We start from the raw sequence: 72,089 nt of genomic DNA, 5'->3' as shown, positions 1-72,089 counted from the left end.
GATATTGCTTTGCATCGTAATTTACTCTCACATTGAGGAAGATAATTTTATAGATATTTGAATGAATGCTGAAAGAAGGCGAGACCAATGCTTCGATCTCTATGATCAAAATAAAGATTCTCGAATATAAAAGAATTTCGGGCATACACTCTATTAAGAGCCAAAATTCGGATCAATCTAGAAAATTCAGCATCTTATTTTGGAGACTATAAAAACTTGAGAAGGAACTCAAGGCAGTCAGTCATATAAATTATCTTTTTGAAATAAGATCGTGAAAATAGTCCTCTAATCGCGATGTGAAAAATATTGTGCCGTGCTGCTATTTAATTAAAGATATGTTCTTTTTTTGCCTAAGTGCTGTTGGAGATGTTTCGAATGTTTTTTTTTATTATCAGCGTTTTAAGCTTCCTTGTGGAGTAAAGCATCGCTATCCGCTATTGGACTAGTTGGATTTTTCTCCGTACAATTGGAAATTTTCATAACATACAGTCCCAACGTGGCTTCAAAACTGAGCCTTAAACCAATAAATTCATTACGCTTTCTGAAAATAGGTATGAAAAAGCTTGGCTTTCGCAAGGATAAAATATTACAATAAGAAATAGCAGGATGAAATAAATATTACTGAATTTAATCTCCCCAATTTGCAAACGGTATTAAGAAGAGAGACTCGCTATGCATTGAAATCTATAATAAAAATTTTAGTGATAAACAAAAAGTCCCATTTTATGACGGTGATTTCACTTGAAAGGATATATAGAATTTCAGCATGATAGACGACATCTGATAAAACACATAAATGTATATTTGTTGAAAAAAAATTTATATTCGAAAGTATCCATATAAAAACAGTCTGACTATTCTGTTTAACCGGCAGAATTAATCAAATATCCCATCGAGATTGTTGAGATAGGTAAGTATCCGTCGGTTATTTAGTATTGGAACATTTCTTGAGTATTGGAATAAATACTTCTGTCAATTTTATTCTTTGTCATAGCGGGAAAAAAAATCTTGGAAACTTATTTTTCAATGATGAAACGTTCAATTTACTATTCTTGTATTCATTTTTCTGGAAATCTAGGCAGTAAATGGATTCAAACTGCGTTGAAAAAATACTTCAATACAGGAAAAATGCGAGATTTTCTTTATAATTAGTCAATGATTAAAACTTCCAGCTGCTTCGCTTGCAATTTGGTTATCAGAAGTTAAAAGAAACTACTTTTCGGAAATAACACGCTTTGGATGTTATTATTTTTGTAGTTGCGTAGTCGATCGGTTCATTACACAACGCTAGTGTGGTATTCGCGATTTTATGATACATTGTAAATGTTTCGTTGCTTTTTTTAAAATATTTTCTCGCATACTCTCTAATAAAGGTGTTTTCCCTTTTCCGTCAGCATGAAGATCTTGGAAAAGGTCATGATCATCGCGATTGCTGGTATTTTTATTTTCAGAGTCTCTCATTGCATTCGCTTCGTGCTTCGCAAAATAGTAAAATAAATAAATAAAAAAATATAAAAATAAAATAAAATGGATCCATATTGTGGAATGCTTCCTTTTCGACTGATTGAAATCGAAATTTGATATTTCAAACAATCATTTTAGTAACAAGTTCATAAACCAAGTTTTCTTTAGTTCAATAGTCACGTTTTTAAGTTTAAATGGAAGTGAATGTACAGACCGACAGATGGACAACCCTTTCACGGAATTTGTTAAAAAGATAAATATTAACATTTAAGATGATAAAACTGTGTTCTGAATTTTATTTATTTGCAAAGGTGAATTTTTAAGGTAACGTGTTTGCATGGATTTAAAAGAGCAGGTGGATTAGGCAACTCTTCCTTTAAAGGACAGGGCTCAAAATCTGATGCAGATCTATACTTCCGATGCTAAAACAGCAAATGAATTTTATTCATTCTTGCGGAGGTTATGTTTAACTTAATTAGATATACAGACATCCTTTGAATGGATTTTGTTCAAAATTTGATGCATATTTGCATTTTAGACGCTAAAACCAAAATCAAATTTTATTCATTCAGCTCTTAAAGTTTTATAGATATCGTATTTACTTTTAATTAGACAGCCAGACTTCTGTTGAACAGATTTTGTTCAAAAGTTGAGAAGATTCTAAAAATGTAAAAGACCCCCCCCCCAAAAAAAAACAATTTTATCCCTTTTTCTATAAGTTTTTCGTTTATTGTTTCAGAGACTTAATTCCAAACTTTTTTTTCGGTCTTAAGTAGGTCTAATACGTGGTGATACATCAAAACACTGGATTCGATTTTTTCGACAATTAAATACTTTTTCTTGGTTTACTTTGTGTAAGAGAAAGCAAGAAACGATTTAATTAAGTAAGCCTAATCTATTCTAAAAAGGCCGTAAATTGCTTTTTGGTACACCTGTTATATTTACCTTCAAATTAAAGCAAGGATTGATTTCAGTTAATACAGCATTTTTGGAGAAACAATAAGCCTAGCAATTCATGGGCTTTAATATACTATAATGTTACTTGAGTGGGAACTTAATATCGCGAAATATTTTAAGAAAAGAGAAAAAGTAAAAATTTATGATAAAAGGCAAATTAAAAATGGTTTTTGTGCATAAGATTCACATTTCCATAATCTTGTTTCAATTTCTGTGCATGATTGGATTCCTTTTGCCCAAAAAATATATATCGTTTGAAGTGATGTTTCCTTTAATATTGATTTTTGCTTTAACATATATCTTAATATATATAAATTACGTGTCACGTTGTTTGTCCGCGATGGACTCCTAAACTACTTAACCGATTTTAATCAAATTTGCACACCGTGTGCAGTTTGATCTAACTTAAAAGACAGGATAGCCCTTTTTTTGAATTTTAAATTAGAATTTTAATTATTAATTAAAAACTAACTTTCCCGCCAAAAAAATATTTTCATTTTTCCCACCGCCAAATGAGTACGGCTTTAGTTTTTTTCCCCCAACAGTCATGAGGCTAGGCTTAAGATTTTTCGGCTGATTATTTGAAACGATTCCATTTATTTTCTTAATAATTGATGCATTTAAAATTAAACGTCGTTAATTAATCGATCCTTCAGATTCATTCTGAAGTACTTTTGAATCAAAATAAAACAGAATAAAGGAAATTAAAAATTTCTAATCTGCATAGCGTTACCCCAACTGGCGTAGAAAAACTCATGCATTTGCGTTACCGTAACTGGCGTTGAAAATTCACGCATGCGCATTGCGTTCTGATTGTTGACATGACAACCGTTATCAACGGATGATTTAAATTATTTTTAGATTAGTTGCATGCTTTTGTAATTAAAGTGTATTTATGTTAGTTATATATTTTTTGTATATGCTTATAGTTTTAAGTCCATCGTTTTTTTAAGTAGTTTTTTTTAACCTGTTTTCAACCGATTATTTTAAACGATTCGTTTTATTTTCTTAGTATTTGGTGCATTTAAAATGAAACATTGTTAATGAATCGATCTCGTCATAATGAATCTGAGAATATTTTGTTGACAAATTCTTGAAATATTACATAAATTAGGAAAGATATTCTTTAGTGCCCATAAAGTTTAAACGCTAAGTGACTCTATTTTCAGTAATCATATTACAAAAAAATACTTTGTTTCAGTAAAAAATATATTAATTGCAGATTAATCCTTTCCACTTTAATTTATAGTATAAATTCTACGGGAACTACCAGAAAATGAGAGAGATACATATTACGTTATGACTGAAGGGGTTTATAATATTATGAGAGAATTATATGACTATCAAAATTTGAAGCTTTAAAATATTTTGATGAAGAAGCTATTAAAATAGGAATTGCATAAAATATTTAATTATTAAAATTTAAACGAACATTAAGATTGGCGAACCGGCTGGTCGCCAAAGGCGGCTAGTATATATATATATATATATATATATATACATGTTAAAGCAATACACACACACACACACACACACACACACACACACACACACATATATATAATTTGAGCTTCATTAAGCATAAATGAACAAACTATGCAATTTTGTACTTCAGTTTTATTGTTAATCATACATTAAGTCAATGCTCAGTATTGTACAAATATACTACAAAAAATATTTCCACAATTGATACTTTATTCCGATAGAAGAATTTAAAAAAAATGAAGCTATTTAGGACTTTATAAATTAAACTAATTTATTATTAATCTCTAAGCTTTTACGTGGAGGAAAGTTTGCAAATTTCACAGATATTATATTTTAGGGACGCACGAACTTAATGTTTTCAGAAGTAAAGATAAGTTTTGTTTGTAGTAGAATTTCCCCATTACAAGCATAGTAAGGGACAAAAATATTTATTACTTTTTAGGTTTCATATCTTTCAAATATATAATGCTTTGTACATGTTTTGTACATAGTTTTGACATTGTATTGTTAATTTTTTGCATGAATGCACCATAAATTAAAAAAAAAATATTACGAATTTTAAAATTTAATTTTTTGCATACCGGTTTATTTTGTTTCTTAAATTAATTCGGGTAAAACTTTATGGACCATAAATGAAATTAAAAATTTAACTATGTAGGAGTAATTCGTATGCAATTATTTTGTATTGAAAATCTCAATAATAATTTTTTCTCCTCTAGGACAGAAACAGATATTCAACATGATACGTCAGTTGTTCTTGGTAGTGTTGGTAAGTGCTGAAAGTTCTTTTTAAAATTAAAAATAAATAGTTAATTTATCTACTTAGAGTTCGAAAAATGCAAGTTAAGCATTCTTTGAATAAAGTATGTTGTTAATTGTTGTTATATTGCTGTTATTAAGAAATATTTTATTATATAGTTTAAGTCAAAATTCTCTTACGTTATTTTCTTCAATTTCTAATTATTGTAAAAGTTCCAAACTTCGGTGAATAATAAAATGCAATCAGAAAAATGAACCTTTGGTAATGTTTGTTAAACTCTAATATAAACATTCCCAATTCTGCTTTATTTCAAATTCAGGCAATTAGTTAATGCCTCATTTTGAAAAAAATGTTTATACAAATTGCATAGTCATTTTTCTTCTGTCTTCGGGCTTGCCCATGGCAAGTGCCATAAGAAACAACAGTATTCTAACGGATTAATAATAAACTTAGCAATCAAATGTTTGGTATTCTGTTCTGACCAGGGCACTTTACAAGTCCACTGACAGTTATCTGTCTGCTATTTAAGCCGAATCAACGTCTCTTGCTTTTTCAGCAACGCCAACTAGAGCCAAGAGTAAGACACAGCTACTCACACGTCACAACCCTTTTTCATGAGGCGGACTTCATTCATGCATTTCATTCACTCATCCACAGATCGTAATTTAGACCTGAATCAGAGAACAATCACCTCTGAACCAAAATCCCCAGTGGTATTACTCTCGACATGGAGGACTTTCTGACCACGACAAATTTATACGTGCGCCGGCCACCACACACACGGAGAGTCTTCGGCCGGTGGGATTAGAATTCATAACCAAAGGGATACGAGGCCAACACCCTACCAACCAGGCTATCCCGGCCTGCATTTAGTGTTCTAGTACATCAGAAGGATAAATTTAGTGCTTGTAGAAAAATGGAATGAATTAAAACATTCATGTTCAGAATTTCTTAATTTATTTTTCATATGCATACCCTTCGTCTTTTCACCATATGTCACGTATTTCAACCCTATATTACGTATCAACCTTATATCAACCCTATATATGGTATTGCAGTACAAATGTTATAATTTCAAATGTAATGAAAATATTAAGTCCTTCTCCTGTAATGATTAAAAACATATATGTATTATTAGTAAGTATCAGGCAGGTGTCTTATTTCTCAGGATATACCAGTTACAGGTATCAGGATAGACCGATGGTCTAATCTCTCTTGTGAAGTACTAATCTTGCGGATAAATTATATATTAGATAGAATTTAAAACAATAAAATCTTTTAAAATTAAAATTATTTCGGATTCAATTTAAATATTTGGATATTTCATAGTGAAATGTAATTTGAATGAAAATAAAAACTGTTTTACAATAAAATTTTATCTTTTTTTAATTTTTTTTTATCTTTGCTCTATTTATTTTCCGAGCATTTTATCTTTTTCTATGCATATTCCTAAAGATCCTATATCCTAGGAGGTTTGGATACCACATGTTGAGCAACTCTGAAAAATGTCTTATCTGTCTGGTATCTGTCTACGTGCGAAGACAAATTTTTGAAAAAACTGTTTAATTTTCATTTTTAGTTTATTTTTTAGGTTATTGCAATTCAAAACAATGAATAATACCATTTAAAAAGTTTTATGTAATTTGCAACTCAGTCAAATGGGGAAATTTGGGTAAAAAACTGTGAAAATTGGTGTAAAACGCAAAACATCCTAACAAGAATTCTAATCAAAATTTTCAAATTCTTTTTCTACAAAATATAGTTAGAGCTTTAGTAAAGGCAATGAACTAGGATCTAAGAAATATTTGCATTTATAAGAAAGTTATAGCAGTTCGAGTATTTCCTAACTGAAAATTTATCAAAATTCTTATGCATAAACAACATTAATGAGCTCTAAATAAAAAACTATTCATCTCAAAACTATAATCCTAGTTCATTGCCTTTAGGATAGTATAAATAACATACATACAAAATTTCATTAAAAAATATTCATAATATTTTGAGATATCATGTTTTGCGTATCAAAATTTTTACAAAATTAAAGTTCCTCAAAAAATGCATTTAAAGTTTTTAATTGTGTTTTATGAAAAATATCTCTCTTTATTTTTATTAATATTCACCACATTTATATGATACACCTTCTTTGTTAACAATTTTATCTGTTTTCTTCTTTCTAACAGCTCTTAATTTTTTCCTGGCAACTTTTGTTGTACCCAATGACTGCCTTTTTGACGTGATGATTCTTTCTTTATCGAGAGAAAGGAAGTGTCTCAGGGTATAATCCCCAGGAGTTATTCCCAGTTCAAAAAAAATTGCCAAGAGACCATAAAATCCATCATTGAAAATTATTGCAGTTATTGATGCTCCCAAACGTAAAGTCTGTAGCTCCACAAATGTGTTTTTGGGAATTATTGTCCACAAAAGATTATTGAAGCTTTCATTGGCATTTTGGGTCTTACCGTGTAAGCATTTTTTCAATAAGTTTTGATCGCATAGCTGCATATATGTTGGCTTAATGATTTTAATAATGTTCTTTGGAAGACCTGCATTTGTTTCTTTGAATTTTTTTCCACAGGAAATTGCACGTTGATATTTACACCAACTGTCCTTTCCTGTTGGGCACTGTCCATACATGGGATGTTTATTATTAGAACATGTATGAGCAAATGCAGCAATGGTTGCACTCTGCATTTGCAATAAATTCCCTGCCTTAGCTCTAATTGCTATCCCATAGTAATTTTGCAACTTATTTATGAAGGAGTCTGTTAATTTCCCTTTGCCACCAAGAGATTTATTCGATGACTTTAATTTTCTCAAACGATGAACCCTTATGATTTGCACACTAATGTTTTGATGCACATGATAAATTCAGCTTTTTCGTGTGACACCATTGGCAAAACTGAGACATCACTTCAATATCCAGCACCTTACCACATGTCACAGAGATTGCACTCACTACTCCATTCAGTGATGAAAACCCTCTCCGTTGCCATGTTCCATCAACAGATACACCACATTCAGTAATAGCAGCAGGGTTTTTATTGTCTTTTAACTCAGTAGCAGCAATATTCATTGAATTTTCTGCAACAGAACGAGCAGCACGAAGAAGCTTCAGTTCCTGCATTCTGAATGCTTGTTTGGAAAGAAAAGATGGAAAATTGAGGGTAGCAAAAAATTTCTTTCCAGCTGTATAACCCTTTCCAATGATTCTAAGTGCACACACAAGTCGAGTGTTTATTTCATTGGATGTGTTTTTCTTTTTAGATGAAGAAAAACCTTTGTAAAAGGAGCAATTCGTGCATTTGAGGCAGAAATTCGAACACAATCCAAAGGTAGAATCCTCTATCAAATACAAGTTGCTTTTGAAACATAAAGGACAACATAAAAGAGTAAAAACACTTATTAATATCTCGATATCCATAATTCGAAATCCAGAAAGGTTATTTGTTTTCAAATCAGGAACATTATCTTCACATAACTGCGAATTCAGCAGTTTCTTTTCGCTGCAAGTCTTTTGTTTTGAATCTGATACACCAACAGAGTCTGCAGCTTGCATGGAAGAAGAATGCCTATTTCCATGAAACTTTCGTTTCTTACTTCTGTTAATGCTTTTTCCACCCATTTAAAACACTTTTTAAACAAAAAGCAATAAATATTCAAATCAAACTAAGCTGTATTCACTCGAAAAAGCAAAGTAAATAAACATATAACACGAGACGAGCAGATGTTTTCAAACGTAAACAATGTTCGAGAAGCAGCTGTTGCCAATCTTTTCTGTATATAAAGAGCTGAAAATTAATTCAAATTTAGGTGGCTTGCACATAGTTTTGTATAAATTTAAAAAAATAATTAATTTATGATTTTAGGAGCGTATGTTTGATGAAACGACGAAAAACATTCAACTTCCGGTAAGCACTTCCGGTTTCGTTTTCGACTCTTTTGAATTACATAAATCTTCATATCTCCATTTCTATCAATCGTAGGAGAAAAATAAATACAGATTTAGAAAGCTAAATAAATGCACTTTAAAATAAAAAAATAAAAAAAAAAATGTGAATTTTGACCAAAAGTGGCCTTTTAGACGTAGACAGATACCTTAAATGATTATCAAGTAAACATCAAACTTGATAATCATTTAAGAGAAATATACATTCGCTTTTTTGTGTTTTTATGTCTGTTAACTCAATTTCAAACTTTTCATTTATTTGAATTTTCTTTTATTTGTCTCAACGTTTTTTGATATTATGTCGTCGTTGTCATTGTATATTTTAAATATAAAGACTGTAAAATGAATGTTTACAAATTGTTTTTGTTTCTAGGTTTTAACTGCTCTTGCTCAAACTGCCCACAGTAAGTGGATTTGAAATTACTAATTCATTTTAGTTTTTTTTTTTTTTTTTTCTTTTCAAAATAATGATTAGACATCCTGAATTGTCAACTGAAGTAATTTTAGTCTCTTTAGACAACATTGGCTTAACATACGAAAAAAAAAAGAATAATAAATTATCGGAGGAATCACGTCCCGTCATCGATAGGAGAGAGGGGTAGTCGACTCCAAATAATTTCTAACCCACCCCGGTGGCGAGAGAATCAACCACCATGTCGGAGGATTCTCATTCTCATATCAGAGTTGTCCCCCAGTAGAACACATTTTTTTAATTATTGCATTCCTCAAATTTATTAATTTTTTTCAAAGTAAACCTGAGAATAACTCCGAGGAGATTAAATATTATCGATAGGTAAGGCGACGATACTTGTACTGGTTACCTTGGCCTGCGCTGTTCCATCATAAGAAAAATTATTTTAGATGCTTTTATCCTTAGTATTATCCAATGAACTGTGATCATCACATAGTTATTGTATTATCTGAATTTACTGATTTTTTTCCCCCTAAAGAAACCTTCGGAATAATTCCGCTGAAGTAAAATATTATAGATAAGTGAGTGGCAACGGGTGTCAAGAAAAGAGGCTGGTTTCTCTTTAGATGACTGGCTGGTTAGAGGCTGGCTACTCTTTCAATGTTGAAAAACATCTCAACCTGTTGGGTGTCAAACACTGGAAATCTGTGGCGCTGGATGGGCAACGATGGGGTATGCTGACTGGGACAGTCATGACCTATTCTACTCATATTCTGAAGAAGAAAAAAAGGTTGACAATATTTATACGTAGTCAAATATTGGCCCACGCTATTCCAAACATGTGAAGAAAGATTTTAAGTGCAGTTATCTTAAGTGTTAGACAACGAACATTAAACTTAAGCCTAAACGGCATAGTCACGAGAAATATGGTATGGGATCATTATATAAAACATATAAACAAATAAACGTTGGATGAAAAAAATTTTTTAGATATGTATACTCTTTTTTTTTCTTGTAAATAAAACTCAACACAGAAACTTGACTTCTCAGTTGTGTGATTGCCATACGGGACATGCTTGCAGGTTTGAAAAATCTAATAGGTTCAATAACAGCCGACTGGCTCAATGCTTCAAGAAAACTTGAAACACTAGTGACGGTAAACAACACACGATCAGCAAATCCTTTTTAAATAACTGCAATAACATAAAGCTAACAGAGAAAACTCACTGGGGAAGTTTTGCTCAACTACTCGTTTCTCTCGATTCGATAGACTCTCGCATCTTTGCGCTTCCGCTGTTAACAGCTCTCATTACAGGATATCGAATTTTCCAGCATAGACGATGGAAATCGATACCTTATGTAGATATCATCAGAATTTGAAATGGTTCCGGAAATCTTCGCTTTTGTCGCCAAAGTCATCAAATACAGAGGCAGATTTGTTGCCAAGCCCGGGTGTCAGAGACCTGACATCCATTTAGCATCTGTTAGAGTTATCTGTAAAACTCTCTTCTTTGCCATGAAATTAATTGCACAAGGAAGCAATATTATAGGTTCGAAATAATGTATATTCGAATAATAAATTGCTTGAAAATGAATCTAATTTACTTAAGTTGTTTGATAGTAGTTAAAATGCTATGATAGTTAAAAAATTAATTTTACTTGATTTATGATAATAAAATTCAATAATGCTGCATCTCTAATATAAACCATCATTTTTATAATTCTAATAATTCATTCATAAAAAATAATTTCCATAATTCCTTTTATCCTTTCTTAATTCTTTTTATAGGCGAAACCGAATGCCAAGAGTTGAGTAAAGCTGCAATGAAAGCCTCTAAGAAAGGTAAGGATATGCACATTTTTGTTTTATCATTTACTTTTTATACAAAGAGCAAATGTTGTAGTTAACAAAAAGTTTGAACTCCAGATTTTTAATGAATTTCCATGTTTCAAATCTCTGAGCTCAAAAACGCATTTTTGGGGTTATATTTGTTTGCTTGTGAACACACACACACACGCACACACACACACGCACACACGCACACACACACGCACACACACACACACATACACGCACACACACAGAGAGACACAGACACAGACACACACACGCACACACAGACACACACACACACAGACACAGACACACAGACACACACACAGAGAGAGACAGACACGCACACACACAGAGAGACACAGACAAAGACGCACACACATGCACACACACAGACACACACACATGCACACACACAGACACACACACGCGCATACACACAGACACACACATGCACACACAGAGACACATACACAGACACACACACGCACACACAGACACACACACGCGCACACACACAGACACACACACGCACACAGACACACACACGCACACACACACATACACGCATACACACAGACACACACACACACAGACACAGATACACACACACACACAAACTACTTGGATAAAATTAGTATTCGCCTAAATTGGCAACTTCTGTCAAATTTTGAAAGAATCAATTCAAGGAAAATCTATCCAAGAAGAAGTGAACACAATAACGATGAAACGCATAGAACTGGATAAATAAATGTTAGCGCATTTCAACAACAGTTTGTTTGTCTATCGATCCGTGAGTCCACATGCATGGAAACGCAATAACTCAAAAGCATAGCAATTTAGATAAATGAAAGATTCAACAAAATTTAGAGTTTATAGCATTGATTCGTATACAATTTTAAAGTGACTTTGTCAGAGGTTTGATTCTCTGTTAGTCTGTCCATTTTCATAGACGTTAACGGTATTTCTCAAAAACTCAACGATATAAATAAATGATGTTATAATATTGATCCTGTTACTGAAAGTGTGGTTTTGATCAAAAGTTTAATTTCAATCAATTGACAAGAAAGGTGTCTGAAATGCATTTTGGTAATTCTTTTCTACGGAATAAAACATAAAGCTCATATGCGGGATTTTGAAAATAAAAACCTGAACTCTCCCAGCATTCACGATCTTGCAAAAGCTAATTAATGTTTAATGGTCTGGGAACGGAGATAACACATTCATCAGGGAGTATGTTAGAAATTTTCGGTGAGACCAATTCCACTGGTTATTTTTCCTCATTTTTCCTAATCGATGATACATATTAATTTTCCCCTCTCTAAAGTGATGAATGCTGACAGTTAGTAACAACAGTAAGTTTTTGATATTATTCGGTTTAAAAAATATTACCACAATTTGCTTTAATGCAGAATGAAATATCTCTTTTATTTCATAGCAAATAATCATATAAGAGCCAATTAATTTAATAGTTTACGATGAATTTCCCTGTAAAATTATTTTATTTAAAGAAATAGCTTATGAAACTTTTTTGTGCTTCAATTCATTTAGGATGTTAAAAAAAAGAGAGCTTTTTTTAAAAATAAAAACTTACAATTATGAATTGAAATTCGTTGAAATTCGTTAAAATTTTAGTCTCACCAGATGACATTGAGTCTTCATGCATATATATTATAAAATTTACTGTCTATACGAATCATCCTTGTTCCCCCTGAGTTCGAAAGTCACATTTTTGGTGTTATGGCTGTCTGTCTCTGAACACACGATAACTAGAGTACTTTTTAAACTTTAGACTACACTTATAGATTTCTATCAAGTATTAAAGGCAATTCATTCTGTGGAAATCTCTCTGTCTGACTGTTCGAGTACAAGCGAATTCGATACCTAAAAAATATTCACAATTATTTACATAAAATTAAGCACACAGAATTAGCATTTAAAATGCAGATTCTTAATAAAGTTGGTACCATATCTGTCCAATAGTTGAGCCTTTGTCGGTTTGTGCTTACACATTCATGTAAAATGAATAATCCACAAATGTAATGACTTAAAGATATTTGGTTCGTCTTCTTGTGATAAAAATTCTTGTACAACACAGAATTTTGTTTCCAATCGGATCAGAAAAAAAAACCCGTTCAAATTCACATATCCTTACATTAGATTTAGTAAGAATACTGGATTTACGTCAAAGATATATATTTCATTATTATTGTTTGACAATGCTATGCAAAACACCCGCAGCTTTACCCAAGGTCTATAATTTTATGCGGAGGAAGGTGATAAAATCATTATTGTAGAGTATGCTAGAAAGTTTATGGAAGACCATTACTCTTGATTAATTTTAGTTGCACGAATTCCTATGAACATTGGCAGAAAATTCAGCTGTATGAGAAGTAATTGAACACTATTCACAGCCAATAATCAAAAGTTATTGACAGCGGCATATTGAATATATCTCCTTCAGTTCTTGGAAAGATTGGCGCTCACTGTTTCTAACATTTGTAACAGCATTTATCTCTGTTTGTGTGACATTTCTTATTGACTAACTAAATTCACTTCTCTCTTTTAGCCACCAATCAAATGTGGAAAGCTTTCCAATCAGCTTTGTTCTTCAATCAGTAGTAGTGAATTGAACACTTTAATATTGTTGATGTACTACAATTAAAATTGTCTCTTTTCACTTTCTCGTGGTGGTAATATAGAGAAAGTATAGTAATCTTCAAAAAAATCGTACTCGAGATTTCGAAAAAATCTCCACGTTTTAGACCACCTGAGTACGAGAAACACATTTTTTGAAAATGTCTGTTTGTCTGTCTGTCTCGAGTTAGACAGCTAAAATTTGATATACGGTCTTTATACCAAATTTACAGATTTCTATAAAATTCTGAATAAAATCTGTGCAAAGGAAGCCTGTCCGGTTGTTCAAATATAAGTTAACACGATAATAACAAATTGAAGAGGATTAGATCGGTAATATTCAGTACACAGATTTAACATCTATAGTGCAGGCGACTGTCAAATTTTGAGCCCAATCCAAAAACGAGTTTACTGTCTGTCTGTCTGTACTTTCAGAAATAAGTAAATGCGATAGTTCGAAAACGCAATGACAGATATATAAATCTAGTGACTACAAGAGCAGTTTTGTGTCAAATTTTCACTTCAATCCGTAAAGAAAAACGTATCTAAAACACAAAGTCGATTTTTGCATACTACTAACACATGTCAGGGATTAAAAGCCAAACAACTCTCCAAGGAAGCTAAATAACTCTCCGATAGATTTAGTCAGAATGCTAAATTCTCGCCAAAAGTTAATATTTTATAACTATTGTACGCCAACGCCATGTTATACGTTCTGTAACAAGTTTATAGTATTTATTATTTTCTAAGCATAACGGTTAATTTTTTATTTTTTTTATTTTTATCATTTAATGCCCCGATGTGTGTTCAATAAATTAAATACTGTAATATTGCTGACATATTATAGTTAATTTTTTAATATTTTTTTTACTTGAAAGGTATAATGGCTAATTTGTTTCTTATTTCCATCCAGGATATGATTATTTCAATCCACGATGTGATTCGAATGGTGACTATGAGAAGGCGCAGTGCATTGGTAGTTACTGTTTCTGTGTCGATCCCAAGACTGGCATGCAAACAGGAGAGGCGAAGAAGGGAGGAAAGTGCGATTGAATCTGACCAGAAAGATAATACTCGAACTGGAAAAGGCAAAGAGTTTTAAAATCAATAAACATAATAGAAATAAATTTATTATTTTCCAAGATCCTTTAGTTTAATAACAAAATTCAAAGTTTAAACTCTTAAATAAATAAAAAAAGAAAAAAAATCTATAGTACACAGCAAGACAAACAAAATTTTTCTACTGGAAAAATCATAAAAATAACCACATCATATACTATACTTGATAAGTCATAAGTTCCTACCATAAAGCAAAGTCTCTATAATCTTATACCATAGAACACAAATTAGGCTCAAAATTTCTTTCATATAAAGAGATTTCTTATAAAATTAGATTTTATAGTTTGGAAACCAGGAATTATTAATACAGATCCAAAATTATCATGAAATACAAACATAGGAGCTACATCTACTCACTTATTTATATTTCTACAAAAAGTACCCTTCCCCAAGAGCGTAACAACCGTTTATTTTTTAAACTATTTGCAATTTGGCAGATAGTCCTAATTACAAAGTTTCATCAAATAAGGTATCCTAAGATGTGAAAAATAATTTCGCTTCTATAGACATTCAAAATAAAAAAAATATATAGAAATTAAGTTTTTATATAGAATCTATGCAAAAAAAAAAAAAAAAAAAACTCATCAAGTAAATTGTTTCTCTAATAACAAAAAATTCATTTTCCTCTCAGTAAAATTTACTGAGAGTCAAAAGGCAGATTTATTGTTTAAGACCATTTTCCTAACCTCAGATTGTGTTTGAGCGCTTCTTTCATACTTTTCCCTCAGAGAAAATATGCATGTCACAAGCGGTTAGTAAAAGAGTGAAATCATAATACATTTGAATAATAATTCATTTATAAAAGTTCATTAAATATTGAAAATGATTAAATAAAACATTAATTGAAGTACTTAAGAATTTGTTTAAAACGAACACCTTCGAAACTCCTGTTTAAAGTTATATTCTTCTAATAATAATTGGATACACGAGGTACAATTTTTGACTTGCGACATTAAGACATGCTTCTTGAATTTGAGACAAAGGTATCCTGTGCTTACAGGAAATGTGTAAACACAGAAGAACGTAAGCAACATCATAAATAAAGATCATCATGTGTCGTCAGGTGATATAGGAGAAAATTCCACAGATTCTTGTAAGATAATCCACCTTTAAAGGAATTCAGTCTACAATCATCTTATAGCTGAAATATGGTGAGAAGGAGCGCCATCTATTAGCGATTTGTAGAATTATTTTCTAAGGCCAAAGAGCTCAGACATAATGACAAGCAAAACTTATTGAATACATTGGTGACTAGTCAAGATATTATTGTACAAAATAAGATCAGTCAAAGTATAATAACTCACCATACATTCGTAGAGAATTGTTACTAATGGTAAGCCTCTAGTGCGAAAAATTATTACTATTATATTTTTGTTTGAAAAGGGGATCATTTTGACGAATGGTGATTCCATATTCATTAAAGCGATGTTCATTTATCCAAATGACATTTCTGAAAAAAGAAAGATTTGAATTCATCTGAAGTGGGGTGAATCTGAATGTAATCATGAGTTGATTATAACTGTCCGTGCAGTCTACGAATACTATATAAATGTCAGTAATTACGTTGAAATATTCTTTGATATATCGTTTTGTGGAATGATGAATTCTTAACTTTCATTTGATTGAGATTCTAACCTCAAACTACAGTACTCAATATCCTCATACTCATTATTACCCTCATATTAATGAGTTCCCACATTAGTATGAGGGTAACTTGAAAAATAAACTGTCCAAAATGCCGATTCTTGTATCATTGATTCTTGACTAGCACTCTTAGTGGAAATAAAAATCTTGTAATTTGTAATCCCTAAATCTTTCTGTTTCTCGTTATTGGAATATATCATTCAATTCGAAAGCGTTTTCTTGCATACAATTGCAAGAAAAATCTTCTTCTCTTGTTATTTGATATTCAATTACTTCTCTGAAATATCTTAAATTTTCATTTACTAAATTTCGATATTGTATATGTTTATATCGAAATTGGACTAAGGATTAATAAGAATTATTAGTAATGTTTATATCGAAATTGAACTAAGGATTAGTAAGAATTATTAGTAATGTTTATATCGAAATTGTTCTAAGGATTAGTAAGAATTAGTAATGTTTATATCGAAATTGGACTAAGGATTAGTAAGAATTATTAGTAATGTTTATATCGAAATTGGACTAAGGATTAGTAAGAATTAGTAATGTTTATATCGAAATTGGACTAAGGATTAGTAAGAATTATTAGTAATGTTTATATCGAAATTGGACTAAGGATTAGTAAGAATTATTAGTAATGTTTATATCGAAATTGGACTAAGGATTAGAAAGAATTAGTAATGTTTATATCGAAATTGGACTAAGGATTAGTAAGAATTATTAGTAATGTTTATATCGAAATTGTTCTAAGGATTAGTAAGAATTAGTAATGTTTATATCGAAATTGGACTAAGGATTAGTAAGAATTATTAGTAATGTTTATATGGAAATTGGACTAAGGATTAGTAAGAATTATTAGTAATGTTTATATCGAAATTGGACTAAGGATTAGTAAGAATTAGTAATGTTTATATCGAAATTGGACTAAGGATTAGTAAGAATTATTAGTAATGTTTATATCGAAATTGGACTAAGGATTAGTAAGAATTAGTAATGTTTATATCGAAATTGGACTAAGGATTAGTAAGAATTATTAGTAATGCTTATATCGAAATTGGACTAAGGATTAGTAAGAATTATTAGTAATGTTTATATCGAAATTGGACTAAGGATTAGTAAGAATTAGTAATGTTTATATCGAAATTGGACTAAGGATTAGTAAGAATTATTAGTAATGTTTATATCGAAATTGGACTAAGGATTAGTAAGAATTAGTAATGTTTATATCGAAATTGGACTAAGGATTAGTAAGAATTATTAGTAATGTTTATATCGAAATTGTTCTAAGGATTAGTAAGAATTAGTAATGTTTATATCGAAATTGGACTAAGGATTAGTAAGAATTATTAGTAATGTTTATATCGAAATTGGACTAAGGATTAGTAAGAATTAGTAATGTTTATATTGAAATTGGATTAGTAAAGATTTGTGAAAAGCTTCTCTAAATTTTAAAACAAACATATCTCAGCTAATTTTGTAGATAATAGCATGAAACCTTGTGCGTGCATAAATGAATGTAAGAAAGTCATTTTACTTATTCATGATTTTACACTGTGAGGCTATATAAAATAATTTCAAATTATGTAGAAGTTAAACAGTTATCAATCTATTTAATGAAGCTTCGTAATTCGAAGTATATCTTTAGTTCTTAAGAAAATAAAATCTTGTTCCACTTCTTTGGGAACATCCTTTATATATATATATATATATATATATATATATATATATATACAAAAAAATATTAATTTCAATGTTGTGAAACATGCAAAATAGTGCTTAGAACTAAAATATCAGTTTAAAGAAATCTGGAAACTTACTAGAATTTGGTGACCAGCATGCTTCTCTGGAAATGTTTATTAATTTGAAGTTTAATTAAGGCATTTTAGTTTTAATGTCTTTCTAAAAAAAGTATATTGACAGTCATGAAATTCAGACTATATAAGGAGCCTTTTACTGTAACGCTTATTGCAATATGCACCTTTCTAATTTTTTTTAATTTATTAACAATTTGAAGCTTAGTTCTGAAAGGGGAATGATTAAACCACTTAACTGTTTTATTTTCTTTACTATCTAATAAGATGACACCTTCTATTTTGGGAATATTTTCCTATTTTGATTCAAATGGAAATCCATTGAATACTTCACTTATCTATGTATTCGAAGTCATTTTAATATAGAATTATAATCGTTATGAATGGTTTATTTTTTACTTATAACTACCAAAGAGAGTACCAAAATTCGATAAATACGGCATTCGGGCAAAACAGTTAAGAGGTTAAACTTCGATCAATCCAATGCTTGTTTAATCGAAACACGTTTCATAAAAATTATAAGGACAAAAAAAAAAACAATTACTCAACATTGTTTTAGGTATCTTACAAAATGTATTTCAAGTTTTGTGTAATTTATCAGAGGATTATTCAATAAAAATTTCCATGCTCCAGTGAAAAGTAGCATACTTTAATGTAAGAAGAAAAAACAGAAGAGAAGTTAAAAGAGCTATAATATAAAAGTGTTTAAAAATGCTCGAATTTTTAAAAAAAGATTCACTTTTGCTTACTTCTGATGCTAAACATTAGCTGCAATTATGATAGAATTCAAAAGTTTTTAAGCACGATTTAATAGAATTCAATTTGGAAAAATAAGCCAAATTTTCATAGTTTTATCGTCAAAAGAAAAAGTGGAAGAAAAAAAAACTAGGATGAAATAGAAGCAGTGATGAAAACGATTTGAGTTTCCTTCTCAACAAAGATAATATTATAGTAAAATACACTAAACAGTAAAGAGTTTAAGGAATTTAGGCTAAAAAGTTTTATAGTACTTTGATTAGTATCATTGAAAAGCTAATTTTTTGAATTTTAATACGGTGTAAAAGTCAATTTTGTGTAGGAATATTTATAGAAGTTATTGCGAAAAACACACCAAAATATCGCGTAACTTTTTAATTATTAAAAAGTTTAATTAAAATTTTAAGAAAATCGTTCTGAGATGCACATTCCTCCAAAATACATACAGTGGCTCAAAAAGTTGAGAGTACACCTTAATTTTACTTGATAAATCCAAATTTCACTATAAATAACACATAACCGGGAAGTGCAAACATGTTTTCATTTTTACACCTAACAAATGGTTTAATTTAGAGTAAAAATAAAGAAAAACCAACAAAAAATTTCTAAATTTAAAAGTTTCAGAAGCATTTTAAATAAACATACGCAGAATTTTGTCTAAAAAAAATAGAGAATACACCAATGAAATTTTTGCAATATCACGTATAGAAACAAAGTGTCACTATTAAGTTGTATGTCTTTTGGCTCTTATAATGGCCTCTAAACGTCATGGTACCGATTCGACCAATTTTTAATGGTATCTGATGATAATTTACCCAATTCTTCTTGCACCACTTGTTATAAATGGGTTTTGTTTCTAATTTTGTGTTTTTGAACCACTTTTTCGAGTATGGCCCAAGAATATTCATTGGCATTGATATCGGGTTACTGTGGTGGTGAGTGTAACTGCTATTTCCAATGAAAAATGCACCATATTTTGACGTTACGTGCATTCTGTTTGGGGTCGTTGTCCCGCTGGAAAATGGAATTTCCATCTAAACCCAAATTTTTAACACTTTCCTTTAGATCGCTGCGACCATATGGTTCATCCAACTTATTGCAGAAACTTTTCAAATCATAGGCAGAAGTGCCAATGCTGAAACTGTGCGAAATGCCATTAGACAAGCTGGATACAGAAGTTGCATTGTTAGAGAGAAACCGTTCATCAGCTTGCAAATTCAGAAAAAGTATCTGAAGTTTGCAAAAACTTATCTATTGAAGACCAATAATCTTTGGAAGAAAGCTATATTTATTGATGAAAGAAAACAACATTTTTGGCAGTGAAAGCCACCTTACTGTATGGAGAAAATCTAATACTGCTTTGGATCTAAAAAATGTATCTCCTACAGTTAAAGATGATGGTGACTCCGTCAGGATTTGAGGTTGCATGACTTCATCCGGGGTAGGAAATTTAATTTTTATAGATGGCATTATAAACGATATGGTTTGCTTGGATATACTTCGCAGCAATCTAAAGAAAAGTGCTAAAAATCTGAGTTTAGATGGAAATTTCATTTTCCAGTTGGACAACGACCCCAAACAGAATGCATGCAGCGTCAAAATATGGTGTCTTTTTCATTGTAAACAGCAGTTACACACACCACTACATTACTCCAACATCAATATCATTAAATATCTGTGGGCCTACTCGCAGCAGTGGTCCAAAAACACAAAATTAGAAACAAAACCCATTTAAAACAAATGGTGCAAGAAGAATGGGGTAAAATATTTCAGATACCATCAAAAATTGGTCTAATCGGTACCACGACGTTTAGAGGCCATTATAAAAGCCAAAAGACCAGCAACTAAATACTGACACATTCTTTCTATTCGAGACATTATAAGAATTTCATTGGTGTATTCTCAATTTTTTGAGGCAAAATTCTGCGTATGTTTATTTAAAATGCTTCTGAAACTTTTCAAGTTAGAAGTTTATCGTTGATTTTTCTTTATTTTTACTCTAAACTAAACCATTTGTTATGAGTAAAAATAAAAACATGTTTGCACTTCCCAGTAATGTGTTATTTATATTAAAAGTCTGATTTATCAAGTAAAAGTAACGCGTACTCTCAATTTTTTGAGCCACTGTAAGTACCAATATAGTAGGTCTAAGTCAAATAGTTTTGATTGTTGACCGCCAAAACACACACATTCTCCATTATTATTAGCAGAGATTTTAACAAACATGAAACAATACGAATGGTGTCAGTATTAAATGCATATAACCATATATATAGTATTAGAAAACTACCAAAGAATTTTTCTATAATGTTTCTGGCAGTATAAAAGAAATATAGTAAAATGTTCCTTGAAATTTCAGAGCAACAGCTTAGAAAGTGAGATTTTGTTTTGGACGTTTGTTTTAACATAAAAAATTATGATGTATCTAATTTATTCATCACTCCAACTTTTTTTAGCAAGTCTTTCATCACACAAAAGATCTGCCAATTATTTATGATGCGGCTGTTGAAAGTGACAAATAAGTAGTAACAAATAATTCAACCACAGGTTAGCTATTACTGAAATATTCTGGAAGCTTTTAGAATTATTTTCTAATGGCTGCAACTTTTTTACAGATTGTGTCAGAAACATCTATAATTCGTAAGAGTGCAGTTATAAAATATACAAATATCGTTAAAGAATAAACACGTTTTGCGTATTACAAGAGTGCGTCAATTAAAAATGCAAAATGAGTTCAAACCTCAAATGATATTCCGGCAATTCTTTGTGGTGCGATATTAATTAATTAAAAGTAAGAAACCAAACTATAAATTAATAATGCCATCTAGTATGTGACGTAATTTCATAGAAACCCATTTAGCATCCATACTGAGAAGCGATTTTCAATATCTAGACTATATTGGCCCATTATCAGCAACAGAAAAGGGAATTGAGCACAATATGTTTATAATAATTTATCACCATAAATAAGCCTGTAAGTAATAATACGATTATCCTACACGATGTGGTGCCAAGAAAATATCTTATTTGGAATGGAGTTATCTGAGGAATCTAATACATCTGTGCAAGTTTGAGGTTCGAACTCGCAACGTTAGGGTTCATAGCTGCGTACCACTAGACAGAAGTGTACACTCCTGTCCGGAGGTTGTTATCTGGCTTATGAAGTTACCGCCACAATACTCCCCCACCGGTGATTCGGTAGTGTTTATCGCGCCAGTTATGGCGAGCGACGAACGTGATTTTCACGCCAGGCGTTATGGCGAGCGATGAACGTGATTTTCACGCCAGGCGTTATGGCGAGCGACGAACGTTGTTATAGTGCCCAGCGTTATGGCGGACGATGGCGAGCGTGTGTGAGGGCTTGCTGCCGGTAGATGGAGCCACAACAGCTGAATGAAGGATAACCAGGGACACCAATGTGCAAGTTTGAGGTTCGTTAGGGTTCATAGTCGCGTGACAAAGACACTAGAGAAAAGTGTGCACTTATTTCCGGAAGTTGTTATCTGGTTTATGAAGTTACCGCCACACATCCAAATTAGATTCCTTTTACTGCAGTACATTGTTTGCAGCGTTCCTGTTACTTCCAGAAGGTGCGCTGGAATTTCACTCTTGTTCTAATGCGAGTTATGGAAGAACTTCTGTGACTTGCTTTAGATCTCTTCTTGTAATGTATTTCTACTTTTGAAGCACGCTAACCACTTAAAACATCTTACACGATTCACGGCAGCACTGTCCTAAATTTGCTGCGTCATGTTCGATGATTCTATGGCGGAATTCTTGGTTTCAGATAAAATTTACTGTTCACTTTTATTATTTATTTCCTATATTTCACGTGTACACAATATTTTATACAAATTACAGTATTTTAAAAGAGGAAATACTGTAATCGATAAAAAATTTGTCCACGAGATGTTCACGAATCTCTACGTTTCACATCTCCTTGAAAGAAAATAAACACAATTCTGGCATTAACTGTCTGTCTATGAACACGATATATCAAAAAATACCTTGGCATAGATGGGGGAAATTCGGCATGTGGGATTTTCTCCAATTTTGTCGATGTCTATTAAATTTTGAACGAAATTTGTTCAAATGAAATTTATCGGTCTATTTTTTAGAGTGCAAAGGAGTAGAATAACTGCAGAATACAAAGAACTAGATGAATAAATTTAGTATAAAGATTTAAAATGTAATGTATAGATCTGTATAACAGCTATTCCATCCCGCCCTTAGGGATCGGGTAAATGTAATAATTGGAACGCCGCGACAACATAAAAGGGGGAAGTATGGTTAAATCCTGAAGACCATCAACGACCTTGGCACAACCCCTCCGGTAGGAGGCACATCCCATTTAAGAAGGATTAAGATATCTAAAACGGATTCTATTTAATATCTATGTAATTTATACTACAAGTAAAGAGGTGGCGTTAACAATGTCATGAAATTCATAAGATATATGATTATAAACACGTTTCACAAGTTGGCAAATTTTTACTTTTTTCTACACGCATTTATTAAAATTACTTGTTCATATTTTTCCTAATTGATTTCTTTTATTCTCTTTTTGAGGTAAGATTTTTAATATTTCTCGATGAAAATATATTATTAGTTACTTTCCGACAAAACTGCATAGAAGATTCAAACGCTTATCACATTGATCAGGTTTCTTATTCATTTTTCGACAAACGTTATCAGTGAAATAATATGGGTCTTAGCGCTTTTTTGAAACTAACTTATTAATTTGGAATGATTACTTTAGTATCCTACACTGTGAGAAAAAAGTAGGATTTGTTTATATAAATGTAGTACATTGAAAGTTTTCAGAACAATTTAATGAGCAACACTGTGAATGCCTATTTATAAACAGATAACTGTATCTGAAACTTGAAACAAGAAAATACAAGTCAATAAAAAATCAATTTTGCCTACTTCATACTCTGTGAAACATTGGAAGTGCACTTTTAATTAGTGCAAATAAGAATCTTATAAGTAACAGGGTGTTCTTCAATCGTTTGCTTAGATTATTCCAAAGATTTGGTTTTGCATCGAATCCAATAAATCCTATTTGAATTTTTGTTGAACAAAATTTTCCCCACACATCTTCCAAAGTTTTCCAAAACTCTTCTACATATTTAAACTGCTTGCCGCTCCCATAAACGTGATGAACAATCCTTGCTCACATGTCTTCTGCAATGATGAGGTTGGGGCATTTATCATGTCGGTTAAAATCTAACATTATTTGCTGCTAGCCATTTTTTAACCCCAATCATTAGCACTGTGAAGTGATGATTCGTCGTGTTGAAAAATAAGTCATTTCCGCCAAACTCGACGCCATAGGAAAGAAGATATAAATTCAAGATTTAGATATAAGCTGTATGCTGATGCCTGCCACTCAGGATCCGGGACTTGTCACTCATGAACATCAGGCTTCTACTTCCTTCGTTCCAAGTGCCAACTAAATTATAAAACTCCTTCCTCCCATTTGTCGGGTAGAATGAGTCTTTTCTTTGTTATCGACACAATGCCAAGAGTATTGATAATCAATCATGTGGAACTATTTTAATTAATTGCTTTTTCATCAGAAATTATAATGTAAGTTTATTCTGAACTAGGGGACATAAGGTTTTTTTCCCACTGAAATCGATGTTCCTTTGCCCACTGCAGTCTTTTCAGTCCATTTAAGTTGATGAATCCTTAGTCTGAATACAAACTTTTGAAACTTTTTATGTGGTTGTAGATAGTTCTTCCTGAAACGTGTGTGATGTCTGGATTTTCTATAGCTATAGCAACACTTTCATTCCTTTTTTAGTTCTCGAAAGAGTTGTCTTTGATTGTGTTGCATTAGTTTTTTACAGTCTGCCAGTCTCCGTTCAGGTCTCCTGATTATTAGGGGCTCTTATGAAGTCCGAAATAGTGTTTGGATTATGTATCTGGCTGCAATCTCTTAAGATTTTGCCATTATTTTTTGTAGGGGACAATTTGTCTTTTTAAAAATCACTTAAAGATTTTTCTCTAGGCATTCTCAAAAGAATAAAAACGATGGCTTTCAATAAAGTAAAATATTTTTTTTAATAAAAGCTGTTATAAAGAAGAAAACACCACTTTTAAAGTTTATAATATCTACCAAAACAGTTATTTTAACATTTCCTCTGTCTACAATTTTTTACATGCTAAAATCATTATATTCTTTCTTAGTTTTCTTAAAAGGATTTTTTCTTATTTTTTATTTGTGGTTGATATAATTTACTCATTTAAAATAAAAGAAATACAGTTAAACATCATGAAAAAGCAATTTTGGCCAATCGAATCAAAATGCACAGCATAATTTACAAAATACGACTCTCTTTCTACTTTTATCACGTTGCGTAGTTAGTGTTCAGTACAATTCAGGCATAATAATCCGTCGGCTCTAAGCTGCATTTTCCATGGAGGGTGAGAAAGGCACAAAGCTCAATGAAAGAGAATCTTATTCAATGTGTTTATCAAGTCGTTTGAAGAAGAAGGGAATTGCAACTTTGGAAGTTGTTTGTTTAAACGCTTTTTCTTCATTAATATAATTCATTTCCTTTAACAGAAAATTGAAAAAATTTCCAGACATGTGAAGTGCTTGAAGAAACGTTAAGACGCATCTGATATATCTGGTACAGCTTTTTCCAAAGAGAGGATCGAAAATTTGATCTATCAATATGACAAATGGCTGGATCTACAAAACGATTATTTAGAAAAATAATCATGTTTGTGTATGACTTTTAGAAATGAATTCATATTTTCTCTACACTTTTCTAAATTTTATGCATGCTCTTTTCTATCGGAACTTGAAAAATAATTCATGCATATTATAAGAAAAATAAGCTGTAGTGTATATATTAATGTGAAATACTGAAGTAAGAAAACGTTAACTATGGTGAATGTGGACACTTTCAACAGGTGAATGTTAGCATTCAGCGAAATGACAACTATATGACTGCTGACATTAGCCAGATATCGGTCTTTCACTGTAACATGAATAATAGTAAAGAAGATTTCTGAACATTAATTTAAAGATGAAACACGTTTTTAAAATGATTATACTCTTAAATAACTCCAGTGTTTTTGCATTACTTACTTGAATTCATGTTTACTTTGATTATTTCTAATTGTTCTTAAGCTGTTAGTTCTTTATTTTAACAGTTAGAGTTTTGATAGGAAAATTTAGTTCCAACACTTTAGAGGCCATTTATTAAAATAAACATAAAATATGAGAGAAAGAAAACGAACTTAGTAAAATATCTATTAAAATTATGTCGCAAAGACTTTTCTTATTTCATTTGTTACATTACAAATCTTTAATTATTTTATTATCAGTTTTTCAAATTTATTTTTGAACATTAATTAAAATTTCGTACGAATAAACACAGGAAGAAGAATTTTTTTAAAATTAATTAAATAAATAACAAAAGATTTTTATTATTATTTTTACTTGATAATTTCTGCTTTCTATTGGAAATACGTTTTTTTGTGTTCCTTCAAAACCTGTTAGAAAAAGTGTTATATTCTGAAGATATCAACCGAATTTAAACAGTACTTTAAAGCACCATTGGTGAATAAAGGGTTAAAGAAGGCATTTTGGAATTTCTATTTACCTGCAATATTTGCAAGTAATTCTACATACTTTAACAATAAATCAAATCACTATTTATATGCAAATTGCAGATGTAAAACATGTGTGAATCTATTTTGAAGAATTTTTTATAAGTTATTGGAAGCAAGAATTTCTCTACAAACGTCTCAATTTGGTAGTGGATAACAGGAATTTTCTACAATTTTTACGATTTTGTCTACGTTAGTCTAGTTAACTTTTATATCTGCTGAACGATCGGATGAGAGATTTCTGGTAACTTTTAAAACTGTTTATATTCTCCCTGAATGGCTAAGATTTACCATTACTACTTTGATGATAACTATTTTGTCATTTTATACGCTGAAATTATCGATTTTTATAGTGCTATATAATATTTGAGAGCTCCTTTATGTTCTAGCATTATGAAAAAGCTTTGAAGTTACGTTTATTCTAAGTGAATGCATTTTGTCATCAGTAGCTAAATTTCGGTTGTTGTAACGAGATAAATCTTCTTAAATTAAATATGACGGATACTGGTGTGTAAGGAAAAAAGTAACTGTTTATAAGAAAAACACAAAACAAAAATGCAATAATAAAACCGAGGACGATCCCCTTTTATCAAAAACAAAATAAAGAGAAAAGAATTGAAAAATATCGAAGCAGAAAGTATTAAAAAATGATTGAATACGATCAACTACTATAAAAAACAAAACAAACAGAAAAGAATGGAAACACATTCAGGCAGGGTGCAGTAAAAAATGACAGTCAAAGACGTCGTCTTACGTAGAAAACCCACAGCTGCCTGTATGAAGGAGCAATTCGATTTGAAAAATAGCATCTGACAAAACACATAAAGATTTGTTTGTAAAAAAAGATATTTCAAACTATATGTATAAAAATCTGATTGTCCTATGTAACACACAGAATTAATCATATTTCCCACCGAGGCTCTTGGATAGGTGAGTGTTATTGGAAGATCACAGTTAAATATTTGGGATATTTCAATAATTGTTTTTTAGTTACTTTTTTTTGAATAAATGCGAAAACATAAAGTATTAAAGAACTGAATAATGAAAAAAAATTCTTATTTTCAAACCTTCCCATTCATTACTTTTTGCTGAAAATCTCATAAAATTGAATTTATAATTGATAAATTCGATTAACTTAAAAAAATTGAAATTTTAATGCAATTAAACGAAATAAATCTAAATTATTCATATAATTTGAATATTTTCTTAAAAATATTAATTTGACTCCCTAAACAAATATCTAATCACATAACTGTTTTAAACAGTAATAACTTTAGAATAAAGGCCTTTCTTTATTCTGAACCATTTTTTATTTGTTACTGAAATCCTTATTAAATTTACATGAATCTCTATATTAAATGCAATCATTTTTTGGAAACTTTGATCTAAATTATATAAATAAAAGCATTTTTATGAAAAATACAAATCGTTTGGTAACACATGTTACTCAAATACTTCTTTCTTTCAAGATAAAAACGCAGTAAACATATAACTCTGTGATTCAATTACTAAATTATTTAATAAAGCTGATTCACTTATGAAAGAAAAGCGAAACTTGCTTTGAAGGTACAATAGACTTTGAAAATTTAAACAATAGACCAAAATTGAAATTTTTTATGAGAATTTTTTTTGTTAACACAATATTTGTAATTTTTTGACAAATAATTTTTTATGTATTCATTCTTTTTTTTTAAACTCAGCATTTTTATTTATATTATGGATTGGCATATAAATATTTTAAGAATATTTTAACCATTTTCTCAATTTGAAATGTTTATATTAATTGCATTTTAAAATATTCCATGTGAATTATATTTTAATTTACAATCCTTGAACTTTTTTTCCTTATTTCATATAAGCAAATACTGATAAAACTTAGCAAAACTAATGAATGAATTAATGTTTTCTTTTGTATAAAAAGCATTCTGAATTATTATGGATATGGTTTTTGAAAATTTTTAAAGAAAAATGCAAGCCTTCCTAGATTTCTAGTAATATTTGTAAGTTCAGTGATGTTAAGTATGCAAAATAATGGGCGTAAATAAAATGGCTATTTCAAAAAAATAAAGAAAAGCAATTTTATATTTTAATGCTCATGGAATAACTAAATTTTACGGTTTCTTAGTATATTTCCGTCATTTTTTTTCTAAAAATGTATATATTACCAATAAACATTACCGGCATTTATTTGACAATGTAAGAATAATACAATATAAATGATCAATGTACATTTAGAAGCAATAGTCAAAAAAGTTTGTTACGGGTCTTCATTGTACCTTTAGCCATGTTTATGTTTTGTTCTGTAATAAGGGAGTAAAGAGCGTTTTAATTTTTGAAATAGTTTATGAGATAGAAAAAATATGACTACAAATATTTGAAATATTTCTTTCTAGTTTAAAAAAATATTTCTGTCAAATTGCTAGCTATGATTTTGATATCTGCATGACGAATTACTTTCAAAAACGACTTATCTACTGTTCTTTAACCGTCGGCATATAAGTTGAAATTCTAATTTATCTCAATTATTTTTACTTTATTCCTTACATTCATCCATGAGCAGAGTGGCTATAAAATATTTTCTTTGTTTGGAAACATTAACAGCTAATCAATGGAATGAAACCAGGTTTTATAAACAGCTTTGCAAGACATTGGAATGTAAATCCTGACCAAAAAAAGTAACAAAAGTCACCTACTTGTGAGATTTTGGCGCTGTTGTCAGCTAGTTTCGGGTTAATTTGCAGAATATAACAATATTACGATAATATCCTATGCGTGTGTTATAGAAAATTATAGTTTGCATCCTAGTTTTTTTTGTTTCCTATGTGTAAACATCCATAGATCATTCGCTATCTATTCCTTTTAGTAGGAGAGAGATAACATTCAGTCAGTAGTTTTTTGACTGACTTGGGTTTGAGATTAATATTTATCCTATTTTATTTGAAAATGCTTTGCTTGTAAAACATTTTGAAGGTGTACTATTGCAGTAGCTCTTACGAAATTTTGAAGGCTTTAAACTTCTATGCAAAAAAAAAAAAAAAAAGAAAATTTTAACTGGATCGCCAAAATTTCAAGAATCCATAAAAGACGAAAATCAGACGATGCAATGACTAAATTAGTTACAAATATTCTAAGGATAGTTTGCAAGCAGTTGTCGAGAACGCTATACATTGGATGCAACATATTGCAAGCGGGGTGGGAGGAGGTTCAACACTTTTAAAAGCTGTACGTGAATCAAATATTGATTAATAAAATATGTTTTTCTGTGAATTTCTAACTGTATATTTTTATTTCAGTATATGCACTTTTTTTCTCCATCGTTAGTGAATTTGCTCATAATCAATTTTCCGTGTGATCAGAGCAATCACAGATTATTTTTCTGCTTTGACAGCGTCAGAATATTGCCTGTCACCTACTTTTTATGATTTATTTATTTTGAAGAATTTGTTTCCCTATAACTTTAGGAGCTTATATACAAAATTTTGCTTTATTCTATTCAATAGATTTAGCTGTAAAATGTCTTCAAACAGAGAAAATTATACTATGGCCACTCTTATATTATTATATTGCTGACTTCTATAAGATTAAGAAGCATTTCACTATATTTCAGTTTTCAAAATAAATCTAACAAGCGGTTTTTTTAATCCTCAGGAGTATTAGAAGTTTGAAAATCAATATGCTTCGTCAGCTGCTCTTTATTACATTGGTAAGTTTTTACCTTTATGTGAAATACTGATTTTATTCAACGAACTGATTTATTTTTTTAACCCTTTAACTGTTTTATTTCGTCTACGATCTGATTTAATGATACCATCATCGTCATTTTGATTTAACTAAGAGATCATGGAATTTATAGATTCTCCATAAAATTTACATTGAAGTATCATATTTCTGAATACACTTTTACGAAAATTTATTTTGTACTTTATTTAAAATTACAAAACGATTCAATTTATCTGCCCTTGTTATTAAAAATAGGTTGCTATTCATTAATTTTGATTCTGAATATTGATTGGTTATGTCACTTTTCAAGACCCAAGAACCAGCTATTTTTAACTTAGCAGAGCATGTATTAAGCATATTTGAATCCTTTTGCTACGATTTGGACAGGTTAGATAAACTAAGTGAATTTTAATTAAAACGGCTTGAAAAAAAAATTATTTACAATTGTTATTTACAAATATTTACAATTGATAAAAGCAAAAACAATCAACCCTCCAGTATTTTACTATAATTCAAACTTTTTCGCTTCTACAGAATGCGAAAATTTTAAAACACTACACGGAAAATCAACCCAGTTTTACAACCAAACTCAGCAGTTTCTTCTCTGTTAAAACATCAATGATCGCAAGTCCTCAGTGGAAAACAAAATATCAAGTCTCCTATCGGCAATTGCAGAAACACTTTTATATACTCTCGGAAAATTCTCGAATTTTCTGCAGAAAAGTTGAAGTTTCGCTTCGCCGAATCGTCAAAAATATCGCCAAAGTTGGTGCCAATAACTTCATCTAGAAGTAAAAACACGTTGAATTTACAAAACTGGCAATATTAAAGATAGGGAATGACATACTATAATTTCAAATAAAACAACTGAATCAAAAATAATATCGAACGATAAAAAACGAAGAATCAATTAACAGGAGAATTTATCTAATCAAATATGATTTGGAATGTAAACTGTGAATGGAATTCCTTTTAATATTGATGTTTAAGTACCAAAATTGCATGGTCACAAATACACAATTTTTTAAAAAAATTAGACATATAAAAATACAAAATATCTGAAAACAACTAGGATAATTGACAGATTTTTTAAGTGATATAAACTTAACTTTTTTATATGTGTTTTATATGAATAGATGTGTTTAAGTTAAACTTCACCAACTGAGAGAGCTTTGGAAACAACACAGTTACTCCGAATGAGATAAAAATTTGATAATTAATACTTGAGATGATATGTTTATCATATTAAATGATACTAAAAAATTCAAAACAAATTTCGAAAAATAGATAATGTTTTGCCTCTGAATTTTTTAAAAAATTCAAATAAAATATATTTGAAATTACAACGTATGTCTGAGCGTAAAATAATCAAATGACTTGTGAGAAGAAACAGAATGGAAAGTTTTGCAAGCGCTTTAAAATGATGCATTTGTTTTTGTTGTTTCGTTACTGAACAACAGTATTTTGATATGTTGACACATTTTTTGATTTCAGAAATTCTACAATTTTTTTGCATTCAAGCTGTTCTGGTTCTGCCAGTCGTATAAAATATATACGTACAAAGGAGGTAGACTATAGATTTCGGCCATCTTCATTAAGGCTGGCTTATGAATATCCTCGCCCCCCTCTCCCGAATAATTGAATCTTGCTTTAAAGAAAAACACGCAAGTCACAACACTTAGTTATTGCAGCTCAAATGTTGAAGAAACGCAGAGCATTAATTGACAATTTTTCAAGAGTTTGTTTCTATAATCTTTGTTATTATTACTTTTGTTCAGGTGTAATTGCAATAGAGAAAATTGGTTTGGAGAAATTAATTTAAAATGCTATTATTGACGAACTTGGAATTAAGGAAGCGAGGATTGTGCAGTATTAATTTTATACTTTCTTTAATAGAAAATCATAATACATATAATTTAATAAAACGCTCTTTCTTTTCATCTTGTTTTATTATGCAAGCATATTCATAATTTTTCTCTATACATATTTATTATAAGTAGCGTGTGGAAAATAGATTTTTTGCTCCATTTTTGTATATGTATTAATATGAGGCGCCGACTTTTCTCAAGGAAATTCATCTTATAATCAGCAATTTTGGTATCAGAATTTCACTTATTAGTTAATCAAAGTTGGCGCTGATATTCTAAACGAGTAAATCAATCATTTCTTTGACCACAAAGAAATTTTCTCTCTCTTTTTCCGACATCTAAAATTACGAAACTTTTTGATTTATATACATTGGTTTAAAATATGAGGAAAAGTATTATAGGATCAAGGGGCAGCTGAGATTAATTGGCATGTCAGAGGCTGTTCCTTTTGTACAGGAGCATATTAATGAAAAATTAGACACCTTTCTACATAATAAATAACACCAGCTGCAGTTATGACAAACTTTTACAAATGAGCAGATGGTGAGATCAGCAATTGTTTCGCAGCCGTCTGGCCTGCTCTCTCATCTGGCCTTATTCGTATGACCTTCGAAATTAGGAATTCTGAAAAGCTCAGGTTTATTACGAAATATCCGTGTTCCTTTTTTAACATTAATTTGTATTTTTAAAACATTTTCCCTGTTTTTGCATTATTTTTGTATTTTATATTATTTTTATTGAATAATACTATTTTTATTATTCTCATCTGAATTAATATTATTTTTATTGAATAATACTATTATTATTATTCTCATCTGAATTAATATTATTTTTATTGAATAATACTATTATTATTACTCTCATCTGAAGTTTAGTATTATTTTAAATAACAATATTCTTATATTAATAGCCCTTTGAATTGGTGAATTTTAATTAAAATTATTCTAAGTATGTCATCGTTTGGTCAAAGTACTGAATGATTTTTTTTCTTTAATTTTCTTAAATTGGGTGCATGAAAGTGTTTGTTTTCGGTGATTGCATTATCATCCATTTATTTAAAAAAATTTTTTCCTATCTTTATGTGTTTTATTTCTTCTATTTAAAACATTTTATTGGATTATTTTCTTGCATAATAATTAAGAAAAAACGAAAAATCGTCTTGTGCATGTATTTATGTCTTAACAAAGCCCACGTATGGATTGGAATATTTTAATTATCATAAATTCTTATATTGATTTGAATGTTAATTTTAAGTAGAACTTTCTTTTTTTTTAAAAAAAAATATAATCAATTAGTTGATTAATAATTTAAAGTAATTAAACATTTTCATGCAAATGGTACAATTTTTACAATGTTTTTATATATTTATATGACGTAAATTTATATCTTTCATTTGTATTTATGTTTTAATATAAATATTTTGCTAATAAATATTTGATACGTTTTTATACTTAAAAGAAAATATTAAGTTCGTTGTTTGAATAAAAAATGATTAATTTTTAATATTTTTTTTCAGACTTTGGTTGTTATCGCTCAAATTGTACAAGGTACGTATGATAAAAATGGCAAGAAGTTCCATTTTTTAAAATCAAAGAATAATGCAAACAATCTCTCTTATATTTTTACTTTTACTTTCAATAATAAGTCATGACACATAAAGCAGACATACACACAAATTCAAGAACTCCGCAGAGTTTGTTAGAAGCAAATATAGGATTGGAAAAAACCAATTACATAAAAAGACATCTTGGATTTTATTGTTTGCGTAAATCGGTCTAACAAAAAATAAATGTATCAATTGTATTGGGTTGGCAACTAAGTAATTGCGGATTTTAAATAAGAGGGAAAATTCAGATTCACGCAAAAACAACAACAACAAAAAAAAAAAAAACAAAAAAAAAAACAGAGTTAAATGTGATTTTACGTCATGAGCTTCATAAAACTTTTTACCATTTAAGGAGCTCTGTATGAAATGAAATAAATGGTGATCTAAAGGACTAAGGTAAGGGCTATATGATAGATGGAACAGCACGTCTCCCAAAATAGTTTCAATAATTTTTGGCGTGTGACCAAACATGCATTGCCATACTGGAAAACAACACCGTTACGATTTGCCAATTCTGGCAGCTTTTCTTAAACTGCATCGTTTTTGTTTCTTGTTCATGCATAATTTCATCTCGTTTGATCACACGCCAAAGTGGTAAGGTTAAAAGTTCAAAATTCCTTTATAATTCCACCAAACTGACAGCATCTTTTGAGAGCATTTTTTTTTTATGAATCTCAGCTTTTGGTATTGTCTGGGCTCGTTCATCTTCGATCCAAGATCTCTTTTTTTATTAAGGTTATTATAAGCTATCCACTTTTCGTCACCTGTAATTAGTCGTTTCAGAATTAGATAAATTTTGTTTCAGAAACGAATTGCAGATGTCAATGCGTTGCACCAAATGAATTTTCTTATGAGGGATCCATAAAACGAGTTTCTTGACGCAGCCAAGCTGTTTTAATTAATTTTTTTTGAGTGCATGTGTGTGATACATCGAGCTTCTTTGCAATCTCACGTGTTGTACTATGACGATTTGAATCGATAATAGGCTTGATAAACGATATTATAAATTTCAACTGGACGGCCAGATCGTTGCTCAATTTTCAGTGAAAAATCACCAGGACGAAATTTAGTAAACCAGTTTTGACACTGCCTTTCTTTCAAGGCTTCATTCCCTTATATGGCGCATAACTTCTTGTGTGCTTGCGACGAGTTCTTGCTTTTTCAGAATGCAATAAAATATGTCTGAGATGCGCGTCTTGTTCTTCCATTTTGTAATTGGGATAAAAGTGATACTAAATAACTAATCGATACAATTTTTTTACTAAATGAAAGATGGAAGTCCAAACAATAAGAAAATAATATAGGTTAATCGCTTGAAACAAGTTGACAAAACAAAAGAATGTGCTAAAACCAACAATTGACAAAATCCACAATCACTTAGTTGCCAACCTAATACTACTAGCGAGTATTTTATATAATCATATGTGGAATTGAAAATTTCTAACTGTATAATTATCAAATATTATTATATATATTATAATAAAGTTTTAATAGCAATATTATAAATTGTATTTATTAAAATAAATATTAATCAGTGAAATCTTTTTCCTTTTTTGATGATTATTGCCCCACACAATTGGCTAAAAACTTTACACTTGAATTATTGTCAATTTTATCTAACTATCAAAATATGTATTTAATAAAACAATAAGATTAACTTTTTGTGTGCGATATAATTAAGATGTAAACAAAAATAAATGTCATTTTGGATATGAATGAACAAAGCAGAACAATAAGCAAATAAAAGTAAAAGTTTCGTTCTTATAAAACTATGCTAAAAAACTTTTATGTTATGTGAAATTCAAGGGAATTAAAATGAAATTTACAAAATAATTCATTTATTTTATTTAATGGCAAATGAATAAATTATATTTTCATTCATTCATTATTATTTCATTAATTTTATTTTATTTAATGAAATGACAAATGAATAAATTAAATTTTCCATAAAGCATGGAAGTTAAGGATTTTAAATTAACACCAGAGTGAAATGTAGCTTATATCTTTGGGTATATCTCTTTTTGTGCATTTTAAAAATTTCTAATATTAATATGGGGGCCAATGATAGTTAACTTTTAATGGTTTCACATGTAGGGGATAACATGCAGTCTGTCAGTAGATATAAACATGGAAATATAAATAAAATTCTCAAATATTATACAAATTATTATAATTCAAATTTGAAAGATATTTTCATTTAATACGCCAAATGATTAATTTAATTATATGATTGCAAGTATTCAGCTATTTTTATTCTTGTCTCGAAAATATTTGTGAAATATTATCATTTCAGATTCAATTATTTTTGTTTCACTAAATGTTACTAGAAAATATAAAAATCAGAAAAATAATTTTTTAAAAATGCATTCATAGTTTGAAACGCTATTTTTCTAAAATCAAAAAAGATTGAAAAATTACTTCATTTGAAATTTTATTGCACTACTTTTTAAAATAAATATATAACATTAAAAGAAAAAGAAAATTAAAAACATGATAAAAATGGACAAAGAATTATTTTAATGGAAGGAGATACGGAAAACAGGCATAAAACAATTAGGCTTGTTCAAATGTTATTTATATGAAGATTATAACTCGGGCAGAAGAGGTTTTAGAGTAAATGGAAGTTTATTATCAAAGAAATTAATACCACTAAAAATATATGATCCTTTTATAATGTTTAAGAAAAGGAATTTTTTGGAGAAACTTGAATATGATAAATTTATTCATCAAATCAATTCATCTATTAATTCCTAAAAATTATTTTTTTTAAACATGCATAGTTATTCGATTGTTTTGAATTCTTTGATTTTTTTTTATTTGTTAATTGAAGTCAGTCAGTCTAATTTCTTGCCTAAATAAAGTTACAATAATTCAGTTTATATCAACAATCCAAAATTTATGCTATTATGTTTATTCTATATTGACTTATATTGATAAAAATTATACTTTAGAAAATTTAAAGTTATTGTTTTTTTTTATTTTTATTTGATGTTTCGATTTTCTTTGAAACAGTTTCCAATAATGAGGTATTTCAGTACGTATTTGTAATGATGATAAAAAAAATTAATTTCTGAAGATAAAAAAACACAACAAAAAAAACAAAGTTTTACGATGGAAATGATTATTAATATGCAATAAATAGATATTAATGTTTGATTTATACTAATTAGAACACTTCAAATGGAACATTTTTTTATCCTATCTCATAATTAATCGTAATTCTATGTTCAATATATAAATAATTAAAGGATAAAATGAAAAGAATGGAACTTTAACCATAAAAGTTTTACTGCTAAAAGCAGATTTATAATGCAATAAATCAAACGCCAAAAAACGGACAGTGTATTTAATTTTTTAAAAATATTAAATATTATCGTCTAAAATATTAAATATAATCTTTTTTATAACATTTTATTCAATAATGTGTTAAAAAAAACCTCACAAATTTTAGTGATTTTTTTCAATGAATTACATGTATCTTACGGAAAGAGAACTTGTAGAATAATCGTAGAATCCATAATTCATCCTCAAATTAATGTTTATTCAATTCTTCAACGCTTCCTCTGTTCTTTGGTTTTTTTGTTTTATCGGAAGTTTCTTAATTAATCAGAAAAAGGTGATTTAATTTCATAAAGTATAAAAATTGTCATCCCATAAATCTGGAAATATCCGATTTCTTGAAAATTGTGCATGTTCTGAAACGAATTCAATGAAAGGGAATAATGAAACTATCTGCCTTGTTTAAAAATTGATGAATAAAAAGTAATATTTCGTACGTACTGTATAATTAACTTTTGGTTAAAATTGATAATAAAAACAATAGTTATAAAAAATTGAGTAGAACGGAAAAATTCTGATGCAATAAATAATGAAGATGAATTATTGTTTGAACGATTGTTTTTCAAGTAAATTTATTGGAAACATTAAAACATGCAACGGCTATTTTTATCAAACCAGTGTCATGTCAATAATAAATTTCTTTCTTTTATCATTCTTTTCAATGAAAATTAGGAGATTCCGATTGCGAAAACCAGAGGAATAAAGTTCTTGGGGACTTGAAGAAAGGTGAGTTTATTTTGTAGACAATAACAAAACATTTATAAGTAAAAATAGTTTTTTTCCTGAAAACAAATGAAATAAAAAAACATTTTATTTAATTAGTTTTAATTAACACTCAATTTTTTTTAACAAACTGAATTCGAACTAAAAAGAGTAAAATAATCTATATTTATGATAAAGTTGAAAGTGTGTGTCTGAATGTTGACATTCTACTGGCTAGACGTTTGACCAAAAAGCTACCAAAGATATATATATATATATATATATATATATATATATATATATATATATATATATATATATATATATATATATATATATATATATATATATATATATATATACATTGGAGATTTTTTATACGTCCATGTCGGCGTGATTTTTCAAAATTTTAATTAAAATGTTAATTTAAATTAACTGACATTTTGGCTTTTTTTAGGCTAATTACCAAAATATTGCAACGCAAAAATGATTTTTATATAATCTTAAAGTTAAAAAAATCATACTTTCAATCATACCAATTTTTTAAAATGTAACTACAATGACTGTCTCAAAAAATGTGCACTTGGAGTTTCCCTAAAACTAAATAAAATCATTTAATAATTAAATTTCCTAAAATATTGGTATTTAAAATTTCATAACTCGGTCAGAACAGGTCGCAGACGATAAACAAATTGTTTTTGGTCAAAAGGTGAAGAGTAAGGAATATTTTAGTGAATATGATACCTTACAATCAAATGACTGAATAAAATTTAGACCGTACTTTTTCAGAAGTACGTTTATTGACAGAAGCAGAATAAAATATTATCTTTTATGTCATTTAAAAATTTGAATTCTATGATGAATCAGATAAATTTTTACTGCATATTTTTTTATTTATATTTTATTGAATTTTTACGAATATATGAAAGAAGTTTAATAAATTACAAAAAATAATCTGCAATGCACATGGGACTTCAATTTATTATTACTTTAACAAGATTTTTTACAAAACTGTTTGGTTTCAACAACAACAAAAAAATTATTAATTGAATTTTAATCTCTTCCGCTTCAAGTTAAAGTTCAAATTTTACAAGAGCTGTTAGAAAATTAGATATATACTTATTACAATGAACAGAAGGACTTACGACTTCGATGATAGTAGAAGTTATATGACTTTTAAAATAGGATGCTTAAAGTTATTTCACTGAAGAAGCTATTAAACAAAATAATTAATTATAAATTTTCACTAACATTAATCCAGCTAATGAATCAGCTGGTCACTAAAAGCGTAACGCTAGTGTATTAATTAAAACATTTATTACAAGAAGAAGAATAAATTTAAAAATGCGCACAAAAATATGCACCATGTCTCAATATTTTCAAAATTCTCGTGTATGAGCTGCAATACTCATATACGCATGAGTTAATTTATATTTTGCTTAATTTTTTTTCAGCATGAATAGTAATGCGCATTTTAATATGTGCATAAATGTATCGTTCTAATAATTCTAAATGGTTATCAACATTCTTTTTTTATTATTCTAATTAAAGTTTCTAGTATTCTAAAAATGTTTGATAATTTATTATTTCTTATAACTATTTTTTTTATTCTGATAAAAGTATCAAATAGTATCATAATTTTAAAATAACCTTAAAATATTTGATGGGTGTTACACATGGAAGTATGGTTTTTCAGTTTTGAACTCGAAAATTACAAAATAGTGTCTGCTACCAGATTGTACAACAATATACTATTAAATAATAAAGTATTTATATGCTTTTTTATTTTCGAATTAAATGAAATATTATTATGTAGAAATATTATTAATGATTTTTCATTTAAACTCTATTACCATTATAGCATATTTTACTGAAACAATTATATTTTATAGATATCAATTTTATGTGATATACATTTTATTTTGTTATGAAACACTAAATTTCAATTCACGATGTTTATATATTGAAACCCTACTTAAAAATCTGTAAAAAAAGAGTTATATTTCAACTATAAAAATAAATATATTTTATAAAAATAATTTAAAAAATACTAATTTATAAATGCATTAAAAATAGATTTTTTTTAAATTTTAAATATTTTCTCATTTTAAATTACAATTTGCAGTTCATTGCTTTAAATTAGCCATCTATGGCGACCAGCTGGGTTAGATTATTGATCTTTTAAACTATTAAATATTTAATACGGAATGCAATTTTTAAAATTTCAGGTTATTCGATACGACTTAAAAATATGAATAATTGAATCAATCTGCAATAAATTATTGTGGACGCAAATTAAAAGCGTACATACTATGAAATAAAAACGGTAGTGGAAATCCTGTTTCGGAATTAATATCCAAGAAAGAAGTTTTTATTTTATTAAAAAAAATAATTTTAACATTTGCAAAAGCGCAAAAATATTTGGATGGATATTGAATTTCGTAACAGTAAAAGCATCCTAACATTGTAGCTTAACTTGAAGAATGTATTAAAAGTTTTAAAATTTTTTTTAAAGAAATGAAATCAATATCAATTAAAAGGTAATTTTTTAAGTTTGAGAAAATACAAAAATCTTTTTGTGAAATTAATAGTTTTGGCAGATATATTCATTTTTTTTAATAAGTAAGTGATAGCGAAAATCCATCTAGTGATGGTCAAGCCTATTTTGGCCTTCGGTTAAACTTTTTGTTTAGTGTCCATTTCTTGATTTCTTTAGCATCTTCTCATTGAATGAAGTATTTGACAAGACAAGCAACATTTATAGTATAAATAATTTTATTTAATTCAAAAGTGTTGAATTAAGTGGAATTTTACAAAGGCTGAATAAAGCAGTTTGAAACGATTTTATATCGATATGTTTACATTTGACTGTTGCCATTCATAATAAGTAAAAAAAAAAAAAAATTATTCCTGTGCCCCGTGTGTCAGCATTTTTTCATATACAGATATTATTAATTCTTTTCAAAATAATAGATGATTATTTTTAAATTCATCAAAAGGTAGAAATATTGTCACGGAATCAAAATTTAACTAACTTAACTTTCCGTAAATTCTGAAAATATTGAAATAATATATTTTTTCCCCCAAGAATACCTAATAGCTAAATATTTCAAAATTCTAGCGCATCAAGAAATGAAAAAAAAAATCAAATAAAACTTCCATTTTATTATTATTTTATCAATCAAATAAAACTTCCATTACATTATTAATAATATGTTTTTATTAACTTATTAAAAATAAGATTTTTTTTTCCTTAAACATTTACATTGTTGCGAAAATGGCAAAACTTTAAGGAGCTGTAATACTTTAAATAAACTTTACTGCATATATTGAATTTTTAAGAGTTCTGACAATATTTCATACGATATAGAATATTTCTTAATTTCTATGCTGTTTTATTTTCACTACTTAATGCTTTTATCATTTTTAATTTAGATGACAGATTTTCAAATAAATTTTTTGTTTGTTTTTAGTATTAATAAAAAATGTTTTAATAAATCTTTCATTTTTAATAATTTTTTAAGTTTGATATATTATTTATTTATAATTATTACAATATCTTGTTACAAATCTTTCTCCATTTTTTTCTCATAGATGGCACCTCTTATATGAAATCAAAATCAAATTAAAATCTAGCGATTAATAAGGCTTTGTCAGGGATTGTTATCAAGAATATGAAACCGTATATATTTTTAGAATTCCGTACAAGAAAAAAAATAAAGTGTAAAGTATAAATTTTCTTCTTTACAAACATTCCAGAAGTCAAGTTAAGTAAAATAGGAACAAAACGGATATTTATTGATTAAAAAACATAACGCATTCATAAAAGACATCCCATGATGGTTCTTTTGTCAGGGATTTGAAACATTTGTAAATGCGTATACACATAAATGATGGTTGGCTATATTCTATTGAATATTTTTACTAAAACAACGACAAGTAACTATTATTGAAACAACGATAAATAGTGACACACGTCCTATCAAACAATCACAAACAATCATTGTGATTCGATATTCTACTGTGACAATTAACTTATTTTTATAAGCCAGGTATTTATTTATGTTTACCTAAAAGCTTTTAAATCATCCTGCATATCCAGAAGTAGTGATTATCAACAAGGAGATCCATATGCCCAAGGAACACGATAGGTAATGGCTAAGATAAGATAGCTGGCTTAGATAAGATTAAATTTGAAACAGCCTTCTTCAGCCTGGTCCGGATAAAACACATGATAAAATTTGATTGAGCCCAAAGGTTCCACTTTGTTATCAGAACCGTAGACAGAAACCACCAAATTTTAGTGAAAACAGTAGAGATTTAATGACCCCTGGATTATTGTTATTCCAATTAAGCCTCGATGTTGATGTTATTCCAATTTGATGGTAACATTGCTTCTGGATGCCCATTAATATTCTGTTAATAGAAACTACCTATTTTTTGACACTCTTGGATGAAAAAATCATGAAGAAATTCCGTGCTCATAAAAGATGAATGTTTCTTTTTATGCTTTTAGGCATGTTTGGCGAATTCATTCCCTCATGTGATGCTGATGGCAACTACAAGAAGGCCCAGTGCAACGCTTACACGGGTTACTGCTTCTGCGTCGATCCGATGACTGGCAAGCAGATTGGCGAGAAAACGATGGGAGAAGCGAAGTGTGAATAGCTTCAACTGTCGCTGGAAAGTTAACTGATCAGAACTGTAACTGTTAAATTGAAAATAAACATGAAGCTCTGCTCTTCAAAAGGCAGAATTAATTGCTTATATTGTTTTCACAAGTTTCCACACGAGTACTTGTACTACTTATTCTATATTATATGTATATCTTCAAGATGGTACCTCGAATAAAGAGTTTAGAATTTGAGGAATCTATTCCGTAAGAGCATCTATTCCGTAAGAGCATTTATATTATGACTGTTGTAATATTAAAAAGCATATGTGTTATCAACATAAGGGCATATATTATCAAATACAGTAATAATTATGTGGTTGTTTTCGATGGCGAGATCTATTTCCTTAGTAAATGATTATAATATTTTGACCGGCGATGGCCATTTTGCAACTACAGAACTCGTGTTTGTACTAACCCTCGATCTCTCAGGGTCTAGTTGATTAAACAGAATGTGTGTTCAATTTATGGTTATATCAGCGCCGTGACTATACGAAAGCAGAAGTATCAAGATGCTGTATGATGTATTATGAATGCTGTATGATGTCTTATGGAATGTCTTAAGAAATCACAAGATGTTAAAATTACATAAGAAAACTGTGTCAAGAAAAAAATACTTTTATAAGTAATGATTGTGTTTTTTAAATTTTCTGTGGGATTCTATCCTAAATATCAATTCTATTTCCAATACATCCGACCCAAATACTATCTGGTTACTCATAGATCTATATCTTCATGGAGTTATTATTTAAATTACGTTCTTACTTTCGGTCAGACTACTCTTTGGACTGCCATTTTTAAATATTTCAACATTTAAGTAAGAAACTCTCCACTCCTAACAAATACTTACTTCATTATTTTTATTTTATTATTATTTACTGCCTCATTATGTAGAAATGAACATAAGCAAACTTATATTCAGGGTCTTTCTGAACCATTGTTGATTTTAGATTTTGATATTGCTCCGATCTTCTTTTGGAATTATATGCTTACCAATCCGAAAATAAATATACAAGTTTAATTAGGTCAAACATTTAAAATATTATGTCGAATTGCATTTAGAATATTTCCTTTTTGGAAAAATTGACATTTAATGGTTCTATTTATAACTAGCATTTAAGTTTATTACAGTAAGAATTGTTTTGGAAAGCAGCAAATTTCAGTTTGATTGCAACGATTTAGCTTGTGTAAGAAATTTAAATCTTTTATATCCCTTTGAAATACCATGCATTTACATACAATTCAAAAATAATATAATATAAAGACTCTGAAATGATTCTGCTTAAAACATAATTACAAAATTTGCAACGTAAAATACTTTCACAAATTTTAATGCATCTGAAAGAACTTTATAATGGAGGAACTAATGACGATAGTTTTTTTAAACTAATTTTTCAGGGCGTAAGTGTTATGTGACAGCTTATATTTATTTGTGTCTGCAATATGCAGAAATTGAAATAAATTAGTGACAAAATAAGTAAAACAACAGCTAGTACCGCGATTGTTAGTGAAATATTAACGAACTTCTGAAAAGTGCAAGGAACGAAAGTTGCAGAGTTTTTAGAGCAAATTCGGCGACTTCTTTTACTCTTAATCCGAAGAAAGAACAGATATAGAGATACGAAAGCATGTTCCCAAATCAGTTTTACCATATATTAAAAATAAATTGTTAATTCATAAATACCACTAATGCAGAAACCGTTTTTTTTTCTGACTTCCCATGGAGAGATTAAAACAAAGAGAATAATTCGAATTTATTAACAAAATATATATACCCATGATTACTTTTCAATTTAATTGCTTAAAAATTCAGAACTTCTTTTCGTCAAAAATTATATCATTGTATTACATTGCTGAGAGATTATACATCTCTTTATCACTAATGAAATGAAAAGGTGATATAATTACCTTCAATACAATACTTTCAAAATAAATCCATTGAGGAATTCGTATTTGAATTTAGAAATTAAAGGTAAAAAGGAAACTTCTCTTAAAAACTTAAAGATATCAGATAACACTAATACCCAAGAGTTTTTTCTTTTTTACTTTTTTAGTATTACATATTCATTCACTTTTTTAAGTGGCCGTTTCAATTTTAGGTAGAAATAAAATTGATGGTATTACCCTTAGCTTTCTTGAATTCTATAGTAAAGAGAATTATTTTGAAAAGAAGCAATATCACATGTATTTTTCTAGAAATAGCAAAAGAAATAACAAAAAATTATTTTAAACTATCAGATATTTTTCTGCGAATAATTAAAATTAATGATTCGACAACAATAAACGAGTTCATAGATGAAATGAGGTCGTTATTTTCAATAGATTTTAAAGAAGATATTTATTTGAATTCATTTATTATTCTAACTAGGCAGAAACATCTTCGCAAACTATTTGAAAAATGAGACTATTTTCTGCTGTAAATAGTAGTCATATAAGGCACCGCTACGTAAAGAAATGGAACAAAAAAAAGTCGCCAACAGTATTTAAAATGAAAGCCTGAGTTCCTTCTTTAGATGCTTTTGTTTGTTGGAGGAGTCGTTACGCAGATGGCGTGGAAATTTTCATGCGAGATAAAATATTTAAAAGAAAAAAAATCAACAACCAAAAAGTATTGAATTTTTTATATCAGTTCATAAACCATTGTTAATGAAAAATAGTGTCATTTATAAGCAGATGAATTCCAGATACTTGCAATTTTATACAAATTACTATTTGCCCTACAGTGTAATTTTTCTCCCATCTATCAAAACATGAACTATTTGTGCTTTTATGAAGTCGAAATCACATACTCAGGAGAATTTCAATCCAAAATATATTTGTGAACTAGCTTATATTTTTTTTATTGGAAGAAGATTAAGCACTTCCTGTTTAATGTGGATTACTGTGTGTTCAGAGGCGCAGCTGTATAAATAGTTTAAAAACTCTGCTTTTAAATTTATTTGTCGCAGATCTTGCAAGGATGCATTCATAAATCATAATAGGTTTGATTTTGAATTCAAGAATGTTTGGAATAAAACTATCATAAAAATCATGAATTTGATACTTAACATGATAATGGGAATCGATGTATTAAAAGAGTGTGCGTCTTCTTTTTTCTGATCTTTTTTGCTGGTATTAGCAAACTTGTATTTTTTAAGACGGCCTTTCTATTGCTAGTGTGTGTTTCAATAAATTTGCTTTATGTGTTTTTCATATTGAAACAGCAAATATGATATTTCTTGTTCAGAATATTTTTGAATTATTACATCGAATTACATCAATTTACAGTGTTTCATCTGACGGAATAGGACAACTTTAGTAGTTTCAAAACATATAAAACCTTAAAAAATAAATGATTAAAATCTTGAAGTCAAACCGAGATATACAGGCATTATATTGTCACGTAGGTACTCTAGTGTGGAACTCAATGTCACACACAAGAAGTAGAGCTAAACCAATTTATTAACTCAACTCTGAACTGAGAACCCAATGACTGAAAGATCTTCTGTTTTTATACTAGCAGGGAAAGTTCCAGAATACTTTTCTGGAGACAGTAACAAAAGTCCAGAGCACTTGTCTGGTAAACTAAAGAAATGTACAGAATCTTCTGGAACATGAAATAAAGGTAAACATAAAATCAAGGAATTAAATATTTACACAGACTGCGAATCGCATTGTCTCTAGCGGGATTCAAACTTACGATCTCTTGATTATGAGATCAGTGCTACGACCATTCGGCCATGGAATGTCGACTGCCTTTTTTCAATGCGGCAATATCATCAAGTGCTGTCTATCTCTATGTCTGAGATATTGGTAAAAATAAATTACGTAATACATTCACTATAAGGAAATCTTGTGACAACATTTGGAAACAAAAACTACTGTATTGATTTCAAAGAATTTTATGTCACGAGGAAGTTCATGATCCCTAAATCAAGAATTGTCTACCGCCTTCCTTTCTATTTCCAAAGATTTTGCAAAATAAAATTTCAATACAGCCCTCAATCTTAACATTAATTTTACCATACAAAACTTTTTAATTTTAAAAACATAACTTTTTAATTAATAATTTACCTACATAACTTTTATTAAAAAAATGTACAGTTCATTATTAATAAATGTTTCCCAATAATAAAAATTCTCAAAAGCTTATGGGTGAAAAGTTCCTTATCTCTTGTAAATGGTAATATTACGCACACTGCGCAAGGAAAGTGAATGCATAAGAACCCCTCTTTTTTATTCAGAAAAAAATTTGTTATTTAAGGAATCAGGGGAGAAAAATATCTCATATTTTGCAAGTGCAAGGACTTTTTAATCTACTATAAAAATTAGAGCATCTGTTGAAGAAAGATTATTCTTAATGAATTAAATGGCATTTCAAAAAATTGCAATTGGAAAAATGGTTATGGTCACTTGGAAAATGTTTGAAAAAAAATTATAAAGCAAAGAAAAGGTAATAGAAAAATGTCAAGAGTCCTGGTAAGAGAGTGTGTGTTTGGAGTGAGGTAGTGGGAGCTATGCAACTTTAGATGACATATATCTAGGGGTTATGAGTTTTAGAAAGCTCATGTTTCATGAACTTGATAAAAATCGGGTCAATGTCTTTACAGTTTTTTCAACTATTTTTACTGGTGTATAAAGACATTAATACTATTTAACTCAATTTTTCACGCTGAATAAATTTTTTATAAATTTTGCATTATATATCATTAAAATACCCTATTATATTTGAAATTTAGTTATCTTTCGATTAAAAGGTTTTCATTAAGAAAATGTTAAAAAAAGTCTGATTTTTAATGAATGATAAATTACCAATTTTTCATTGGACATTTATAGCATGTAACACACAAAAGACATCTTATCTAGTCAATTAGGCTTTGAATAGGGTCCTTTTGATATCCATGTAATTATTTCTTTAATTTCGATGAATATTTTAAAATCGCTTTTAAACACTATCTTTAAATTACTTTTCATTGCTAAAATGAAATTAATTTCATATGATACAATAAATCTAACAATTCACCTTTTATTTCCACTCTTAAATTATCAACTAATTGAAGTGCTTTTTACATAGAATAATCATGAAACCTTTTTAAAAATTTGTGAAATTTTAGAACTATTGCCTTTTTCCAATAAGAATAATTGAATGTTTTCTTCAAATTTCTTCAAACAAAATTCTTCATTCATGGAATGTAATCGGTCATGCAAGCATGGAAGAGGAAAAACGCTTTATCATGTTTCTTAATTAAGATCCGAAATATAAGGAATTATTTTGGTGTGAATACACATTTTTGGATATTTTGAATATTACGTTTCAAAGTTCCTTATGTTGTATTTCAATGATAGCATACATAGATAGCATTATTTTCATTTCTTTAATTTTTTTAAGTACGTATCTTGAATTGCAGTATGTATTTAGAAAACCCCCCATCTGAATGAGGAAGTAATGGATTGAAATATTTTGGAAAAGAAATAGAAGAGTTATCAGAGGAAATACTCTTGAGAAAATTATTTAATTGAATGTTATTGGGTACTCTACTAATGTACTTGCATTATTTTGAACTTTAAATGCTTTTAATTCATGAAAATAGGTTGATCATAATAAGAATTGTAATTGTGTCCAGTAATTTTCGATTTTTAAACAAAGTCTCTTAGTGAGTCTGTATAACACAATCTCTAGCATTCAGCCCAATTGCATAGTAACGCACATTTTGGAATTTTATTGATACATCAACCTAAATAATTTTAATTTAATAGCTGATAATATAGAATTTATAATAAACAATAAACATTACAATTACTTGTTCATTAACTATTTACATACAAATGAGGGAAATTGTTAACAGTTCAACTTAAACTTAACTCATTGATGTGATTTACTGAATATAATAATTACGGAAGGTCAGGGTTGGAAAGATCCAAAATTTGGAATTATAAAATTAAAGTAATATTTATATTTAAAAATTAAAATTATTATAAACAGTTTTAAATTTATTTACATATTTTAAGTATTTATGCACCACACGGGCGATTGTGCTACGATTTAGTTAGTTTAAAGATTTCTGAAAACTCTATAAAAATTTCAGGTTTCAAATAGTCATGGTGTATTTTATTAGTTTCAATTTAATACATTAATAAAACAGATAAAAATTTCAGATTTGGGCTTTATTATGTTTTTATTATTAATTATAAAAGTGTACTTATTTTACATGAAAATTCATGGACAGGAGTGGTGTTATTTAAACCAAGTTTGTGGTGGAATGAGGATCATTATGATCCGCACAGGAGAAACAAGAGGATACTTGTTTTCGGGAACATTTCACACAAAACACGAAAGACAAGACATTCATGAGTGCACACTTTAACAGAACAGCATGTCATGTCTTTATTTACAATCGCAATGCACTATGGGATGCGTACCTAATCAGGCATCGCCATCTATAATCCAAAAGAGAAGATAGAGTAATGCAACTGCTACAAGATTAAAATATACAGTAATAGATTATGAAAATCAAATTATACATTTTTTAATTCAAATACGTTAACATGTATTTTTTGAATATCTCAAAAACTTTTTGTAATATATATATATATATATAGTAACCAATCTTAAGTAAGAAAAAGTTTGAAAACGAAACTAAAATGAAAACGAAATAAAACAGTTTCGAAATCGCAACAAAAATTTATAACCTATTTAAACTAAAACCAAAAAAGAACTTCATAGTATTTAGAGAGCGCAATTGCAGCTGCTTCTAAAACACAGATGAATTGATACAAAAGTATTAGAATCAAGTTAATAGGAAAAACAAAAAATCAAATAAAAATTAAACCAAAAAATTATAAAAAATATAAAAAAAGAATCCAGCCTGAAGACTTTTTCAAGGGTCACCCTCAGGCAGGGATTCAAAGAAAGGGATTTTTTCTGTGAGGAAATACAGACATTGTCTAATAATGATTCCTCGTGACTCGAAAATCCCCTGAAATTATGCTCAAGAGATATACCATTTTAACAGAAAGGAAATATAAAACAACAAATTAGAAGAAATTAACCGCAACAAAGTAAAAATACAATAACAAAAATAACAATAAAAACAAAAACAGCATTAAAATTAAAATTAAAATTAAAAACGAAAAGGCCAGAACATACCATCCAACAGTCAAGGAAACTTTAAACAATCGATTGTGATTTCCTGTTTTTAAAAAAGTTAACGGTAAATTATGTAAACAGATGTAGGCTCCCGGCGCCATCTATTGAGTAATCCAATATGCAAGGAAAGTTCTATTTTTATTTAAGCCAAAGGATTAATCCCAAACCATACCTTGTTTAATTAAAAAATTGACATTACAGTAATTTCTAGGAAATTCATTTTTAATTAAATTTTTAATGAGGTTGTTTGATGCTTTAATATAAGAATTTTTTATTATTGCAAACCCTTTTGATCCTGTTAACTTGTGAGAAAATTAAATTTTTGAAAATTTTAGAGTTTAGATTGGAATGGTAGTTGCAAAGTTTTGTTATTTTAAAGTTGAAACCATCCCTTTTATCCGGATTCTCATCCCTTCATCCCGGATTCTTTTTTTATATTTTTTATATTTTTTTTGGTTTAATTTTTATTTGATTTTTTGTTTTTCCTATTAACTTGATTCTAATACTTTTGTATATATATATATATTCCTTATTACTTTCATCACAAAGGTTTTACATTTAAAAATATTAGGGCTAAATGCAATATATTTTAAGAAATTTTTTTAATTTAAATTTTTATAAATAGACAGTATAGTTTTGCGTCCATTTCCAGATGTTCAATAATACATTTCACATCCCAAATTATGTCAGGGCAGGGGAGATTTTCCCTATATTTCCAAACATTTTTAAGAATGCAGGAAAATAAATGCATCTGTGGAGGTGTCATTACTGTTTGCCATTATTTAAAATGGAAGTCATGTATGGAAGTCTCAGAACTGAGGAAGAATCTAAAGGCTGAAAATATTGACTTAAGCTCAGTACTGATGATGCCAGAAAATCTTAGAATATTGAAGGATATGATGTTGGAGACATTTTGCCAATTATTTTAAAGTTTAAAAGTGTTTGCCCTTCTTCTGTTGTGGGAAGCACATTTGCAAGAATGCAGAGAATTTTGAGAAGTTGTTCTCAAAGTGTTTAACTGATGCCTGTAAAATAGGATGATAAATGTAGGGAAAGATAAAGAGGTAGGTCAGAAATTGACCACCTGTGGCTTAGGAACAACCGCCTAGAAGAGAATGCCTATTCTGAGGATTTGCCAGTAATATAGATGGATAGTGATAAAGACAGAAGTCGGCCACAACAAATCCTGTTGATACTGCTTTGTTCAGTGGTGTCGGGGTGTTCGGCTGCACGCAAGAAGTGTTTGTAACGAAGTTATTATTGCTAAATGATATTTTTCTCTGAAATCTGTGGCTCTAAAAATGGAAAAATGTCTTTTCTGAATATATATATATATATATATATATATATATATATATATATATATTGGATGAAAGGATCTTTAATTTTTTTTTACCAAACAAGTGTCTTTTTCAACTTAAAAAAGGAACGAAGACATATTTATCCTCCTAATATTACAAGAAGGTAATTGATAAATTATTGATGATCAGCTCAAGGAAATTATAAAAGAGATTTCTTAATTTCAGAGCTGTTTTCATTCTTAGCCCATGCACGAAATGTAGAAATTCAAATAGATTTCATGACATTCGTAATAAACGTCAATAAACCTATTTAGGAAATCGTACGGTAAAAAAAATAATAGCCATATTTAGTAACAGTGTAATCTGAAACTTCATTTGAATATTATTTTATGATGTTGATTCTTTTTTTTTTATTGTGCATTTATTTTGCAGATGACATTGGTTGTTTTGAGCCTAGATGTGATGAGGTTGGAAATTATGTGAAGCGTCAATGTTGGAGTACTAAGGACCAATGCTGGTGTGCTAACGCAGTCGATGGATCTCAGGTAAAGAAAGCTGAAAAGTCTGAAGACTTGCATTAAATCAAAATCCTAACAAACACATAATTCGTTTTGTTATGGGATCCTTTTGTATAACAAAATAATTAATAAATACTACAAGAAATGTAACATTTGTTTCTATTTTTCTACTATTATGTCTCAAACAATAATTGTAATTGATTAATTTAAATAAATATTTTAATCCTTGCATTTATGTGGTTTATTTCATCGTCAACAGTGATTCTTCTATCGATTTCGTTAACATAATAATAACAGTAATTAACTGGTAAAGAGAAAAGCAAAGTTCTCTCTTAGTCGTATGAAGCAATGAAACGTCATGAAGACCCCCCCCCCCCAGTAACATAAGAGAAGAAATCTGGCTGTGAATGTCTCTACCGTCAAGGAAATCTACATTACCCCCCCCCCCCCTCTATGATGTTACAACCCCACCGGTATTCTATTGAAGAATTTCTATAGTTTATCTTGACGTACTTCAACGAATGAATTTATAAACAAAATTTAAACATTTTAGAATAAATTTAAAGATAAAGAGAAGTAAATATCTACAAAAATATATGTGGGCAAGGAATAGCAAAATAAGAGTAAAAACAGAAGAGTAAATAAGTATAGTAAAATAATAAATAGAAAAATAATATAATTTAAAATATATTTAAAAAATTAGAATAATAATAAATAATAAATTATCATAAAATTAAAGAATGTAAAGTAAATGATATAAATAATAAATAAATAAGTGGCTAAAAGTAAAAGAAGAAAGAAGAAAAGTAGAGATACAAAACTTAACACATTGCTAAATTTTTAAAAGCCCATGAAAACTCCTGAAGATTTAGTTCGCATTACATTTTCGAGTTCACTAGCAACAATGCAAGAGATAAACTCTTTACCAAAGAACAAAAGTTTGAGAATTTCGTTTGAATTTTAAGTTATTTACTTCCATTTCAATATTTGGAAAGAACTTAAAATTCAAACGAAATTCTCAAACTTTTGTTCTTTGGTAAATGTGTAAGCACATTTGTAACACATGTGTAAATGTGCTTTTAATCTAATCACAATAGAAATTTTCTTTTCCAAAAAATCCTTCTTGATGTGTTTGAAAGCTGCCTGCCTTCTATAATTTTCATTTAAGAAGAAATCCATTTGCAATCCTTAAACTGAGATTTTTTCCATGGGAAAGAAGGATTAGATTCCTTTATTCCAGATTCCTTTGTTGGAACATACTATATTTATTAACAAATGTTTAATATATCTTGTTTACAGATATTTTTGAATAGTATTTTTGTGAGCTGAAATTGTAATTCAGAATATTTTGATTTTTCACGTCTTTACAAATTCACCTTTTCTGTTTTTACCTTCAAAACATTTATGTGTTTTTGTATAATTGTTATAACGTGTTTTGTTATAATTTAATATTGTTTTTTAGTCTGTATTTTTTTCTTTTAATATCATTAACAATTTCTCACTTTTCATTAAGTGATTGTTTTGCCAAAAACACTGTTCTTGTATCTGAAACAATTTTGATGTTATTGTTACGTCATGGCATGCAAGAGCGCCACCTACAACAAATGTGATCTTGTACATTCGAATGCTGTAACCCGTTGAAAGCGGTTGCACAAAATAAAGCCTGAATAACTACATAACGTCATCCGTATTTTCTTCTAATACATCCATTTTTAATCGACGATAACATTGGTCAAAAGCGAGCCGGAGCAAATACCATGGATAAAAAAGTTGAAAAAAGCGATGACCGAGAAGCGGTTTCAGAAAAGAAACTAAATAAACTGAAAGGCTCGATAAAAACTACTTTGAAAAGAATCGAAAGTTTTAGTGCCGAAAAGTCAGCTTCGAAAGACATTAACGCAATGGAATTAGAAGTGAAATTAAGGAAACTTGGACAATTGCAAGCACAGTTGGACAAGATATCCGAACAATATTGCGGTATAGAAACGTCGGAAGATATAGAAACCATCCTAGAAGATATTGATCAAATAAATATAAGGATTGAAGAAACAGAGGTAGGTCTGAAATTGCTATTAAATTCAATTAAAGATGAATTTAAAATTAACCCTGTTTCAAAGGATAATGCAGTAACTAAAATCCGACTACCGGAAATTCCATTACCAGAATTTTCTGGAAAAATAGCTGATTTTGCAAATTTTAAAAATTTATTTGTTAATTTAATTAGCAACAATGAGCAATTAAATGATTCTCAAAAGCTGTATTATCTCCGTGCATGCTTAAGAGGAGAAGCTAAATTATTAGAATCGTCTAGTGATAACTTTCAATCACTCTTTAAAGCATTATCAGATCGTTATGAAAATCAACGTCAATTGATAGACTCTCATATATTAGAAATAATAAATTTTGAGAAAATTCGTAGCGAATCTGCTAAAGAACTGTGTGCCTTAATAGACTGCGTTAATAAAAACACCAGAGCGTTAAAGGTTCTTACATTCGAACAAAATAAGCTATCTGATTTAATGCTTGTAAACATCATTCTACAGAAAGTAGATAAAGAGACAAGGAAGCAATTCGAGCTTTCTCTAAATACGGCAGAAATTCCTACATTTGAAAATTTGATGAAATTTCTAGAAAAGCGAAGTTCTTTGTTAGAAAGTATTAACCGTATTCCAAGTAAATACGAACGTCCACAAAATACGAGCATATTTAAAAGAGCGAAAACACTTATAGTTAATAATAAAAATTCCAATGCTAAAGCTTGTATTTTATGCAAAAACTATCACGCACTATTTAGATGCGTTACCTTTCAAAATATGTCTATCGATGACAGAAAGAACTTTGTTAGGAATAACAAATTATGCATCAACTGTCTTAAACCTCACCCGGGAATCTGCAAATCAAAATATTCTTGCAGCATTCCAAGTTGCGGTAAAAGGCATAACTCGCTCATACATGATGAGTCAGCTGAAAATCGCGCTACCACTTCAGATTCAAGGGCACGGGCGAGCGAAAGCCAAACAGATGCAGAAACGAAACCGAAACTAAACGTACTAACCGAAGTATCTGCTTTGACGTTGAATCCGAGAGAGACTAAACAGGCGATAGAAGGGAATAAATCAGTTATATTAAACACTTTTCTTATTTATGTGAAAACTGCAGATGGTCGGAGAGTTCAATTAAGAGGGCTCTTAGACAATGCTTCGACTTTATGTATTCTTCGAGAAGATGTAGCTAGAAAATTGGGAATCAAACTAAAATCAATAAAACAAGGTATAACTGGTATAAATGGAATTACGCAATTTATTAAACACGCTGCTAACATTGAAGTATCAAATCGAGATTATTCATTTTCACACATGGTGAAATGTTCTATTCTTCCTAAAATAACCGATGAGATTCCTGTATCGAAATTAAATATATCTGCATTAAATATTCCCTGCTCAATTGAACTAGCTGATTTCAATTTCCACACACCAGGTCAAATTGATATACTATTAGGAAGTGAGCTATTTTTTGAGATTTTAAAACCTGAGCAACTTCGTCTGCAAAATGGAGATGTAATATTACAAAATACTAAGTTTGGTTATTTAGTTACAGGCATTCTTCCCCAGTTACCTCAAAAAGCCAATTGTTATCTCGTAAGTGAACCAAATTTAGATGAAGCAGTTAAACAATTTTTTGAATTGGAATCATTGCCGGATAATGTTAAAGAAATAACAAAGAGTGAAGAAGAAATTTATTGTGAGGAGCATTTTGTTAAAACCTATAAAAGAGATAAAACTGGAAGATTTATAGTTCAATTACCCATAAAGGAAAATGCCGAATCATTACTAGGAAATTCCAAAGAAAATGCAATCAAGCGCCTAAATGGTATCTGGAATAAATTAAAAAAAATAATACTATGGAAATCTTATATAAGGAATTTATGCGAGAATATGAGAGTTTAGAACACATGGAGGAGATTAAAATTGAAGCTGATAGCAATGTGAACTATTACATTCCCCACCATGCGATATATAAACCTGAGAAAACGTCAACTCCCTTAAGAGTGGTTTTTGATGCAAGTGCAAAAACAACAAGTGGATATTCTCTGAATTCCATTTTACTAAATGGAGGTATTATTCAGCAAGATGTTTTTTCCATAGTAAGTAGATTCAGAAAGCACAGATATGCATTTAGTGCAGATATTAAAAAAATGTACAGACAAATACTGATCGATCCCACTCAAAGAGACTTACAGCGTATTGTCTGGAAATCAAGTGCTGATGGTCCAGTGAAGATTTACAAACTGTCTATAGTAACCTATGGAACAGTTTCTGCGCCATTTTTGGCTACCAGGACTTTAAGAGCTTTAGCAGATGAGGAAAAAAAGGACTTTCCTAAGGCTGCAGATGTGATTTGTTCTGATTTCTACATGGATGACATTCTGTCAGGTGATGCAACGCTAGAAGATACTAAAAATCTTCAAACCCAGATTTCTGAACTCCTCGGAAGAGCTGGATTTGAGCTTCACAAATGGGTCGCTAATAACTCTAATTTACTACAAAACCTGTCTACCACATCCTATTCATTTTCGAAAGAACAAGGTGTTAGTTCTGTAAAAACATTCGGTATGTTTTGGGATCCAAAAGAAGATTGCTTTACATATAAGGTAAAGATCAAGCCTAAGGACTCTTTTTTCAAAAAGGGAAGTGCTGTCAGAAATAGCGAGTCTTTATGATCCACTTGGACTTTTAGGCCCTCTCATTACAAAGGCAAAAATATTTATCCAAGGACTTTGGAAGATAAAATTGGACTGGAATGAAAAATTACCATCTGATGCAATGACAGAATGGAAAAGGTTCTACATAAAACTCTGGGAAGTAAACAACTTCAGAATTCAAAGGTTTATTCTACTTCCTGATGCAGTTCGCATTGAGATTCATGGATTTTCTTATGCATCAGAACGTGCCTATGCTGCTGTTGTCTATTTAAGGTGCTTCACCCAATCTGGACAGTTTAAAACTAGTCTAGTATGCAGCAAATCCAGAGTGGCTCCATTAAAGTCACTTACCATTCCCCGACTTGAACTGTGTGCTGCGTTGCTGTTATCTAGATTAGTGAAAAAGATAGTTCCAATTCTGCAATTACCCATTGATGTTATCTCATTGTGGACAGACTCTACTATTGTTTTGGCGTGGATCAAGACTGATCCCTATAAGCTAAAAACATTCGTCAGCAATAGGGTTGCGGAGATCCAAACGCTCACATCAGATTGTCATTGGAAACATGTAAGTAGCAAAAACAATCCTGCTGACATTATTTCTAAAGGATGCAGTGCAGATGAACTCGTAAGAAATAAAATGTGGTTTGCTGGTCCAGATGAACTTACTGATGAACCAGTAGACAATCAATCCATGCAGGATTTTGCCTTTGCTGATGAACTAAAATGTGTTGTGACTCTAAACATTAATGACTCTAATTCAAATTTTTATGATGAACTTTTTAATCATACAAATAATTTCATAAAACTAATTAGAATAGTTAGCTTTATTTTCAGGTTTATTAACAACACTAAGGCAAAAGAGTCTCATAATAAAATAAGTAAATATTTAACTGCTGAGGAGCTGCAAAGAAGTACTGAATATTTAGCTAGTTTAGCACAGTTGAGTGAATTTAAATCAGAAATAGATGCACTAAATAAAGGTAAAAATATTTCTAAAACAAGTAAGTTAAGATCTTTAGATCCATTCCTAGATGAAAAAGGATTACTTAGAGTTGGCGGTAGACTTAAAAATTCTGACTTGCCATTTGAATCTAAACATCAAATAATTTTACCCAGTAAACATACATTCACTAAGTTACTTTTTGAGCATGTACATAAAAAATGTCTACATATTGGTGCACAAGGTTTGTTACATCAAATTAGACTACAATACTGGCCCTTAAATGGTAAAGGTATTGCAAGAAAAATTGTCCATGATTGTATTAGATGTTTTAGGCAAAGGCCTAGGGTGTTAGACAAGTTAATGGGAAATTTACCTTCAGAAAGAGTAACTCCTAGTTCTCCATTTTTAAATTCTGGTGTAGATTTTTGTGGTCCTTTTCAAATAAAGTTTAAAAACCAAAGAAAGGGAATATATTCAAAGGTTTATGTAGCGATTTTTGTATGTTTGTCAACTAAAGCTATTCACCTAGAAACGGTAACAGATTTGACGACTGAAGCTTTCATTGCATCTTTAAAGAGACTCTGCGCCCGTAGAGGCCGCATTGCAACATTGATGTCGGATAATGCATCTAATTTCAAGGGTGCAGCTTCAGAATTAAATCGCTTAAAAAAACTAGTTTGTCAGACTAATGAGACTTTAGCCAATTACCTATCCGCAGAATCAATCCAATGGAAATGTATTCCCCCTTCTCCCAATTTCGGAGGCTTATGGGAAGCAGGAGTAAAATCATTTAAACACCATCTTTATAGAACTTTAGCTAACAGTAAAATAACTATTGAAGAATTTGAAACAATAGTAATTCAGATTGAAGGTATACTTAACTCACGTCCATTAATTCCATTATCAGATAATATTAATGAATATGAAGTTTTAACTCCTGGACACTTTATCATTGGACGCCCAATAACTTCAATACCTGAACCGGAAATTGTAGACATTTCTGACAATAGGTTGTCGCGCTGGCAATATACTATCAAATGTGTTCAAACAATTTGGAAACGCTGGAAAATTGACTATTTGAACCACTTACAGCAAAGAAATAAGTGGCAATTCAAAAAAAATAATGTTAAGGTCGGATGTTTAGTATTGTTAAAGGAAAATGATTTGCCTCCTTGCAAATGGGCAATGGCTAGAATTTTAGAGATAATTTATGGAAATGAAGGCAGAGTAAGAGTTGTTAAATTAAAAACTAACACAGGTATTTTTACACGCCCTATTTCAAAAATTTGTCTCTTACCAATAAGGGATAACTTTGAAAATTAAAATAGTTAAGATAGTTGTATATATTGTATGTACATAATAATTGTATTTATATCATGTTTAATATATAAGTTTAATTAATATAAATTTAATATATATTTTGCAATTTTGTTGTTCACTTGTAAATATTTCATCTGAATAGTTTATTTATTTGGTTTTAGAAAATGTAAGCTAATTGTATAATTAAAAGTGTTTTGAAATCTTGCATATTTCAACGCCGGGCGGAATGTTACGTCATGGCATGCAAGAGCGCCACCTACAACAAATGTGATCTTGTACATTCGAATGCTGTAACCCGTTGAAAGCGGTTGCACAAAATAAAGCCTGAATAACTACATAACGTCATCCGTATTTTCTTCTAATACATCCATTTTTAATCGACGATAACAGTTATTAATCACAGAAATGTCTGCATTTTTAATCCCCTGAGAATTACGACCAATTCTGCTAGTAAATAAATTGTGATTAATTAGTAATAATCAATTAATTAATTAATTAGTAATAAATAAATGATAATTATTCAAATTCCATTTAACATAAAGGGTGTTATAATGGATGAAAATATTTTTCATCACTTGCTTTAAATAAATTAGGTAAAGATTTTAGAAAGTTGATTCACTATTAAGAAAAATATAGATTTCATTGTTAACTGATATACAGATGGTTACACAAAATAATGAAAACACCTTAGATTTATAAAAAATACTTTATTATTATGGGGCAGGACCAACTTTGGCACATAATACAGCTTGGATTTGCCTAGAAATCGGTACATACACGTGTTGATTCTTCCCTAAGATATTGTGAAAGTTCTGGGAGAGATGCCAGTGGAGGAGATGGATTCCGTATTGAAAGCTCTAAAATAGACTATAAAGGTTGAATTATATTGATGTCGGATGACTGTGCAGGCCAAGGCAGATGTTTAACTTCATCTTCGTGTTTTTCAAGCAATGATTGGACAAGTCTCGCTGCATGGATAGGTGCATTATCATCCTGGAAAATTCCATCTCTTGCAGGAAACCAAGTTTGCCTCATATAATGAACCTGGTCAACTAATATTTATCTATACTTCTCCCCAGTGATCCTTCCTTTCAGGGTTTCAGGTTAGTCCAGCAGAAAATCACAACATGGCTGTACATATCAGGACAGATCCGCCTCCATGCTTGACAACTGGAAAGAGATGATCACGATCATCCACTTAAGCAGGTGCCCTCCAAACGTGCACCCTCCTGTTGTAGGGAAAAGTGTGAAACACGATTCTTCAGACCATATTGCTTTCTTCCATTTATCAGTCGACGAGGTTTCGTGAGTGTGACACCACTGTAGGTGACGTGTACCATTACCATCTGTGACAAGTGGCTTGGAAATTGCTGCTCTGCCATAAATGTTCTGTTTATGAAGGTGCCTTCTAACTGTCATCACTGATACTGGAGAATCCAGGGGAGTATGGAGCTCTGCGGCCACTTTTGCTGCAGTTGTTTTCTTTTTAGACATTACAATCTGCTTCAATACCCATCGGTTCTTTTTCACTCAGCTTCTCTTTCCGCCAACTATTTTGCTTTGCCGAACTTGTCTTGCCACGTTGTCATAACTTTAGACACCGTACCTCTTGAAACGCCTAAAAGTTGGGATGTTTCGGTCACATTTGCTCCAGCTAGATGGGCTCCTATTATTTGGCCTCTTTGAAAATATGAGAAGTCCGACATGTATGCTTTTTGAAAAAAATACAAGAAATACAGAACTTTAATAAAATTAACAAATACTACCAGAATATATACATGGCTATTTATAAAAAAATTTTTTTGACCATTATTTCATTTTAATGCTTACGAAGCTCATTCAAAAATGTCACTTTTATTCACAGGTGTTTCCATTGTTTTGATAACCACCTGTACATAGAATTGCTCTGAATAAAAATATTTTACTATATTTTACTATCAACATATTCAAATATTTAAATGAATTTCATTAAATTCTAAAACATACTTTATTCTTTAATGGTTCTAAGAAAACTTGAATGTTTTTATAAAAGAGACGCGAGTCAGATGAATAGTTTTTGACTGGCTACTTGGTATTGATGTAACATTCGGGAATAAGTATTCAATGACTCAAGATCTTGCATGTAAATTCATTCATGTTTTAAAAGATATAATTTACATTACAGGCTGATTATAACTGAACATCCCATTTTTAAAGGGTTATTAAAAGAAAACAAAATCAAGTGCAAAATTATATTTTAGAAAAAAATACGAAAAATATCGAGGCGATACGATAGCTCATTCCTTACTTTTTCAGTATCTTTCATGTGACACTTTGAATATCCTTAAAGATACATGTTTTAATTTCGTCAACATCTGTAGGCAGAAGTAAAAAGTAAAATCACTTTTTGTTAGATGCAGCCCAATAAAAAAATATCCAATATTGTTTACACACATATCTGCATCTTTTCGAAGCTTCACTTCAAGCATATAGAAAAAATTGTAGGATGTTTTTTCGTACCGCTTCGATATCTTTCGCGCTTCTTGAGGCCCTCACATTGAACATTCATAACTGTATTGAATTTAAAGTTTCATTTGTTATGTTTGATTTCCAATGAACAAGATGGCTGTATTTTGTTTTTCTTTCTTTTAACAAATATAAAATTGGGATATTCATTTATAAATAATTAATGAATACAAAGCTCGTATAAAATCTTGTAGGATACAGTCATCTTATTGTCTGGAAATGGATCAATCACACCCAGCAATTACAACTTTATGTGCTGTGCTGACCGAGAAACCTATTGGGAGCTGTCAAAACTGGCTTATATACAATTTGTTTAACAATGAAAGAGATAGGCATTGCCCATATCGAGCCTGCTGATTTTTGGATGGCAGCTTATTCAGAGAACGCAGAAGGAAATATAATTCTTAGTTAATAAAAAAATAACTATTTAGTTAATTATCACGAAACGTTTGCGACTCCTATTCTTATGCTACAATTTATTCCTAAATAAATGTTGAAGAAAATCAGTTCTGTGAATCTTATATAAAAATATTTTTAATTCGATATGAAGCCTCCTTTATTTCATATATATTTATCAATTCCTTACACATGAAGTTAGCTGAATTTTTCTGTCAAAATAAAATAAAAAGTCATTGGTATCAGCAATTGCAACGCTTTCCATTTAACTTATTAAATTCATTAATTACTAATTTACGCTTCCTAAATATTTTTTAAAGATTCTTTTGTTTCTAGTGATAAAAAATAAAATAAAACATCATTGGTGATAAAAAATACATAAAAAAGAAATAATAACATCTTTAAAATTAAAAAAAATATATATAAAAAAACAATTTCCGAATTTAATCCAAGAATAATAAATTAATCTAATAAATCTTATGTAAAAGAATAATATCTGATAAAAAAGAATAAGAACGGACCTTTTAATTAAAAATATTGTTTGAATTTTCATGGTTTCTGATATTTACGAAGCCACAATTTTTGGATATTATTATAAAAACGTTTACAAAAAGATGTTATTTATTAAGAATTTTTTAATAACGAACATTTTTATAAAAGGATATAAATAAAACAGCGTTTTTACAGAATAATTTTAATTACAATATAAGTTTAAAAATAATAACTACGGTCCTCTACTTATATTCACTATACATTTATTTACATTGAAAAAAATCTTGTAGTGTAAAACGGCTCGGCAAGATATGCATACTGCTACTTAAAAGGACAAAACATGATTGTTGAAAGCTAAGTGATTATAATAATAATAATAGCAGTTAGTGATCAAACTGTAATTGTTTAAAAATATTTAAAATACTAAGAGTTTTTTCCGTGATAGGGCAATATGTTCTTAAAATATTAATAAAAGAAATTGATAGTAGTATTATCTATATATTAATACCTGAAATAAAAAAAGGAAATCTTGCGGCAGAGTTTAGCTTCCAAAAACATTGAATTGATTTCGAAAATTTTAATATCATATGAAGATTTATGATCCCTAGATGTATCGTCAACTGCTGTCTATCTCTATATCAGAGAAATCGATAAAACTAAATTACGTAATGCATTCACTATAAGGAAATCTTGTGACAAAATTTGCAAACCAAAACTACTGAACCAATTTCAAAGAATTTTATGGCGAACATGGAAGTTCATGACCTCTAATTCAAGGATTCTCTACCGCCTTCCTTTCCATTTCCAGAGATTTTGCAAAATAAAACTTCGATACAGCACTCAATCTTAACATCAATTTCGCCAATTTTTTTTATCAGCGGGTATTTTATTTCTTTGAAATATCGCTAACCAATCAAAATGTTGCTAAAAATTGTACAAATTTTATTTATATAACTGTAATTTTACATTTATTACACTTTTGTAATGCAATTAATCAAGTTTCCTTCCACAAAAAGAGAATTTTCACGATTCTTATTGCAGGAGCATGTAGTGGAGCTTCAGGTGTTGGGGTGTTACCGTGGAAGTTTGTGTAAAAATCACTGAGTCATATGGTCCTGAATTCTTCCCAGGAATGTAATTAATCAAAGTCTTAATAAGCCGTTCAAAAATGGAAACCTTTAGCCAAAGAAAATCGCAGATAATCAATAAAGAAAACATGCTATTTGATTCTTTTTACCATAGTAACTTTTGAATATTTAAAAAAAAAATGTTGAAATATTTCGTTGGAATAGATATTTTAATTCCTTTTATTAGGTGATTCACTACAGTGGCTTTCCTATCAATTTTATTTTCACTAATTTATGTATATCTATCGACAACTTTTGATCCCTTTTTCAGAAATATATAAAAATTGTTTGATTGATAGATTATAGATCCTTAATTTTTCAAGGTGGAAATATTTATATATTTTTTTATTAATAAAACAATTATTTATTTATTTTTTATGTTGAATATTTATGAGCAAAATTTGAAGTATATATAACATAATAAAACTGCATGTCAAACCAAAAGTTACCAACTGGTTACATGAAACAAATTATGGGACAAATTAAATTAAAAAAATTAAATTAAATTTTCAAAGTTGGGAGCATTCTGACATAAAAAAATGTTAGCAAATCATTAAATATACATATTCTTCGATTTTCGTTTGTTGAATATGGTTTGTGAATATTTAAGAAATTGTTCAAATATTTCATTTAAATAGATATCTTGATACTTGTTATTAAGTGACTCATTTCATTTAATGTACAGAGATTTATCCATTATATCTGTTTTGACAAATTTATGTATAATTATTGAGTATCTTTGATCCTTTGCTAAGAAATACATAAAATGTTTTTGAATAACATTTGCTCATTGTGTAAATATTTTCATACCTTTTATTAATGAGTTATTTGATTATTGGTTCTCTAATAATTGTACGCAAAAGTTGATGTACTTGTAAATCTCTAAGTCAAAATACCAATTACTAAACTGGCAACATGAAACCAATTACTAAAAAAATTAAAACATATTTAATAAACGCACCCACAGAAATGTATATCCATAAGTGATAAAAAACATTATATTTTTAATGCATGCAAGTTTTGTAAAGAATACTCCCATAAGTTTCTTTACAATTCAGTAAGTTAAAGCATTGCTTATGGTTTTTACATTTAACATATGACATTCTTTTTTTTAAAAAATTGTAATAGTTTCTGCAATAAAACGATTTATATTGGAAAAGATGACTTCGTATACGCAATTAAAATGGTTCAACGCCACCAATTCAGCCTTCAAAAAATGCCAGCGTTTCTGCTAACTGTTTTTAAAAACAAGTAACTACATTAACTACTTTAATGCATTGCCAGGTGAGAAAACTTTATAAAGCAGTTAAAATGCGAACTTAAGTAAATTTATATATTTTATTTGGAGGAACTTAGGACATTTTATGACGACCGAGTTGCCATTTGGGCTTCAAACCTTGGAGTGTTCAAATAGAATTGATTTATATCATCCAACGTTTCGAGGTAATAAAAAATTATTTTTGTTTGTTAATTGCATGTACACTTTCCCGAAAATTTTATATTCAGATCTGCAACTGAAATCAGTAGACTTTCAACTGCCATCGCCGAGTAGAAAGGTAAGTCTTGTCTATCTATCTAAATTTATTAAAACCAGAAAATTAAGCAGAATAAAAAACGGTTTGAGATTTAGCACTGATAAGTCAAGCGATTTTGTTTTTATCCACCCTATATATAAGTACCTATGTGCCACGTTTGGAAGAAGTAGGCTTAATTTTCTGCTATTTAGTGAGGATAGATTTTTTAAAAAAAATTTTATGTCATATAACTGATGTTTTACTTTACACAGTGTGTGTTAGCTTATAAATATTGTTATATTAAAGATATTTCAACATTTGACCCTTTTTAGAATAATATATTCTATTAAAAAGATAATATATCATAAATTCATTTTTAAAAAATCTCTTTTTCAATCCAAAATTGATACATTTCTAATAATCTATGTAAAATCGTATCTGACAATTTCATTATAATTTTAAATTATATATTTTATATAGCAGAAGCTAGCTGTATTTTATTGCTGTAGCAGCAGTTAATTATATTTTATAGTTTTATTATTCATTTTATATGGTAGCATTCTAGCAGATAGACAAAGATGCCTAAAGTTACGCTTTAACAATTCACGAAGTTGCAGGATATCTTATCATTCTGGTCTACTAGTCATTAAATTGTTGTTAGTAATTATAAATTCGAAGTATACTTATCAATATGCACACTACATACGAAAAAGCGAGTGTAAAACAAAAATTTTAGAGGAAAAAGAAAGAAATATTCATATAAAGAAAAGAATCACACTCTTTATAATTTTGCGTTATAATATTCTTTATATTTTGCGTTACAGATGCAAAGGCAGACTGTCAAAATATTTGTTTTTACTTTGGTTTTTAATGATATTATCTAATATAATTCGCAGATGGATTTACAAATGGAAGCTTCTCTCACAAAGCAGGATGTGATTAATGGCGTGGTTACGTTAAAATATTAATAGAACTTATGATGCTAAAAAAAAAGCAAAATTTCCAAAATTGATACATATTTAAAAGTTTGCTTTGTAGAAATTCTTGATAAAACTTTGGAATGAAGATTTAATTAAAAATTGTCTATTATATCAAATTCTTATGAATTCTATTATACATTTCAAATTTCAAATGACAGTGCTGCCTAATTACTGGTGAAAATTTTATTTTTAATTATTATGTTAGCTGCCTTTGAAGACCAGCTGATTCAGCAGTAACATTGTAAGTTCCAATTAAATCACTTACGAGAATTGCAGAAATTTTTTTTTAAAACCATAACATTCAGGGAAACATTACACGGCAGATAAATTGATATCATTAAAAGATATTTTTTAGTTTCAAAATTTTAGAAAAATACTTTTTTCTAATAATATATTTAGAAGTAATCACAAGCAATCGTAAGCTTCTCTTAAATTTTATTCGAAAAAAAATAGTAATGAATATCTAAAAAATTGCTCTTATGAGTACATTTCCAAGAACTATATATTTGCCCCATTTGTGGCAAACAATTGAATACCAGCAATCTCTTTCTTTCACACACAAATACACACGCATTCACTTTTATTATTGGTAGGGATATGTTAGTCTTAATAATGTGTTGAAAGCTTGTGATATAAATCTCGATGTATTAACATAAATTTTCCTAAAAAGCTTTCAAATTCAGATAAAAAAAAATCAACTATCCTATTACTGTTTATTTAATTAATGGATAATGTTCTTAGTCCACAAATAATTTAGTGGTACAGGAAGAATTCGTAGTCTATTATAATTGTTCATTAATATTTTATTGTTGAGTCATCACTGAAAATCAAAGAAACTTTAAAATGCGTAATGAAAAAATGTACCATTGTAAATCTACCAATTCCTCATACATTTCTATGTTTTGGCCAGTTTAACTTCAATACATTGTCACCCAAAATGCAAAAGGTGATATGTCAAAAACCCTATTTGGTTTATAATTTCCTCTTTCATATCATCGACAATGCTAAATTACAGCCAAAAGTGATACCAAAGTTATTCCTATAATGATGAATTGAACAGTTTTGGAAGGTCAGATTCTTTTTCACATAATGACGAAGAAGTGGTTTAGATTTTAAAAGGCTAAACTTAATAGCCATTTCTTTGGGTTATAGAATTTGACATCCATTGGTATTATGAAGAGGAAACGACTTAAAATGATTATATTAGATGAAAGTGGATTATTTCATTAAAAAGATACAACCTCTTGTGTTTTGATGGGTTGAATTAAACTTTCTTATACACTTAAAAATTTGGTGAAAAACAATATTTTAAATTTCATTTGCCTATGGTATTCAGGTTATGACTTATAGCAGTTACAATCTCTAGAAATGCTTTTTTCGGATCTTTGGAGGTCTGAATCAAGAAGATTTATAGAAGTGTTAAGTTTTAACTTTTGTTTAATTAAATATTTTGGATTCTGGAATAATTCAGATAAAAAAATTTGCTAAAGATAAATTTCTTCAAATTTTAGTTTAAGAATGGCAGCTCAACTCTAGAAATACGGGATTTTGGTTTTTTTAGTTGTGTTAAGAGAATTTGTCTTTGACGACAAGACATTCCCAACTATGTCTCTTGCCGACGTATTATTTTCTGTTTCTTGATGAAAGAAATTAGGACTCGTCTTCCAAATCAACACAAAAAGTCCTCTGGTTTTTTTAAAACTGTACAAGATTCTAAGGCATGTCATTATATCGTTTTGGGCACACGGCAACAGTTTCAAAATTCCAGTAAGAACTTTGCACAAATTCAATCAGAACTTAAAATTTTACCATAGAATTTAAATCTCGCTTTTAAAATCCTTATATCAATATGAACCTAATTTAAGACAACTTTATTCACGACAAGAATCAAAATCAAGGTACAGTCAAACCTTATTTAACATGTACCTCGTATAACAAATGATTCGCACAAATAGCAAATGAAAGTGTAAAAAAATGCCTCGTTTAATGAGCGATGACTCCGAGAGATTTGAGCAAGTGTCCGTGGAACGTTAACCGACGAGAATATTTCTTTGCCCATGATTATGTGGCTAGAGAACATTATCAGAACAAATGACGAGCTTATGTAACTGCATTCTGTGTCACAACAAAAATCTGCAGAGAAAATTTGGTTAGGAGGCGAAGAAATAATGCAACTTTGTTCCAACATTGCAGTGAAACTAAAGAGAAGCATGGGAAATTATAGTATCGTACATTGAGAATCGTCACTTTCATAAGGCAATAATTATGCATTCTACAAATACTTCTAACGATAAAGCTGTGTCTTATTTTCACCAAATTTTGAAGTATAACGAAAATAGACTTTTTTCTTGTAAATAAAAAAATATACATTATTAGCATTAAATTACATTATTTTAAATTTGCTTGAATATTTTTTTCAGAACGAAACACATTGTCCTACTCTACATCGATTCCTATGGAAAAAAATTGAACAATGAGCGTTTTGCCTTAGAGTACGATGCAAAGAACTAAGATGCAAAGATTGCATTAGAACGAAAAACTCTCCTTAAGCAATTATTTAAGGAAAAGCACTCATTTAAGCATTGCATTTTACAAGGCAAAAGGCTGCAAGTATAAGGTCTGTTAATTAAATATTAAATATTTTTAACAAACAAAAATTTACTACATAAAAAAATTTATAGTAAATAAAAATTCAAAAAACATCATTTTAATACAAACAATTCTCTTTCCATATAATTTTTCTTTATTTATTAATATTCGAAGATGTGTTCTTATTTTAAAGCTAATTTTTCTGAAGTATACAACATGGCGCCATACTTTGTAGATGTCAGCTGCAATGCATGGAACGCACGTAGTCGAGTCTCTAAATTATAGTAAAGAAATGCAAAATAAAATTTTCGAACAAATTAGGAATTTTTCCTTGTAGGGGATATTGAAGAAGCAAAAACATATACTAAGTACGTTTTTTTCCATTTAAATAAATATTATTCTTTGTGGGGAGTCATAAATCTTAATAAGCCATACAGTGCACTTTTGCAGTTACCCACTTTTTGCTATCTTCACAGTGTTCGAGATATCATCTAACCTCGTCGCATTTTCGGATTATAATTCGTTAGCAACATCGTGTTATATGTCAGGGTATTTTCATTTTATTATAGGTAGATGTTGATCCATCTGATTGACATTTTTCGACTGAGTCGTATAAAGTCATTATTATTATTTATTTAGTCATATAAAGTTTTAGATTTGCATTCTATATTCCATTGCTATAAATAGCTGGTATCATTAATTAAATAAAAGGCAATAATATACAAAACAATAAAAAAAATTTTTAAAATTAGAAAACATGTTTCAAGATGTAATTATAAATCAATGATTCATATATTTTTATCAAAAAAAATCTGGTCGGAAAATTAAAAATCATATAAAACTGAGTGATGATATAATTCTCTAAGAAAGCGAACTTTAAATACATTTAAATCAGTATTATTTTTTGTTCTTCAAAAAATATTTAAATAATTTTTTTTTTATTTTCATTGCAGCTTATTTTCTTTATAGTAATTATATTTTTCTGAATTTTTTGCTTGTTTTTACTTCCAGATCTTCGGTGAAAATTATTTTCAATATTTTTGTATTCATATGAAAGTGTGATCTTCAATAGCATTTTAAATTTTGCTATTTTAAATTTTTTATACGTTTAATTTACATTATATTTTTTATACATTTTATTCTTTAATTAATTGTTTACTAAATTGGAAAAATTTTAATCTTACTTAAAAAATAATAAGAAGTGATGGCATAAAGAAAATATAACTGTAGTGAGCTCACTTGGAGCACTATTCAGATGTGAGTTGTAAATTTAAAAATTCAGAATACGTGAAAACATATTGTGCATTTTTTTTATTGCTAATATATATGAAAAGAAACTAGAAACGATCTCATGTTTATAACAGATTTTTCATTTTTCATACTTTTTATTCTTTGTGCCATATCTAGACTTTAAAACGGAATATTAATTTAGAATTTTTTTGTATCTTGTGAAATTAAGGATAGAGTTTCATATACAGTACACTCCCTAGTAGCCAGATCTTGTCTATCCGGCCTAGTCTCCTTTTATTGTAATTAAATGAGGAAGGCAAGGTGTTTCATTGGTAAAATTACCAATAAGCAGACGTCTGCTACGATTCTCCTACGCGTCGTGTGCAAAATGTAAATTGCGACAAGAAAAGAGCAGCGTTCTGCTTGTTGTTCATTGTCATCTATTATTCACAGTCATCTTTTAAGAATTTTTTCAAAAACTAAAAACTGTAAGTTTTGGCTCTTATTTTGGGGTTACCTTTTCTTATCTATATAATCATTTATCAATAAAAAGTAAAATCAATTTCAGTCAATTTTCTTAGGAATTAGGTCTACGATTTACGGTAATGCTGTGTTTATATTTCCTGCATTTAAGTTAGGCATTGCCGAATTCATGTTAAAATGTGAACAGATTATATCCTTTAACTTACTTTTTCTCTAATAAATTCTTACAACGTGGAATGCAGTATATAAACATATATAAACTACCAGAACAGAGCCTTTTATTTTTACTCAACAATTAACGGCAAACTGCTTCTGTAATTCACCGGGCCGCGTTAACGTTCTGCATGGCTTGAGATAAATGAAGATTTTAGTACACAACAAGAAATACGTATTATAACCGTGAGTGTCGGTATAAAAACTTTGTCTTCTAGTATTTCTGGGCACAGAAGTGATTTCATATAACTTCTGCCTATCCAGGATTTTTGTTACCCAGATCAGCCCTTCCACCACATTAGGTCGGATACTCGAGAGCGTACTGTACTAATAAAAAAATATTAAAATAAATCAATTGCAAATCTTCAAACAAAAATTTGTTTCCTTCATAATGGTGTATTGCTAAACAAGATTTAAGATTTTTTTAATTATTCAGACTTGAAGAATTCTGTATAATAAAGAATACCTCCATTGCTGGTATGAATCAGCCTTAATCCCGTACTAAAGCAACAAGAATGCATTCTTTGATATAACACTTTTAATTCATTCTACAGGATTCATTGTCCAAATTAAACAGGAGGTATTTATCCATCTCCTTCGCATAAGTATCACAACCCAATTTTATGCATATGTACGTCTGAATTTGCGATTATTTAAAAAAGAAATAGTTCATATTGGTACTTGTTGAATGTTGGCGAGCAAAAAGTGCCAAGAAGAAATTTCGCCAAATGTGCGATTTCAATCGTCAAACTATATAGCCTGTGATTATATAACTTGATACTGGAGTACATCTTTATAAATTGGCGAAATTGTTTCTTGGTGCTTTTTGGTCGCTATTGCAACCGAATTGTACCTTCATATTTTTACCGAGAGGTGAAAAATAACGCTGGTGCCCAGATAAGTTGCTTAATTTTAAAAAATAACATTAATAACCTTTTTAAAAATAACCACACATGAGAAAATATTAAACTGCACGTGCATTATTGCTTTCATGTGCAGTTATTTTTGCTTGTTCATCACTGAGTCGCCATTTCTTGAGTTCTTTGCACTTTAGATGACTTTAAGTATTGCCCAACGAAGTTCCTTTCTCTTTTAAATGCAAAATCATCTGCCAAAAGGATTAAGAGTAAGAAAATCTGGTTGGAAGTCTTTTATTTATGAAAATGCATTGAACATAACAGAAACAATGTCATTACTATTATAATGATAATAATAAAAGAATTTTACGAGTAACGATCGAAAAACTAAAACCGTCGTTGATGAAAGATAGCTTTACAGATTCGTTATATGTAATCAGATGAATTTCAGATACCTTGAGTTTCATAAAAATTACTAGCAGAATACTCTCTAATATAGGTGTTATCCCAGAATACACCTCACATGGCATTGGCGCCCATTAGTTACGAAATATTAACATTTGGCTGTAATTTAGTATTTTTACAGAATTTATCGTGCCATCCTTAGCAAGTTTTTGGACGATTAATCTCATATTCTATTAATAGAATCCAAAAATAGTATTTGAATTTTAGACAAATTCTTCTCAACCGACTGAATCAAAAATTTGACACAGAATTGCATTTGTAGTCACAAAATCCAGCGCCAAATTTGATATATTTAAGTCATTCCGTTTTGGAATGATCATGTTTACAAATTTTCGAAAGTACAGATCGATAAAGGATCAACTCGTTTTTAGATTTGGCTTAAAATTTATCAGGTTTCTGTTCTATAAATATTAATGGATTCGGTATAGTATATGTATGCCGAATTTTATCTCTATAGCTCCCTTCGGTTTGTAATTGTCGTGGTAACTTATATTCGGACAGCCAAACAGACAAACATCCTCTGAACAGATGGAAGTCTGCCCATTTGGTGTAAAGACCGTATACCAAATTTCAATTATCTAGCTCGAATAGTTTTTGACTTATCTTTGTTACAGACAGATAGATGGACATTTTCCAAAAACGAGTTTTTCGGTATCAGGGGGTGTGAAACGTGGAGATTCTTCAAAATTTCGAGTCCGAATTTTTTGACGATTACTATACTTTCCATATACTACGTATATGAGAAAGTACGAAATTAATCCTGATAAAAATAAAATGACCATAAAACCATCAAAAACTTTCGTTTCCCTAATATCTCGTAAAAAAACCAACCCTATTCCTTTTTTTTTTCAATACCACGTGCTCAGGAGAATTTGAGTATAAAATAAGTCTGTGATCCAACTTGGAGATTTTGTGTGTGAAGGGAACTACGCATTTTCTGTTTAATTTGGATTATCTTGCGTGT

At 29.4% G+C, this 72,089-nt stretch overlaps 1 protein-coding gene across 1 annotated transcript; it reads left to right on the top strand.

The window, feature by feature from the left end:
- The first annotated feature begins 27,287 nt into the window (after positions 1–27,287).
- LOC129989489 (testican-1-like) lies at positions 27,288–42,449 on the top strand. The gene is made up of 5 exons (XM_056098060.1): positions 27,288–27,384; positions 30,103–30,157; positions 33,559–33,589; positions 37,660–37,713; positions 42,206–42,449. Exons 2-5 carry the CDS (start codon positions 30,128–30,130, stop codon positions 42,355–42,357), a joined length of 267 nt encoding a protein of 88 aa, XP_055954035.1. The 5' UTR covers positions 27,288–27,384; positions 30,103–30,127; the 3' UTR covers positions 42,358–42,449.
- Positions 42,450–72,089: the final 29,640 nt, after the last annotated feature.

The sequence above is a fragment of the Argiope bruennichi genome, chromosome 10 (assembly GCF_947563725.1).
Source record: "Argiope bruennichi chromosome 10, qqArgBrue1.1, whole genome shotgun sequence".
NCBI classification, from domain to species: Eukaryota; Metazoa; Arthropoda; class Arachnida; order Araneae; family Araneidae; genus Argiope; species Argiope bruennichi.
The sequence above is the reverse complement of the archived record's forward strand: the minus strand, read 5'-3'. Positions and strand labels throughout refer to the sequence as shown.

Bases quoted from the DNA above. Each gene is read 5' to 3' on its own strand.
- LOC129989489 (XM_056098060.1), top strand. From the start codon at position 30,128: ATGCTTCGTCAGCTGCTCTTTATTACATTG. The intron at 30,158-33,558 runs GTAAGTTTTTAC...ATTTTTTTTCAG, and splicing joins AGCTGCTCTTTATTACATTG to ACTTTGGTTGTTATCGCTCA. The intron at 37,714-42,205 runs GTGAGTTTATTT...TTATGCTTTTAG, and splicing joins TCTTGGGGACTTGAAGAAAG to GCATGTTTGGCGAATTCATT.